This window comes from Balaenoptera physalus (assembly GCF_965194825.1).
Source record: "Balaenoptera physalus genome assembly, chromosome: 13".
Lineage (NCBI taxonomy): Eukaryota > Metazoa > Chordata > Mammalia > Artiodactyla > Balaenopteridae > Balaenoptera > Balaenoptera physalus.
Window position 1 is genome coordinate 80,601,339 of NC_138892.1, and position 72,089 is coordinate 80,673,427.

The following is a 72,089-nucleotide window of genomic DNA, read 5'->3' on the forward strand; positions in this document are numbered from 1 at the left end:
CAGCCGCATAGCACAGGGAGATCAGCTTGGTGCTTTGTGACCAACTAGAGGGGTGGGATAGGGAGGGTGGGAGGGAGGGAGATGCAAGAGGGAAGAGATATGGGAACATATGTATATGTATAACTGATTCACTTTGTTATAAAGCAGAAACTAACACACCATTGTAAAGCAATTATACTCCAATAAAGATGTTAAAAAAAAAATCAAAGTTGAGTAACTGTGGTTCAGGCATCCAAAATAAATTGGATGGCCATTACAGACATGCTTTCAGACACATTTCTTTACTACTGAGAACCTGACTGGCAACTGAAAATTTATGGCCTCAAGGTGTTATTACAGCAAGAGGTGACGTCAGGCTGCAAAGAAAAACAAAAAAGCCTCTTTGCTTAAGCTTCAGAATTCTAGAGCGCATTTTGGGACAAGAGAATTCTCAAAATGAAAGTCCAGAACTTTCCTCTAATCCTCTCCAATTTTAATATCATCCCTTTTCAGGAGGAAGTAGCCAGATGACTTCATCGCCCTCACTTCCATCAATATGGAAGGTTATAACTGACAGTAGGGAATATGTAGCCGAACATAGAGGTAAAATTTTAACAACTAAACTTCTCTTTGAACTCATGCGTTAAATCAAATAACATACACGTGCTGTTTTTCTCTGCTAATTATGCCGATAATTTCTATCCTGTTTGGCTAGTTCTTCTTATCTCAAGTCACAGGTGCATAGGATCAAGCGGTCAGCAGAAAAACAGAACATCTTGACCAGAGGCAGACAACTAAAATGGCCATGAATCACAAAAATATCAAAACAAACAGTGCCAGCCCAGTGAGGTCTCAGTCACATTAGTCCTGCAATTCCCTCCCTCAAAATTCTCCTTAAATAGACCTGCCCTTTTTCAATAGGACAGTAGTTTTCAAGACATTAGTCTGCTACCCTCCTCATTTGCTGGCAAAATAATAAATTTCTCTTTTCTTTATCCTCAAAATCTATTCCTTATTATTCTCATTTGGCATTGGAGACAGGGACCAAATTTTTGGTTACAATGCAAATTTAATTCTAGAGCAGCCAGAAGAACCTAGAAGGGTAGAGGAAAATTTCTTCCTCCCCAGCACCCCACTAACCACTGTCTTCAGAATGCATTTCCATTATTCTGATTCACAGCTTCATTAGTTCCTACTGACAGAAACACCTTCTAGCTGGCCCTTCAATTTGGAAGTCTCTCCTACCCCAGTCTGCTGACACATTGCTGCCAATTGTTTTTAGTACAGCTATTTGTCCATGCAACTCCTCTGTTCAAATTCCTTTACTTGTCCTAGCATATTAAGTCTTAACCTCTAAGCCTGGCTTTCTAAATTCCCCACAATATGGCCCCAAACTATCCTTCCAGGTTTATTTTCTACAATTAACCTCAGTTAATTAAATGTCCCAGCCAAATTAATTCTGTCTTTCCTAGAAGTCCCTATGCTTCCTTGATTTTATTATTTTTTCATTTTCTATGCATAGGAAGACACAACCCACACAATCTATACCTAAAAATCCCACATTTTTCCCGATTCCTTTTTTAAAAAGTGATCTTTTTCTCGCTTGAAACCCAACCTATATTTTGGGACTTGATTTGTATTATTCACTTTCATCTTTACTTATCTTATGGCTTTCTAGTTGATTTGAAGTTCCTTAAAGAAGGAATCATGTCTTGATATCCTTAGTGTTACCTTCAATCCACCACCCTAGAAAAAAGCAGTAAAAAATAGGAATAGAAGAAAACTCCCCAGATGTTGTCACTGTAAATGTACCATACTGAATTAGAAGAAAACTGGGAGAGTCTGGTTATATTTTAGGTAGAAAACAATCCAATTTAGGATAGGCTTCTTAAATTTGTGAGGAGTTTGAACTCACAGAGGAAGTTAGTAGGTAAATAGTGGAAAAATATTTGTGTATGCCAATTATTTAATTACCCAGTACTTATTAAATGCCTGCTGACATCCTCAAATCATTTCAGATACAGAGAGAAATTCCAAAAAGGAGAAAATACTTCATCAAATGTGCTATTCAGAACCTCATTCTAAATGACTGTACCATGAAGTTTCCCTCAAGAATAAAAAGTCAGCAAAACCACCTTCCCTTGTTTACAGAGCTGCCTTTTAACTCCAAAGCCTCCTGGAGCTGAAAAGGTACTAACTCAAAAGCACTGAGAAAGTGAACTCAAGTCATCTTTAAATATTTTTTATTTTTAGTAGTTCTCTGTCTTAGGGACATAAAAGTGCAAACTATCTCTTAGTAGTAGAAAGGAGGCTCTAGACTTGTAAATTAATAAATGGGCAGTTAGACAATTAAAAAAGCAAAATGCATGTAAAACAGCAAATGAAATTACAAATAATTTTAAATGTCAGCTATAAAAAGAATCATGGCGTGAGATCATAACAGATGCAAGTGATTTTAATAATCTGAAAAGCAAAACAGAGATAATTGGAAAGACAACAAAAATAGCAAATGGTACCTGAACAAAATATTTAATTATTGTAGTTGTTTAGAGTTGTAATAAAATCTCTTTAGCTGCTCAGAATGTGTTCAGGACATAGAATTGTATTCTTCTTTTGAAAAATAAATGTAAATCTCAAACTTTCTGGATATTTTTTCTTGGAAATATAGCATAATAATCTCTGAATTGTTTAAGTGCTTTTTCTCAAATCATGCAAATATTTGAAAGACTGAAATAAAATTTTAATGAACCTATACATGACCTGATTCTCCTTCAAGAGCACAAATTTTTTAAAAAATAATAATTTAGGGTCAAACTATCCCTGCAGCATGAACAAGACATTCTGTGTCTTTTATACATATACCTGGCATACAGTAAATGTACAATAAATTATTATGAGAAAATAAATGACTTAAGCATAATATGAGCCCTCCTTATTATTCCAGCCTCATTGTTTATTACTCCCTCAAAATATACTTGTAGTCTACCCACATTTAATCACTCACATTCCTGTAACATCCCCAAGTTCTCCTATATAATTATGCCTCTGCTCTTGCTAATTTGTCTTTCTGATATGGTAATTCCAAATTGCTCACAGGATAGGCTCTACTCATCCATTAAGACTGAATTCTATGATCCAAGAAGAAGATATAACAATTGTAAATATATAGGCACACAAAATAGGAACACCTCAATATATAAGACCATAAAAGGAGAAATTGACAATAACACAATAATAGTGGGGGAATTTAACACCCTACTTACATCAATGGACAGATCATCCAGACAGAAAATCAATAAGGAAACACAGTAGACCAGATAGACTTAACTGATATTTAAAGAGCATTCCATCTGAAAGCAGAAGAATACACATTCTTTTCAAGAACGCATGGAACATTCTTCAGGATAAATCACATGCTGAGCCATAAAAAAAGCCTTGGTAAACTTAAGAAAACTGAAATCACATTAAGCATCTTTTCAGATCACAATGCTATGAGATTAGAAATCAACTACAGGGCTTCCCTGGTGGCGCAGTGGTTGAGAATCTGCCTGCCAATGCAGGGGACACGGGTTCGAGCCCTGGTCTGGGAAGATCCCACATGCCGCGGAGCAACTGGGCCCGTGAGCCACAATTACTGAGCCTGCGCGTCTGGAGCCTGTGCTCCGCAACAAGAGAGGCCGCGATAGTGAGAGGCCTGCGCACCGTGATGAAGAGTGGCCCCCCCTTGCCACAACTAGAAGAAAGCCCTCGCACAGAAACAGAGACCCAACACAGCCATAAATAAATAAGTAAAATATTTAAAAAAAAAAAAAAGAAATCAACTACAAGAAAAAAATGTAAACAACACAAACAGGTGGAGGCTAAACAATATGCTACTAAACAACCAATGGTTAAGTGAAGAAATCAATGAGGACATCAAAAAATATCTGGAGAAAAATGACAACAAAAACATGACAATCCAAAACCTATGCGATGCAGCTAAAGCAGTTCTAAGAAGGAAGTTTATAGCAATACAAGCTTACCTCAGGAAACAAGAAAAATCTCAAATAAACAACCTAACCTTACACCTAAAGTGACTAGAGAAAGAAGAACAAACAAAACCCAAAGTTAGCAGAAGGAAAGAAATCATAAAGATCAGAACAGAAATAAATGAAATAGAGATGAAGAAAACACTAGAAAAGATCAATGAAACTAAAAGCTGGTTCTTTGAAAAGAATAAACAAAATTGATAAATCTTTAGCCAGACTTATCAAGAAAAAAAGGGAGAGGGCTCAAATCAATAAAATTAGAAATGAAAAAGCAGAAGTTACAATGGACACAACAGAACTACAAAGGATCATAAGAGACTATATGCCAATAAACTGGACAACCTAGAAGAAATGGACAAATTCCTAGAATGGTATAATCTCCCAAAATTGAGCCAGGAAGAAATAGAAAATATGAACAGACCAGTCACAAGCACTGAGGTTGAAACTGTGATTTTAAAACTACCAATAAACAAAGTCCAGGACCAGGTGACTTCACAGGCAAATTCTATCAACCATTTAGAGAAGAGTTAACACCTATCCTTCTGAAATTATTCCAAAAAATTGCAGAGGAAGGAATACTCCCAAACCCTTTCTGTGAGGCTACAATCATGCTGATACCAAAACCAGAAAAAGATACCACAAAAAAAGAAAATTACAGGCCAATATCACTGATTAACATAAACGCAAAAATCCTCAACAAAATACTAACAAACCAAATCCAACAGTAAATTAAAAGGATCATACACCATGATCACGTGGCATTTATCCCAGGGATGCAAGGATTTTTCAATATCTGCAAATCACTCAGTGTGATACACCATATTAATAAACTGAAGAATAAAAATCATATGATCTAGCACAGGGAGATCAGCTCAGTGCTTTGTGACCACCTAGAGGGGTGGGATAGGGAGGGTGGGAGAGAGACACAAGAGGGAGGAGATATGGGGATATAGGTATATGTATAGCTGATTCACTTTGTTATAAAGCAGAAACTAACACACCATTGTAAAGCAATTATACTCCAATAAACATGTTTTTTAAAATCGTATGATCATCTCAATAGATGCAGAAAAAGCTTTTCGAAAAATTCAACACCCATTTATAATAACAACTCTGCAGAAAGTGTGCATAGAAGGAACATACGTCAACATGATAAAGGCCATATATGACAAACCAACAGTTAGCATCATATTCAATGGTGAAAAGTTGAAAGCATTTCCTCTAAGAGCAGGAACCAGAAAAGAATATCCACTGTCACCACTTTTATTCAATATAGTTTTAGAACTTCTAGCCACAGCAATCAGAGAAGAAAATAAATAAAAGGAATCCAAATTGGAAAAGAAGAAGTAAAACTATCACTGTTTGTAGATGACATGATACTATAAATAGATAATCCTAAAGATGCCACCAGAAAACTTCTAGAGCTAATCAACGAATTTGGTATAGTTGCAGGATACAAATTTAGTGCACAGAAATCTCCTGTATTCCAATACACTAACAACAAAAAATCAGAAGGAAAAATTAAGGAAACAATCCCATTCACAACTGCAACAAAAAGAATAAAATACATACGAATAAACCTACCTAAGGAGGCAAAAGACCTGTACTCTGAAAACTATGTCATTGATGAAAGAAATCAAAGATAACACAAACAGATGAAAAGATATACCATGTTCTTGGATTGGAAGAATCAATACTGTCAAAATGACTATACTACCCAAGATAATCTACAGATTCAGTGCAATCTACAGATTCAGTGCAATCCCTATCAAATTACTAATGACCTTTCTTGTAGATCTAGAAAAAAAGTCTTAAAATTTGTATGGAAACTCAAAAGACCCCAAATAGCAAAGTAATACTGAGAAAGAAAAACAAAGCTGGAGTAATAAGGCTCCCTGAATTCAGACTATACTATAAAACTAAAGCAATCAAAACAGTATGGTAATGGCACAAAACCAGACTTACAGATCAATGGAACACAATAGAAAGCCCAGAAACAAACCCATGCACCTATGGTCAATTAATCTACAACAAAGGAGGCAAGAATATATAATGGAGAAAAGACAATCTCTTCAATAAGTGGTGCTGGGGAAACTGGACAGCTACATGTAAAAGAATGAATTTAGAACATTCTCCAACACCATACACAAAAATAAACTCAAAATGGATTAAAGAACTAAATGTAAGACCAATTACTATAAAACTCAGAGGAAAATATAGGCAGAAAACTCTTTGAAATAATTTGCAGCAATATCTTTTGGATCCACCTCCTAGAATAATGAAAATAAAAACAAAAATAAACAAATGGGACTTAATTAAACTCAAACGATTTTGCACAGCAAAGGAAACAAAAAACAAAACAAAAACACAACTCACAGAATGGGAGAAAATATTTGCAAGTGATGCTACTGACAAGGGATTAATCTCCAAAATATACAAACAGCTCATGAAGCTCAATATCATAAAAAGCAAACAAACAACCCAATCAGAACATGGGCAGGAGATCTAAATAGACATTTCTCCAGTGAAGACATAAGATGGCCAACACACACATGAAAAGATGCTCAACATTTCTAATTACTAGAGAAATGCAAATCAGAACAACTCCAATGAAGTATCACCTCACATCAGTTAGAAAGGCCATCATCACAAAGTCTACAAAAAATAAATGCTGAAGAGCGTGTGGAGAAAAGGGAATACTCCTACACTGTTGGTGGGAATGTAAATTACTGCAACCACTATGGAGAACAGTATAAAGGTTCCTTTAAAAACTAAAAACAGAGCAACCATATGATCCAGCAATCCCACTCCATGGCATATACCCAGAGGAAACCATACTTCAAACAGATACCTGCACCTCAACGTTCATTGCAGCACTATTTACAATTGCCAAAACATGAAAACAACCTAAATGTTCATTGACAGATGAATGGATAAAGATGTGGTACATATATACAATGGAATATTACTCAGCCTTTAAAAAGAATGAAATTATGCCATTCGCAGCAACATGGATGGACCTAGAGATTATCATACTAAGTGAAGTAAGTCAGCCAGAGAAAGACAAATATCATATGATATCACTTACATGAAGAATCTAAAAAAATGATACAAATGAACTTATTTACAAAACAGAAACAGACTCAGAGACATAGAAAACAAATTTATGCTTACCAAAGGGGACAGGTGGTGGGGGAGGGATAAATTAGGAGTTTGGGACTAACATATACACACTACTACATATAAAATAGATAATCAACTAGGTCCTATTGTATAGCACAGGGAACTCTAATCAGTACTCTTTAATAACCTATATGGGAAAAGAATCAGAAAAAGAATAGATATATGTATATATATATATATATATATATATATATATATATATATATATATATATATATATATATAAAACAATCATTTTGCTGTACACCTGCAACTAGCACAACATTGTAAATGAACTATACTGCAATATAAAATAAAGATTAAAAAAAAGAAAAGCTGTCACATCAAATACACATGGGGCCATTCAATATAATCACTTCAATCTTCCTGACCCATTTAGAAATAATATGCTCATTTATATGTTATATGCTTTCATCTGATAATTGTTTGCATTTAAACTTCAAATCATTAAAAAGTACTATTCACCAAAAAAAAATGAATGTCCATTTTACTAAAAAAATACATATTACAATTATAAAACCAGTAGCAGTTACTTTTGGTACTAAATTAATGATGAAACATTAAATAGTAAAGGTAGAAACCAATTCTTTTTTTATTTCTTTTTCTTTTTCTTTTTTTTTTTAAACATCTTTATTGGAGTATAATTGCTTTACAATGTTGTGTTAGTTTCTGCTTTATAACAAAGTGAATCACTTACACATATACATATGTTCCCATATCTCTTCCCTCTTTCATCTCCCTCACTCCCAACCTCCCTATCCCACCCATCTAGGTGATCACAAAGCACCAAGCTGACCTCCCTGTGCTATGCAGCTGCCTCCCACTAGCTATCTATTTTACATTTGATAGTGTATATATGCCACTCTCTCACTTTGTCCCAGCTTACACTTCCCCTCCCCGGATCCTCAAGTCCAAGCTCTAGTAGGTCTGCATCTTTATTCCTGTCTCACCCCTAGGTTCTTCTGACTATATATTTTTTTTTCTTTCTTTCTTTCTTTTATATTCCATAAATATGTGTTAGCATACTGTTTTTGTTTTTCTCTTTCTGACTTACTTTACTCTGTATGACAGTCTCTAGGTCCACCCAACTCACTACGAATAACTCAGTTTCCTTCCTTTTTATGGGTGAGTAACATTCTATTGTATATGTGTGTCACACCTTCTTTATCCATTCATCTGTTGATGGACACTTAGATTGCTTCCATGTCCTGCCTATTGTAAATAGAGCTGCAATGAACATTTTGGTACATAACTCTTTTTGAATTATGGTTTTCTCAGGGTATATGCCCAGTAGTGGGATTGCTGGGTCTACGGAAGTTCTATTTTTAGTTTTTTAAGGAACTTCCATGCTGTTCTCCATAGTGGCTGTATCAATTTAGATTCCCACCAACAGTGTGAGAGGGTTCCTTTTTCTCCACACCCTCTCAAGCATCTATTGTTTGTAGATTTTTTGATGATGGCCATTCTGACTGGTGTGAGAGGATATCTCATTGTAGTTTTGATTTGCATTTCTCTAATGATTAAAGATGTTGAGCATTCTTTCATGTGTTTGTTGGAAATCTGTATATCTTCTTTGAAGAAATGTCTATTTAGGTCTTCTGCCCATTTTTGTATTAGGTTGTTTCTGTTTTTGATATTGAGCTGCATGAGTTGCTTGTGTGCTTTGGAGATTAATCCATTGTCAGTTGCTTAATTTGCAAATATTTTCTCCCATTCTGATGTTTGTCTTTTGGTCTTGTTTATGGTTTCCTTTGCTGTGCAAAAGCTTTTAAGTTTCATTAGGTCTCATTTGTTTATTTGTGTTCTTATTTCCATTTCTCTGGGAGCTGGGTCAAAAAGAATCTTGCTGTGATGTATGTCATAGAGTGTTCTGCCTATGTTTTCCTCTAAGAGTTTGATAGTGTCTGGCCTTACACTTAGGTCTTTAATCCATTTTGAGTTTATTTTTGTGCATGTTGTCAGGGAGTGTTCTAATTTCATACTTTTACATGTATCTGTCCAGTTTTCCCAGCACCACTTATTGAAGAGGCTGTCTTTTCTCCACTGCATATGTTTGCCTCCTTTATCAAAGATAAGGTGACCATATGTGCGTGGGTTTATCTCTGGGTTTTCTATCCCATTCCATTGATCTATATTTCTGTTTTTGTGCCAGTACCATACTGTCTTGATTACTGTAGCTTTGTAATATAGTCTGAAGTCAGGGAGCCTGATTCCTCCAGCTCCATTTTCTTTCTCAAGATTGCTTTGGCTATTCGGAGTCTTTTGTGTTTCTATACAAATTGTGAAATTTTTTGTTCTAGTTCTGTGAAAATTGCCAGTGGTAGTTTGATAGGGATTGCATTGAATCTGTAGATTGCTTTGGGTAGTAGAGTCATTTTCACAATGTTGATTCTTCCAATCCAAGAACATGGTATGTCTCTCCATCTATTTGTATCATCTTTAATTTCTTTCATCAGTGTTTTATAGTTTTCTGCATACAGGTCTTTTGTCTCCTTAGGTAGGTTTATTCCTAGGCATTTTATTCTTTTTGCTGCAATGGTAAATGGGAGTGTTTCCTTAACTTCTCTTTCAGATTTTTCATCATTAGTGTATAGGAATGCAAGAGATTTCTGTGCATTAATTTTGTATCCTGCTACTTTACCAAATTCATTGATTAGCTCTAGTAGTTTTCTGGTAGCATCTTTAGGATACTCTATGTGTAGTATCATGTCATCTGCAAACAGTGACAGCTTTACTTCTTCTTTTCCAGTATGGATTCCTTTTATTTCTTTTTCTTCTCTGATCACTGTGGCTAAAACTTCCAAAATTATGTTGAATAATAGTGATGAGAGTGGACAACCTTTTCTTCTTCCTGATCTTAGTGGAAATGGTTTCAATTTTTCACCATTGAGAATGACGTTGGCTATGGGTTTCTAATATATGGCCTTTATTTTGTGGAGGAAAGTTCCCTCTATGCCTACTTTCTGGAGCACTTTTATCATAAACAGGTGTTGAAATTTGTTGAAAGCTTTCTCTGCATCTATTGAGATAATCATATGGTTTTTCTCCTTCAATTTGTTAATATGGTGTATCACGTTGATTGATTTGCGTATATTGAAGAATCCTTGCATTCTTGGAATAAACCCCACTTGATCATGGTGTATTATCCTTTTAATGTGATGTTGGATTCTGTTTGCTAGTATTTTGTTGAGGATTTTGGCATCTATGTTCATCAGTGATATTGGCCTGTAGCTTTCTTTCTTTGTGACATCTTTGTCTGGTTTTGGTATCAGAGTGATGGTGGCCTTTTAGAATCAGTTTGGGAGTGTTCTTTCCTCTGCTGTATTTTCGAAGAGTTTGAGAAGGATAGGTGTTAGTTCTTCTGTAAATGTTTGATAGTATTCACCTGTGAAGCCATCTGGTCCTGGACTTCTGTTTGTTGGAGGATTTTTAATCACAGTTTCAATTTCAGTGCTTGTGATTGGTTTGTTTATATTTTCTATTTCTTCCTGGTTCAGTCTCGGAACATTGTGCATTTCTAAGAATTTGTACATTTCTTCCAGGTTGTCCATTTTATTAGCGTAGAGTTGCTTGTAGTAATCTCTCATGATCCTTTGTATTTCTGCAGTGTCAGTGGCTACTTCTCCTTTTTCATTTCTAATTCTATTGATTTGAGTCTTCTCCCTTTTTTTATTGATGAGTCTCACTAATGGTTTATCAATTTTGTTTATCTTCTCAAAGAACCAGCTTTTAGTTTTATTGATCTTTGTTATCATTTCCTTCATTTCTTTTTCATTTTTTTCTGATCTGATCTTTATGATTTCTTTCCTTCTGCTAACTCTGGGGGTTTTTTGTTCTTCTTTCTCTAATTGCATTAGGTTTAACATTAGGCTGTTTATTTCAGGTGTTTCTTGTCTCTTGAGGTAGGATTGTATTGCTATAATCTTCCCTCTTAGAACTGCTTTCACTGCATCCCATAGGTTTTGGGTCGTTGTGTTTTCATTGTCATTTTTCCTAGGTATTTTTTGATTTCTTCTTTGATTTCTTCAGTGATCTCTTGGTTATTAAGTAGTGCGTTGTTTAGTCTCCATGTGTTTGTATTTCTTACAGATTTTTTCCTGTAATTGATATCTAATCTCATGGCATTGTGGTCGGAAAAGATACTTGATACGATTTCAATTTTCTTATATTTACCAAGGCTTGATTTGTGACCCAAGATATGATCTATCCTGGAGAATGTTCCATGAGCACTAGAGAAGAATGTGTATTCTGTTGTATTTGGATGGAATGTCCTATAAATATCAATTAAGTCCATCTTGTTTAATGTATCATTTAAAGCTTGTGTTTCCTTATTTATTTTCATTTCGGATGATCTGTCCATTGGTGAAAGTGGAGTGTTAAAGTCCCCTACTATGATGGTGTCACTGTCAATTTCCCCTTTTATGGCTGTTGGTATCTGCCTTATGTATTGCAGCATTCCTAGGTTGGGTGCATAAATATTTACAATTGTTCTATCTTCTTCTTAGATTGATCACTTGATCATTATGTAGTGTCCTTTTTAGTCTCTTGTAATAGTCTTTGTTTTAGAGTTTATTTTGTCTGATATGAGAATTGCTACTCCAGCTTTCTTTTGATTTCCATTTGCTTGGAATATCTTTTTCCATCCCCTCATTTTAACTCTGTATGTGTCCCTAGGTGTGAAGTGGGTCTCTTGTAGACAGCATATATATGGGTCTTGTTTTTGTATCCATTCAGACAGTCTATGTCTTTTGGTTGGTGCATTTAATCCATTTACATTTAAGGTAATTATAGATATGTATGTTCCTATTCCCATTTTCTTAATTGTTTTGTGTTTATTATTGTAGGTCTTTTCCTTCTCTTGTGTTTCCTGCCTAGCATTTGTTCGTTTAGCATTTGTTGTAAAGCTGGTTTGGTGGTGCTGAACTCTCTCAGCTTTTGCTTGTCTGTAAAGGTATTAATTTCTCTGTCAAATCTGAATGAGATCCTTGCTGGGTAGAGTAATCTTGGTTGTATTTTTTTTTTCCTTCATCACTTTAAATATGTCCTGCCACTCCCTTCTGGCTTGCAGAGTTTCTGCTGAAACATCTGCTGTTAACCTTATGGGGATTCCCTTATGTGTTATTTGTTGTTTTTCCCTTGCTGCTTTTAATATGTTTTCTTTGTATTTAATTTTTGATAGGTTGATTAATATGTGTCTTGGCATGTTTCTCCTTGTATTTATCCTGTATGGGCCTATCTGTGCTTCCTGAACTTTATTAACTATTTCTTTTCCCATATCAGGGAAGATTTCAACTATAATCTCTTCAAATATTTTCTCAGTCCCTTTCTTTTTCTCTTCTTCTTCTGGGACCCCTATAATTCGAATGTTGGTGCATTTAATGTTGTCCCAGAGGTCTCTGAAACTGTCCTCAATTCTTTTCATTCTTTTTTCTTTATTCTGCTCTGCAGTACTTATTTCCACTATTTTATATTCCAGGTCATTTATCCATTCTTCTGCCTCAGTTATTCCACTATTGATTCCTTCTGGAGAATTTTTAATTTCATTTATTGTGTTGTTCATCACTGTTTGTTTGCTCTTTAGTGCTTCTAAGTCGTTTTAAACGTTTCTTGTATTTTCTCCATTCTATTTCCAAGATTTTGGTTCATCTTTACTATCATTATTGTGAAGTCTTTTTCAGGCAGACTGCCTATTTCCTCTTCATTTGTTAGGTATGGTGGGTTTTTGCCTTGCTCCTTCATCTGCTGTGTGTTTCTCTGTCTTCTCATTTTGCTTAACTTACTGTGTTTGGGGTCTCCTTTTCACATTCTGCAGGTTTGTAGTTTCCATTGTTTTTGTTGTCTGTCCCAAGTGGCTAAGTTTGGTTCAGTGGGTTGTGTAAGCTTCCTGGTGGAGGGGACTAGTGCCTGTGTTCTGGTGGATGAGGCTGGATCTTGTCTTTCTGTTGGGCAGTTCCACATCTGGTGGTGAGTTTTGGGGTGTCTGTGGCCTTATTATGATTTTAGGCAGCCTCTCTGCTAATGGATGGTGTTGTGTGCCTGTCTTGCTAGTTGTTTGGCATAGGGTGTCCTTCACTATAGCTTGCTGATGGTTGAGTGGAGCTGGGTCTTAGCATTGAGATGGAGATGTCTGGGAGATTTTCGCCATTTGATATTACGTGGAGCAGGGAAGTGTCTTGTGGACCAGTGTCCTGAACTTGGCTCTCCCACCTCAGTGGCACAGACCTGACACCTGGCTGGAGCACCAAGAGCCTGTCCTCCACACAGCTCAGAATAAAAGGGAGAAAAGAAAGAAAGAAAGAAGAAGATAAAATAAAATAAAATTTAAAAAAGTAAAATAAAATAAAGTTATTAAAATAAAAATTAAAAAATAATTATTAAGGAAAAAGAATTTTTTAATTAATAAAAAAAAAAGACAGACAGAACCCTAGGACAAATGGTAAAAACAAAGCTATTCAGACAAAATTACACACAGAAGCAGACACATACACATTCACAAAAAGAGAAAAAGGGGAAAATATATATATATCATTGCTCCCAAAGTCCATCTCCTCAATTTGGGATGATTTGTTGTCTATTCAGGTATTCCACAGATGCAGGTACATCAAGTTGATTGTGGAGATTTGATTCACTGCTCCTGAGGTTACACAGAGAAATTTCCCTTTCTCTTCTTTGTTCTCACAGCTCCTGGGATTCAGCTTTGGATTTGGCCCTGCCTCTGCATGTAGGTCACCTGAGGGCGTGTGTTCTTCCCTCAGATAGGATGGGGTTAAAGGAGCAGCTGACTCGGGGGCTCTGGCTCACTCAGGCTGGGGGGAGGGAGGTGTACGGATGCTGGGCGAGCCTGCGGTGGCAGAGGCTGGCGTGACGTTGCACCCGCCTGAGGCATGCTGTGTGTTCTCCCGGGGAAGTTGTCCCTGGATCATGGGACCCTGGCAGTGGCAGGCTGCACAGGCTCCCGGGAGGGGCGGTGTGGATAGTGACCTGTGCTTGCACACAGACTTCTTGGCAGTGGCAGCAGCAGCCTTAGTGTCTCATGCCCGTCTCTGGGGTCCACGCTGATAGCCGCGGCTCGTGCCCGTCTCTGGAGCTCCTTTAAGCGGCACTCTTAATACCCTCTCCTCACGCACCAGGAAACAAAGAGGCAAGAAAAAAATCTCTTATCTCTTCAGCAGCTCCAGACTTTTTCCTGGACTCCCTCCCGGCTAGCCGTAGCACACTAGCCCCCTTCAGGCTGTGTTCACGCAGCCAACCCCAGTCCTCTCCCTGGGATCCAACCAAAGCCCAAGCCTCAGCTCCCAGCCCCCGCCCGCCCCGGCGGTTGAGCAGACAAGCCTCTCGGGCTGGTGCATGCTGGTCGGCACCGATCCTCTGTGCGGGAATCTGTCCCCTTTCCCCTCCTCACTCCTGTTGCTGTGTTCTCCTCCGTGACTCCAAAGCTTCCCCCCTCCGCCACCCACAGTCTCCACCTGCGAAGGAGCTTCCTAGTGTGTGGAAACCTTTCCTCCTTCACAGCTCTCTCCCACTGGTGCAGGTCCCATCCCTATTCCTTTGTCTCTGTTTTTTCTTTTTTCTTTTGCGCTACCCAGGTACGTGGGGAGTTTCTTGCCTTTTGGGAGGTCTGAGGTCTTCTGCCAGTGTTCAGTAGGTGTTCTGTAGGAGTTGTTCCACATGTAGATGTATTTCTGATATATTTGTGGGGAGGAAGGTGATCTCCACATCTTACTCTTCCACCATCTTGAAGCTCCAGAAACCAATTCTTAAGTTAAACTTTACTTTTTACTTCAGGGGAAAGAAAACCCTTATCCTCCTTAAGAAAAGAAAGTGATGTATTAAAAACACTTTTACAAAAAGTATATTCAGCAATAGTACTTTCTACAAGAAAAAAAAAAAGAAGTATAACCTGAGAATATGATGTCAGTTCTCTTATCTTTTTGAGCTCTGAGTAATTCAACATTTTTGACTAAGAAAAAAGTAACGACTAATATGGGGCTTTCTATAATGGGATATGGCCTGGTTTATCTCAATTTGCTAATTTCCTGAAATAGTGATTTTTTTCCTCCATGAACAAGAAATTTTCCAATCCTTCACTTACAAAACAAAACAAGCAAAATCTCCACAATACTCAGAGAAAGGAACCAAATGCAACAGCAGTGTTTGTGCTGAAATTAGGAAGGAGCTAAATTTTATAATATCCATATATCATGGCGAGAAGGACAATATTTTTGCAACCAAATTAAAGGTGATACCAGGAACCAAGTCCCACATCTCCAGCTCCTGACTACTGCAGACTTTGAGTGGAAAAACTCTGGATGACTTTGTTACTCCCTACCTTGTAGGATGAAGAATCAATGGAAAGTATAGGAAACATCCCATTCAATGCATGTTCTTTAATATATTATGACAGGGGAAGGTGGAGTCAAGGAGAGATCACACAGGGAAGTTAGCACTACCCTGAATCAACCAATCTCTGTGCTTGACCTAAGCCTGGTTTATATGCTCTACCCCCTGGGTTTGAGTTTGAGTTCCACATAAACTATATGAATTAAGTGTGAAGAAAAAGTGAATTAATTTTATTCTCAGCAAAAGGGGAGATAGTTCTTGGACATGGAACAATAGTCATCCATTATATTCACTAGAAGCAGAATAAAGATTATTGAAGACTAAGGCACACCTAGTGAAATTGAATTTCAGTGTTAATGTAGGAATCATATAAATATACAAACAGAAGAAACAATTCATCAAGTAAGGGAAATTAATTTTAAAAACTTTATATGCAAAAGAACAGGAGAACAATATCTCCAGAATTTGGAGGGAGAATAGATTTCACCCCTAGAGGGTACATCTAACCAAATTGTCATTAACATGTTAAGGCAACAGAAAGGTATTTCAAAATACACAAAGACTCTTCAACTGTATGTCCTGTGTACTCTACATGAAAAATCTACTTGAATACATAATCTATCAAGTGAAAGACTGAAACTGTGGGAAGAAAATCCTGGAGTTAACTTTTAAAAACATAATTACTGTAGTTTAAACATTTAAATCATAGTTACAAAACTAACTTTTATGATTATAACTCATGAGCAAAGCTATATAATGAAATAATTGATAATTATTAATAATTCAGTTAGAATATACCAGGGAAAATGTCCCAGACTTGTCACTAAAACTGGAAAATAACAAGAGGGAGAGGTGGTAAAATTATATAATTTTTTCATCATTTATAGATGATATAACATAGAATCTAAGTATATTTTTAAAACTTCAGAAAATAAGAAATCAAAAGAAATACAACTATAATCAGCAATTTTAATACTTCTTTACTTCTTATCCTGGATAGATTGAGAAACCCAAAATTCAATAAGGAAGTAATATTTCTAATTATAATATTTAATATAATTAATAGAGTTGCTATAAAATTTTATAGACCATAGAGGCTCTACCTTTTTTTAAGTCCCTGTGAACTCACAAAGAAAATCTCAATAAATTCTTGAAAGTAGAAAAGCATATTCTCTGAATACAATTCAGTAAAACCAGATATATCTAGCAAAAGTAACCACAAATAAAACAATAACTTTAATTTAACCAACTATTGAGTCAAGTATAAAGAAAATAAAAACTGAAATTACAGAATATTTTGAAAATAAGATTGAGGACACTACAGGTAAAAACCTAAGTAAAAGAAGATAAAAATAATTTAGCATTCAGTATAAAATATTGAACAAATATGTCTTAGGAAAGTAAAAAAAATAAATAAATGAACTAATAAGATAAAAACATAAATTAATAAATTAGAAATAGAAAAACAGTAGAATTGATGTAGCTAGATTTAAACAATAGTAACAAATATCTTTTCAAATAGGTAACTTTCCACTTGGCTTCATCAAGGGGGCAGATGGGAAAAGATGAAAGCACAAAAACATAAATTTAAGTGTGACAACAAGGAATGATCCACCAATACAGAAATGATAGAGCTACAAAAAAATAGTTTTCAAAATTCTATGCTAGTAAATATGAAATGCTCCTTGAATGGATGATTTTCCAAGATATATGTTCCCCAAATTAGCTCCTAAAGGGAAAGAAAAATATAAACACCCAAAAATCATGAAGGAAATTAGACAGTTGTCAAAGAACCATTACCTTTATCTCCATCTACTATTTTTAAAAACAAGGACTTTGCATGTCTACAGTGCTCTGGCAGTAATATTTATTATCCATAATATTGAAAAATTACATCTAGTCATCTCATTACTCTGGGATGTATTTTGTCTGGTTTAGATATTTTAATTGGTTTAAAACATGTATTTATTTTGGTTAATATCCTCTTGTCTATATGGAATTCAATGTCTGGTTTTAAATTGTTCTTATTAATTACAAAATCCACAATCACCTTGCTAGAGGGAATCTTGTCATTCAATTTCCTCCATCTCCAAGTTAGGAAATATATTCATAGAGGTGATACGATTTTCTTTATCAATCAGTTTTCTTTATCCAGCAAGCTAGTGGTAGAACAAGCACTAGAAAAAAAATGATTACCTCACCAGAATAGAAAAGGTAAGAAAAGGTTCCTTTGCTAGGTGTTGGATGCTATTATATGTAATTCTCAGACTTTACGCCGATAAGTACTTTAGCCTTAGTTAACAATATAGAGTGCTTTCAGGTTCTTGTCGCTTACATATACACTTTGCACAAATCAGAGTAAGGAAGAAAATTTGTAAAACTATTTTTAAAACTTCCTTAGTAAAAATGTGTTCTGAGGAGTTTGCCTTCAAACCTAGAGCCTAGGGTAACAGATGTATCACAAATTGCAAAGTTTTTTCAGATGTATAAGAATTTCAAAGTGGTCCCTAAAGATTACTAAGGGCCTCACTGTTATGAAAAAAATGGAATCGTCAGTGCACAGCCTGGGTAAGCATTAATGTCACATCCTGACATTACCACTCCATCAAAGCTGCTGAGAAAAAGCAAGCTGGGAGGTAACAGCTGTATTTCCAAATGATGAAAATGTTAAAGGTACTGCAGAGGTCTCTGGCAGTTATTTACTTTCATCACAGAAGTGCACTGATCAGGTGGGTTCATTTAGTTGATATTCTACAAGAATCAGGTCCTTTAAGATTCAGGGCACCATGTGAATGAGGACCTGTGCTGCTTCTCTTTTCTCTTTTGAAAAAGACAATATTTTAAGGCTGAGCCCAAAGGTTTGTGAAGATCAGCCTTTGTTTACATAAGTAAATCAGTATATATTAATCCACAGATCTGAAAGAATTTTAACAATGTTTTGTATATTCTATGGGGAATTTTTGTTTGTTTTGTTATATTCCTTTGCCCATAATAGTGCCTGCAACATAGTGGATGCTCAATAAATATTCATTAAATGAATAAACACACCATTTCTCTAATATTATTTCCTCCTTATATCATGTGTTTCATTTAGGTTCTGATCATCTTTTGTCTGTGTTATCATAGCAGCCTTCAATCCAGTTTCCTTGACTGTAGTCTTATCCCTGTTTCCCCCATGCCTAACTAATAGGCATGTGTCATATTTAATATTAAATTTTTGATAAAATGGCTGATGAATCTAGGGGGATGTCTGTCTATATGGGTGGTGAATATCTAAGTAGTTTATTGGTATGATGGGGGTGTTTTTGAGGCTAATCTGTTTGGATGGGTGTTTGTTTTAGACAGAGGGGGGGAGAATGGAATGCTATGTCTATTGTACATGTATATACATATAATATTGTTATGTCCTGTAACCATTGACTGAATTTCACACTATGAATTACTGATGCTGGTAAATAATTTTCAATTGAAGTCCAGCTACAGTTTGCTTGACTGTATTAGGACCTTTTAAGATCATAGCTGAGTCTAAGCATCCCCCCTAAAAATTAAAAAATACCAAATGCATGAAATCACAGTTATGTGTGCACATGGGCTGATTAGTCATTAGTCCATAGAGATGTCTTATTTAAGGGGAAAGAGTGGGCGATTTTAGGTGAGATGACCCTGAAGTAAGAACCAGATGTCTGATAAAGTTCATCAATAGAAATCCCCACAAATTATGGGTCCAGAGCGAGAAGTGGGACACCTGCCGAGCGGGTTGATGGTTTCACGTGGCTTGGTGATTAAGCTCGTGGTCTAATGGACAGGATAAACATGTTGACCAGAATTGATTTGACTTAATGTACTATGTACGATTAATAATCTATATGTGTAATGTAATACTAATAATAAGATGTACATGCATATAAGCATGGGGTAGATAATGTAATGTACAATTATACATATAATGTAATATGTATGTATACAGTATATGTACTTATTAATGTGGTAATACAAGTATGCACAATGTACATAGTAGTTTGTGATAAAATGGACTGTTTTGATACTGATATAGTACTTAATAATTTTGTAGATATCTTATAATATAATTTCAGGGAATAATTTAAGTAGAATTTCAGCTTTGGGTTCTGGCAGCGTTGCTTAGGGATTCTTCCTTGAGTCTTAGGGAGGTGTGTTGTTCTCCTCTTCTGGTTTACAAGACTATGGTAATGTGATATACTACAAAGACTCTTCATTTCAGGAGATTGTTTTCAATGACACTAGTTACTGGTATTAGCACTAGAATTAAAAGAAAGTATAAAATAGATGTGAGTTGTCCAATAATGATGAAGGGGTGTTCTACAGGTTGTCCTCCAATCCATGTTAGTGTTAGTAGGTCTGCCACTAGCACTCAGAAAAAGAACTGGCTAAGTGGTCGGAATGTTATGTTTCGTGGTTTGGATGTGTGGAGTATTGGGATAAATGTTAGAATTAGGATTGAGAGTAATAAGGCTAAGACTCCTCCTAGTTTGTTGGGGATTGATCGTAGAATTGCATATGCGAATAGAAAATATCACTCCGGTGTAATATGCGGTGGTGTGTTGAGTGGGTTTGCTGGGGTGTAGTTATCGGGGTCTCCTAGCAAGTCGGGTGAAAATAGAACTAGTATTAGTGAGGCTAGGATTAGTAGTAGAGCACCTAGGATGTCTTTGATTGTGTAATAGGGGTGGAGTGGAATTTTGTCTGTGTCAGATGGGATTCCTGTGGGGTTGTTGGATCCTGTTTCGTGGAGGAATAGTAGGTGGACAGCTACTAACACTGTAATGACGAAGGGGAGAATAAAATGAAAAGCAAAGAATTGCGTGTGTTGCTTTGCCTACGGAAAAGCCGCCTCAGATCCATTCGACAAGAGTGGTGCCAATGTATGAGATTGCTGAGAGCAGGTTTGTAATGACTGCTGCCCCTCAGAATGACATTTGTCCTCATGGTAGTATATAGCCTATAAATGCAGTAGCTATAACTGTAAGCAGTAGAATAATTCCGATGTTTCATGTTTCTAGAAAGGTATAGGACCCATAATATAGGCCATGTCCTACGTGAATGTGAAGGCAGATAAAGAATATGGAAACACTGTTTGCATGTATATATCGAATGATTCGTCCATAGTTAACATCTCAACAGATGTCTGCTACTGATGAGAAGGCAGTTGTTGTGTCTGGTGTGTAGTGTATTGCTAGGAATAAGCCTATTTGTTAGGATTTGTAGGGTCAGGCAAATGCCTAGTAGAGAGCCAAAATTCCATCATGATGAAATGTTTGATGGGGTTGGGAGGTCAATAAGTGTATTGTTGATGATTTTTATTAGTGGGTGTGTTTTTCAGTCATTGGTGTTCTTATAGTTGAAAGATAACGATTATTTTTCATGTCATTGGTCATGGTTGGAACCCATGTGAGAATGATAATGACATGTATTTATTTTAAGTGTTATTTTTGTGATCAGTTTTGTGGGGGTTTCTTCAAAACCTTCAGCTATTTATGCGGACTTTGGGTTGATTGTGAGTGGTGGTGTTGGGTGCAGGATCGTGTTGAACTTTGGTAGTTCATTTTTAGGTTTGATAGTGTATTTTATTTATTTAGGGGGGATATTAGTTGTGTTTGGCTATACGATGGCTATGGCCACTGAGCAGTATCCTGAGGTTTGGGTTTTTAATAAGACTGTCTTGGGGACGTTTCTTTCAGGGCTGATAATAGAATTTTTTATGGTATTTTATATTTTAAAGGATGAGGAGGTTGAAGTTGTGTTTAAGTTCAATGGGTTGGGAGATTGAGTTATTTATGATACTGGTGACTTTGGCTTTTTTATTGAGGAGGCTATAGGGATTGCAGCATTGTATAGTTATGGTACCTGGTTGGTGATTGTTACTGGTTGGTCGCTGCTTATTTGTGTTGTGATCATTATGGAGATTACTTGTGGTAATTAAATAAAAGCATGCTAAAGGTGAGAGTAATAAGGAATGATAGGAGGTATCGTTTGATCAGGCCTTTTTGGCTTGAGATTAATGTGGAGAACTTTAGTTGGATAAGGGATGTGGTTTTTGGTAAAATGTTTTCTAATCAGATTAAGTCCAAAAGGGACGATGCTGATTTTTGGCTTACTAATAGGTTTAGGTAAGGAAGTAGACAGTGCATCATGGTGGGGAAATATCCTAAGAGACTAAAGAATTTAAGGATATTTAAGGGGTAGATGAATGTTAGTTTTGTGTGCTAAGGTTAATTTTGAGTGCAAATACAAAGCCTAGGATGGTTACTGCAAGAGCAGTTAATTCTAGATGTAAGGGTATGGTTATTAGGGGGACTGTTGTTGGGGGTATGTTGTTGGAGATAATGAATCCAGCAAAGACACTTCCAATTAGTAGGCATTTGATGGAGTTAATTAAGAGGGGGTTGTTGTCATTGATGGAGGTTAGGGGAGAGAAGCGAGGTTGTTCTAGTCGGGCAAAGAAGATAATGCAGGTACTACAGATAGCTGTGAGGGAGGTGGCAGTTAGTTATTAACAGGGCTCAAGCATTGGTATAAGATATATTAGCAGCTTCAATGATCGAGTCTTTAGAATAGAAGCCGGTGAGGAAAGGCATTCCTGTCAATGCCAGACACCCGATAACAAGGGCTGTTGTGGTGAAAAGTAAAGCCTTGAATAGGCCTCCTAGTTTTCGAATATCTTGTTCATCGTTCAAGCTGTGAATAATGGATCCGGAGCATATGAATAGTATGGCCTTAAAAAAGCATGTGTGCAGATGTGTAAGAATGCTAGATAGGGTTGGTTGATGCCGATTTTTACCCTTATTAGGCCTAATTGGCTTGAAGTGGAGAAAGCGACAAGTTTTTTAATGTCATTTTGGTTAAGAGCGCGTATAGCTGTGAATAGGGTGGTGAGGGCTCCTAAGCATAGCACTATTGTTTGAATAAGTTTGTTGTTTTCTGTTAAGGAGTAAAATCGAATAAGTAGGAAGATCCCTGCCACAACTATTGTGCTTGAGTGGAGTAAGGCTGATACAGGGGCCCTCTATTGCTGAGGGGAGTCAGGGGTGAAGTCCAAATTGGGCTGATTTTCTGGCTGCAGCTAGTGCGGGTCCTATAAGGGGGAGGTTTGAGGGATTTAGGTCGAGTATAAAAATTTGTTGCAGGTCTTGTGTGTTTGAGTTAAACAGGAATCATGCAATTGACATAATGAACCTGACATCCCCAATGCGGTTATATAAGATTGCTTGGAGAGCAGCTGTGTTTGCGTCTGCTCGTCCGTACCATACCCACTGAGTAGGAAGGATATAATTCCAACCCCCTCCCATCCAATAAAAAGCTGGAAGAGGTTATTGACAGTAACAAGGATTAGCATGGTGATGGGGAAGAGGAGTAGGTACTTGAAGAACCAATTAATGTAAGGGTCTAGGTGTATGTACCATCTTGAGGACTCCATAATGGACCATGTAACAAATAATGCTACTGGTACGAATATTATTGAGAAGTAATCTATTTTGAAGCTAAGTGTTAAGTGAAGGGTTTGGACAGTGATTCAATGTCAGTTTGAAATAATTATTTCTTGACCTGTGTGGAGGAATATTATTGTTGGAACTAGGCTGGTAATAAAAGCACGAGACGGTATTTTTTACATATGATGGATATTTGTCACTTTTGTAGAAATCTATGTTAGTTTTTATAACTGGGATGATTAGTATTAGAAGTGTGACCAGAGCAAAAGAGGCAGATAGGTTTATTACTTTTATTTGGAGTTGCACCAATTTTCTGGCTCCTAAGACCAATGGATAACTACTATCCTTTAAAAGCCTGAAAAAGCCATACTGTTAGGCATAGGGAGTCAGTATTTAGTATATACTATTTAGTATTTACTACTTACTAAATACTATTTAGTATTTAAATAAATAGTACTTACTATTTATTTTCCCCTCTTTCAATCTAAAGCCAGATCTAAAATGTATTTCAGATCTTGTCAGTCTTTACTCTGAAATTTTTCAAAAATTCACCATCAATTGCAGGATTAAGCTAAAGGTTTTAAGGTGGTGTATGAGGTTCTCCATGATCTGGCCTAAGCCCTCTCCAAGCACTATCTGCCTCACACTTTGTGTTCTAATAACCACAAATTGCCTTATTGTTCTCTGCACATACTAGATGTTTCTTCCCTTCTGTTCATGTTTTACCTCTGCTTGATAGGTCCCCGTCCCCACTTGCCTTTAAAGATTCAGTAAATGAGTACTCCTTTGTGAAGCATCACTAATTCCCTTTATTTTCTGGCTGTGTTCCTTGCCCAATTCAGCACTCTCTGAATACCACTATTGTAGAATTTTCTGCATTGCACTGTGATGGTCTGTTTATTAACCTATCTTACCTCTAAAACTGTGAGCTTCTACAGGGCAAAGATGAGTTCTCATCCATTTTGAGATTCCCAATACCTTGCACAATAAATGGCAGTTAGCAGACTCCATAAATTTGTTGACTGACTTTGTAGATATAAAGGAAGAAAAAAATATCTCAAGACTCTGGAGGAGCATTCTCAAGATGGAGAGAATACATATTTTATCCACCCCTTTCACATAAAAGATCTGGCCTAAGAACATTATCCTACCTAATTTTAAAAAATCAAGACTAAAAGAAAATGGTTTCATCTCCTCATCTCAACAAAAAGGGAAAAAACTGGTTGCAGACTGGTAGGAAGGAATGAAAGCAGCCTGGTGGGGAAAATTAACCAGCGTGAAGTGCTTTCTGTGAATCTCACATAGAGAGCGCATCTATTCTGGACCAGAGTGAATATCTGGTGGGAATAACCTGGGGATCTGCTCTTGACACCTCAACCCCGTCTCTGCTTTCTCAAAGCCATTTGTTAGCTTGAATGCTTGGCTGTATATAGTAAGCTTGCTACTTAGTAATAGGATCTCCTATTTGTAAGATGTCTGTTAGCTCAGCTCATGGACATTTCTGGTGGCCTACCAAATAGTCATTTGCTTCTTTTTTACTAACAGAGTCATAACTTCGTACACACCCTTGTAGAGTGGTGGTTGTATAATACAGGTCTAGCACTAGCAATCCAAATCCAACAATACATTAAAAGTATCATATGCCATGATCAAGTGGGATTTATCCCAGGATGCAAGGATTTTTCAATATCTGCAAATCAATCAGTGTGATATATCACATCAGCAAATTAAAGAATAAAAACAATATGATCATCTCAATTGATGCAGAAAAAGCTTTTGACAAAATTCAGCACCCATTTATGGTAAAAAAAAAAAACTCTACAGAAAGTGGGCATAGAGGGAACATACCTCAACATAATAAAGGCCATATACGGCAAAACTACAGCTAACATCATACTCAACTGTGAAAAGCTGAAAGCATTTCCTCTAAGATCAGGAACAAGGATGTCCACTCTCTCCACTTTTATTCAGCATAGTTTTGGAAGTCCTAGCTATGACAGTCAGAGAAGAAAAAGAAACAAAAGGAATCCAAACTGGGAAAGAAGTTAAACTGTCACTGTTTGCAGATGACATGATACTATACATAGAAAATCCTAAAGACGCTACCAAAAAACTACTAGAGCTCATCAATGAAGTAGATAACTTTGGATGGAGCTTCCAGGAAGTTCTTTTAAAAGGAGAAAATTGGTCTGGCTTGTCCCTTTAACTTCCTCTCTCTCTCTCTTATTTTTTTAAGCATTTGCTCTCCTTCCTGCCTGAAAGTGGAACATCCATATTATGACCATAAAGGAAAGGGACACAGGCCTAAAGTGCTATGTTGCTAAAACCTAGAATAGTCACTGATGACTTTTTGGAGCCATATTATCACACTTACATTTCCCATTTTGCGGGAAAATGTTGCTCTTCCCCGTCAGTGTGATTATAACACTGCTATTCATGACGAAAAATCTATTCCTAACTGATAATCTCTTAGTGTCATTAGAGAAGAGAGAAGATGACTTTGAAGTGTTGGAGAACACTTTAACTGTCTTTTGATAAGGGAAAGTGAGGCCACAGGTCTCATATTGATGGATCAGGGCAAAAACAATTGCTTTATGTCATAAATAATAAAACACCAGGAGTTTGGGAGTGAGAAGAGGATGTATGGGGAGACTAGAGAATAAAAAAGAAGAGGAGATATAGAGAAAGGCCAACCATGGAGAAGGATTCTAAGGCAACATGATGGCAGCCTGGACCATGACTAGGAGGGCAACCTTGCCCCCAAATAAAGAAAAAAAAAATTCCCTATAGAGAGCAATGAAGAGGGGCTTCAGAAACAAATAGGTTAATATTAAATTTTGCACTGTTGCTTTTTCTATGCTTAAATTTCCTTTTGTTAACCTGATAATTTCAGTAAAATTCTCTATTCTCCTGGGGGTAACTAAAGAGAAGGCAAATGTCTAGTCTGGGATAAGCTGTGCAGTAGGTGAATAGGTTCCATGGGAGGCAAATAATTATGAAAGGGTAGTAGAACTTTGGATAAAGTAGGAAACAAAGATGAGAGGCATGTGGGAAAAATGTAATTCCTTAACAATCCTCTAAGAACAATTTGGGGCTCTTCAGCCCTCCAGACTCCTTAGTGTAAGAAAGAGGTCTTATTGAGTTGTTAAAGGAGGAAGTCACGACCCTAAAATGTTGGAGGACTTGGGAACATGCAGGGAGTTAATACTTGGGTTTTATAAAAGAAAAGTGGCATATTTCCCCTTGAGCTTTTCCAGTGTGCACTAATATTCAGACCAGATGCTTCCATTTAGACAAGTGAGCACCATGGGAAAGGATTTTTTGATAACTTTCACAGAATGTTTCTAAAGCAGCTGAATTGGAAATCTGTCCAGCATTATTTTGCTTAACTCAAGGGGCCATGATTTGTAGAAAAGCTAACACACTGTTTTCCCCATGAGAGACCTGTTTATATTAAAGAAAAGGTGAGTAACACCACTCATGGGTGTGTTCACTCATTTGTGGTGGACTCTAAAGTATAATGTCAAGAAAATTTACAGATTATTTTAAAAGGAAAAGCATGACATTTAGCTTATTGAATTTGGATGAAGGGCCACTTTTTCTCAATGAGGAGTCCTAACTGACTAAAGAGCTTAGGAGCAGTACCATTACTAACATTATATCACATCTGTATTCTAATTTGCATATTTCTACATAATGTCCATTTATTGAAATGCCAGAAAAATTTAGCTCTCTATAAAATGTTTGGGACTACTGTGGCACAAATTTTGTTTGAAGTGTTTCCTTTAAATTTCTATATATTTGTACCTCTGTCAGACAGGGTCCAAAGAGGAATGTTTTCTGAAAAATTTCAAGCATAGGCAAATGCAGGAAATTAGGGCCTATAGAAACATTTAGATGCACTGGAGGAGTGGAATTCAGAGGGCTTCCATTGGATTTTCAGCTTCAAGGTAAATCCACCAAACCTGTAATTTAAAGATTATGCAGTGCTGTTGTGGGGCTTCTGCCTCTGTGGCCCACAAGAGCCCTACTCCCTCCAAGTAACTGAATAGACTGTGGAAAGTGAGGTATTCCACTGCAAACACTCATATCTGTTCGTTTGTCAATCGGTACTGTCTCCATCCCTCTGCAGCTTTCCATATATCATGGGAACACATCACATTGGTAGAATCTATTCATGTAGACATTTGTGACAAGTGCCAGTAGGTAAGAGACCTAGCAAACTTCCTTTGGAGTTCCAGGGGTTTTATAGTCCAAGACATAGGGTAGAATCAGTCTGATTGTTATTGAACAGGTAAAACACAACAGTTGAATATGGTTCTCCCTGGGCTATTTACCATTAGCACAGAACTAGGATGCAACATGGGTATGATATTTAATAGGTCCTTTCAAACCCTCAATCATCTATGTCAATATTCTATGTATTCTTAGGTATCACAGAGGAAAAATATACCTTTACAATGGAAAATTCTGGTGGTCATCACTTTAATAAAATATTCAAGTCACACCTATAGAGGGACAACTTGACATTATGTGCTTTCTTTTTTTTTAACATCTTTATTGGAGTATAATTGTTTTACAATGTTGTGTTAGTTTCTGCTGTATAATAAAGTGAATCATCTATACGTATACATATATCCCCATATCCCCTCCTTCTTGTGTCTCCATCCCACCCGCCCTATCCCAACCTTCTAGGTGGTCACAAAGCACTGAGCTGATCTCCCTGTGCTATGCAGCTGCTTCCCACTAGCTATCTATTTTACATTTGGTAGTGTATATATGTCAGTGCCACTCTCTCACTTCGTCCCAGCTTACCCTTCCCCTGCCCCGTGTCCTCAAGTCCATTCTCTACGTCTGTGTCTTTATTCTTGTCCTGCCCCTAGGTTCATCAGAACCTTTTTATTTTCTTAGATTCCATATATATGTGTTAGCATATGGTATTTGTTTTTCTCTTTCTGACTTACCTCACTCTGTATGACAGAATCTAGGTCCATCCACCTCACTACAAATAATTCAATTTCATTTCTTTTTATGGCTGAGTAATATTCCACTGTATATATGAGCCATATCTTTATCCATTCATCTGTCGATGGACACTTAGGTTGCTTCCATGTCCTGGCTATTGTAAATAGTGCTGCAATGAACATTGTGGTACATGTCTCTTTTTGAATTATGGTTTTCTCAGGGTGTATGCCCAGTAGTGGAATTGCTGGGTCATACAGTAATTCTATTTTTAGTTTTTTAAGGAACCTCCATACTGTTCTCCATAGTAACTGTATCAATTTACATTCCCACCAACAGTGCAAGAGGGTTCCCTTTTCTCCATACCCTCTCCAGCATTTATTGTTTGTAGATATTTTGATGATGGCCATTCTGAACGGTGTGAGGTGATACCTCATTGTGGTTTTGATTTGCATTTCTCTAATGATTGGTGATGTTGAACATCGTTTCATGTGTTTGTTAGCAATCTGTATATCTTCTTTGCAGAAATGTCTATCTAGGTCTTCCACCCATTTTTGGATTGGGTGGTTTGGTTTTGTGATATTGAGCTGCCTGTATATTTTGGAGATAATCCTTTGTCAGTTGCCTCATTTGCAAATATTTTCTCCCATTATGAGGGCTGTTTTTTCATCTTCTTTATGGTTTCCTTTGCTGTTCTAAAGCTTTTAAGTTTCATTAGGTCAAATTTGTTTAGTTTTGTTTTTATTTCCCTTTCTTTAAGAGGTTGGTCAAAAAGGATCTTGCTGTGATTTTTCTCATAGAGTATCCTGCCTATATTTTCCTGTAAAAGTTTTATAGTGTCTGGCCTTACATTTAGGCCTTTAATCCATTTTAAATTTATTTTCATGTATGGTGTTAGGGAGTGTTCTAATTTCATTCTTTTGCATGTAGCTGTCCAGTTTTCCCAGCACCACTTATTGAAGAGGCTGTTTTTTCTCCATTGTATATTATGCCTCCTGTTGTCAAAATTTAAGTAACGATAGGTGCATGGGTTTATCTCTGGGCTTTCTATCCTGTTCCATTGATCTGTATTTCTGTTTTGGAGCCAGTACCATACAGTCTTGATTACTGTAGCATTGTAGCATAGTTTGAAGTCAGGGAGCCTGATTGCTCCAGCTCCGTTTTTCTTTCTCAAGATTGCTTTGGCTATTCGGGGTCTTTTGTGTTTTCATACAAATTGTGAAATATTTTGTTCTAGTTCTGTGAAAAATGCCATTGGTAGTTTGATAGGGATGGCATTGAATCTGTAGATTGTTTTGGGTAGTATAATCATTTTCACAATGTTGATTCTTCCAATCCAAAAACATGGTATATCTCTCCATCTGTTTGTATCGTCTTTAATTTCTTTCATCAGTGTCTTATAGTTTTCTGTATACAGGTCTTTTGTCTCCTTAGGAACGTTTATTCCTAGGTATTTTATTCTTTTTGTTGCAGTGGTAAATGGGAGTGTTTCCTTAATTTCTCTTTCAGAATTTCCATCATTAGTGTATAGGAATGCAAGAGATTTCTGTGCATTAAGTTTGTATCCTGCTACTTTACCAAATTCATTGATTAGCTCTGGTAGTTTTCTGGTAGCATCTTTAGGATTCTCTATGTATAGTATTACGTCATCTGCAAACAGTCACAGTTTTACTTCTTTTCTGATTTGGATTATTTTTCTTTCTTTTTCTTCTCTGATCTTTGTAGCTAAAACTTCCAAAACTATGTTGAATAATAGCAGTGAGAGTAGGCATCCTTGTCTTGTTCCTGATCTTAGTGGAAATGGTTTCAGTTTTTTACCATTGAGAACAATGTTGGCTGTGGGTTTGTCATATATGGCCTTTATTATGTGGAGGAAAGTTCCCTTTAAGCCTACTTTCTGGAGAGTTTTTATCATAAATGGGTGTTGAATTTTGTCAAAAACTTTTTCTGCATCTATTGAGATGATCATATGGTTTTTATCCTTCAGTTTGTTAATAAGGTGTATCACATTGATTCATTTGCATATATTGAAGTAATCCTTGCATTCCTGGGATAAACTCCACTTGATCATGGTGTATGATCCTTTTAATGTGCTGTTGGATTCTGTTTGCTAGTATTTTGTTGAGGATTTTTGCATCTATGTTCATCAGTGATATTGGTCTGTAGTTTTCTTTTTTTCTTTTTTGTGACATCTTTGGTTTTAGTTTCAGGGCGATGGTTGCCTTGTAAAATGTGTTTGGGAGTGTTCCTCCCTCTGCTATATTTTGGAAGAGTTTGTTAAGGATAGGTGTTAGCTCTTCTCTAAATGTTTGATAGAATTCTCCTATGAAGACATCTGGTCCTGGGCTTTTGTTTGTTGGAAGGTTTTTAAATCACAATTTCAATTTCAGTGCTTGTGATTGGTCATTTATATTTTCTATTTCTTCCTGGTACAGTCTTGGAAGGTAGTGCATTTCTAGAATTTGTCCATTTCTTCCACGCTGTGCATTTTATTGGCGTATACTTGCTTGTAGCAATCCCTCATGAGTCTTTGTAGTTCTGCCATGTCAGTTGTTACTTCCCCTTTTTCCTTTCTAATTCTGTTGATTTGAGTCTTCTCCCTTTTTTTCTTGATGAGTCTGGCTAGTGGTTTATCAATTTTGTTTACCTTCTCAAAGAACCAGCTTTTAGTTTTATTGGTCTTTGATACTGTTTCCTTCATTTCTTTTTCATTCATTTCTGATCTGATCTTTATGATTGCTTTCCTTCTGTTAACTTTAGGGTTTATTTGTTCTTCTTTCTCTAATTGCTTTAGGTGTAACGTTAAGTTGTTTATTTGAGATTTTTCTTCTTTCTTGAGGCAGGATTGCATTGCTATAAACTTCCCTTTTAGAACTGCTTTTGCTGCATCCCATAGGTTTTGGGTCGTCGTGTTTTCATTGTCATTTGTTTCTAGGTATTTTTTGATTTCCTCAGTAATCTCTCAGTTATTTAATAGAGTATTGTTTAGCCTCCATGTGTTTGTATTTTTTCCAGATTTTTTCCTGTAATTGATACCTAGTCTCATAGCATTGTGGTCAGAAAAGATACTTGATACGATTTCAATTTTCTTAAATTTACCAAGGCTTGACTTGTGACCCAAGATATGATCTATCCTGGAGAATGTTCCAGGAGCACTTGAGATGAAAGTGTATTCTGTTCTTTTTGGATGGAATGTTCTATAAATATCAGTTAAGTCCACCTTGTCTAATGTGTCATTTAAAGCTTGTGTTTTCTTATTTATTTTCATTTTAGATGATCTGTCCATTGGTGAAAGTAGGTTGTTAAAGTCCCCTACTATGATGGTGTTGCTGTCAATTTCCCCTTTTGTGGCTGTTAGCATTTGCCTTATGTATTGAGGTGTTCCTATGTTGGATGCATAAATATTTACAATTGTTATATCTTCTTCTTGGATTGATCCCTTGATCATTATGTAATGTCCTTCTTTGTCTCTTGTAATAGTCTTTATTTTAAAGTCTATTTTTTCTGATATGAGAATTGTTACTCCAGCTTTCTTTTGATTTCCGTTTGCATGTAATATCTGTTTCCATCGCCTCACTTTCAGGCTGTATGTGTCCCTAGGCCTGTAGTGTGTCTCTTGTAGACAGCATATATATGGGTCTTGTTTTTGTATCCATTCAGCCAGTCTATGTATTTTGGTGGGAGCCTTTAATCCATTTACATTTAAGGTAATTATCAATACGTATGTTCCTATTACCATTTTCTTAAGTGTTTTGGGTTTGTTTTTGTAGGTCTTTTCTTTCTCTTGTGTTTCTTGCCTAGAGATGTTCCTTTAGTATTTGTTGTGAAGCTTGTTTTGTGGTGCTGAATCCTCTTAATTTTTGCTTGTCTGTTAAGGTTTTAATTTCTCCATCAAATCTGAATGAGAACCTTGTTGGGTAGAGTAATCTTGGTTGTAGGTTTTTCCCTTTCATCACTTTAAGTATGTCCTGCCACTCCCTTCTGCCTTGCAGATTTTCTGCTGAAAGATCAGCTATTAACATTATGGGATTTCCCTTCTTTGTTATTTGTTGCTTTTCCCTTGCTGCTTTTAATATTTTTTTTCTTTTATTTAATTATTGATAGTTTGATTAATATGTGTCTTGGCATATTTCTCCTTGGATTGATCCTGTTGGGACTCTGTGTGCTTCCTGGACTTGATTGACTATTTCCTTTCCCATGTTACGGAGTTTTCAACTATAATTTCTTCAAATATTTTCTGTCCCTTTCTTTTTCTCTTCTTCTTCTGGGACCCCTATAATTCTAATGTTGGTGCATTTAATGTTGTCCCAGTAGTTTCTGAGACTTCTTCATTCTTTTTTCTTTATTCTGCTCTGTGGTATTTTTTTGTTTGGGTTTGGTTTTTTGTGGGGATTTTTTTGCCTGTATTGGGTCTTTGCTGCTGTGCATGGGCTTTCTCTAGTTGTGGTGAGCAGGGGCTACTCTTCGTTGTGGTGTGTAGACTTCTCATTGCCATGGCTTCTCTTGTTGCAGAGCATGGGCTTCTGGCGCACAGGCTTCAATGGTTGTGGCACTTGGGCTCAGTAGTTGTGGCTCATGCACTCTAGATCTCAGGCTCAGTAATTGTGGCACATGGACTTCGTTTCTCTGTGGCATGTGGGATCTTCCCAGTCCAGGGATGGAACCCATGTCCCCTGCATTGGCAGGCAGATTCTTAACCACTGTGCCACCAGGGAAGCCCTGCTCTGTGATATTTTTTCCCACTCTTTTATCTTCCAGGTCACTTATCCATTTTTCTGCCTCAGTTATTGTGCTATTGATCCTTTCTAGAGAAATTGTAATTTCGTTTATTGTGTTGCTCATGATTGTTTGTTTGCTCTTTAATTCTTCTAGGTCCTTATTAAACGTTTCTTGTAGTTTCTCCATTCTGTTTCCAATTTTTGATTCATCTTTACTATCATTACTCTGAATTCTTTTTCAGATAGGCTGCCTATTTCCTCTTCATTTGTTTGGTTTGATGGGTTTTTACCTTGCTCCTTCATCTGCTGCGTGCTTCTCTGTCTTCTAATTTTGTTTAACTTACTGTGTTTGGGGTCTCCTGTTTGCAGGCTGCAGGTTTGTTGTTCCCATTGTTTTTGGTGTCTGCCCCCAGTGAGTGAGGTTAGTTCTGTGGCTTGTGTAGGCTTCCTGGTGGAGGGGACTGGTGTCTGTGTTCTGGTGTGTAGGGCTGGATCTTGTTATTCGGATGGGCAGAGCCACATCCGGTTATGTGTTTTGGGGCAACCCTGCAGTGGCAGAGGCTGGCATGACGTAGCAACAGCCTGAGGTGACCCTGTGTTCTCCCAGGGAAGTTGTCCCTGTAACACGGGACCCTGGCAGTGGCGTGCTGCACAGGTTCCGGAAGGGGTGTGGATAATGACCTGTGCTTGCACACAGGATTCTTGGTGGCTGCAGCAGCAGCATTAGTGTTTCATACCCGTCTTTGGGTCCGAGCTGATAGCCACAGCTTGCATCCATTTCTGGAGCTCATTTAGGTGGTGCTTTGCCTTCTGTGGGCACACATGGAAGGAAGAAACCCCCTCTCCTTGCGCACCCTGAAACAATGGTCTCTTGACTCTTAGGCAGGTCCAGACTTTTTCCTGGAGTCCCTCCCAGCTAGCTCTGGCACACTAACCCCCTTCAGGCTGTGTTCATGCAGCCAACCCCAGTCTTCCCCCTGGGATCTGAGCTCCGAAGCCCAAGCTTCAGCTCCCAGCTCTCACCCGCCCCAGTGTGTGAGCCAACAAGCCTCTCAGTGTGGTGAGTGCTGGTCGGGACTGATCCTCTGTGAGGGAATCTCTCTGCTTTGCCCTCTGCACCCCTGTTGCTGTGCTCTCCTCTGTGGCTCTGAAGCTTCCCCCCACCTACCCCGTTTCCACCAGTGAAGCGTCTTCCTAGTGTGTGGAAACGTTTCTTCCTTCACAGCTCCCTCCCAGAGGTGCAGGTTCCATCCCTATTCTATTGTCTCTGCTTTTTCTTTTTTATTTTGCCCTACCCAGGTACGTGGGGATTTTCTTGCCTTTTGGGAAGTCTGATGTCTTCTGCCAGTGTTCGGTAGGAGCTGTTCCACATGCAGATGTATCTTTGATGTATTTATGGGGAGGAAGGTGATCTCCACGTCTTACTCCTCCACCATCTTGAAGTGCCCCCTAGTATGTATTATTACCATTTTGTTACCTGCTTTGGGTTTGTTTTTGTAGGTCTTTTTTCTTCCCTTCCTCTTTTGTTCTCTTCTCTTGTGATTTTATGACTATCTTTAGTATTGTGTTTGGTTCCTTTTTCTTTTTGTGTGTGCATCTAATGTAGATTTTTTGTTTGTGGTTAACTTGGAGTTTTGATATAGCAGTCTAAGTATATACGAGATGGTTTTAAGTTGCTGGTCTCTTAATTTCAAATGCATTTCCAATAATCTGCATTTGTACTCTCCTCTTATGATTGCTGGTTTTGATATCATATTTGTGTGTGGATGATTTCCTACATTTACTGTATGTTTGTCTTTACTGGTGAGCTTTCCCATTCATAATCTTCTGGTTTCTAGTTATGACCTTCTCATTTCCACCTAGAGAATTTCCTTTAGCATCTGTTGTAATGCTGGTTTAATGGTGCTGGTTTAGCTTTTGCTCATCTGTAAAGCTTTTGATTTCCTTGTCGAATCTGAATGAGAGCATTGCTGGGTAGAGTACTCTTGGTTGTAGGTTTTCCCCTTTCATCACTTTAAATATATTGTACCACTCCCTTATGGCCTGCAGAGTTTCTGCTGAAGAAATGGCTGATAACATTATGTGGTTCCCTTGTGTGTTATTTATTGCTTTTCCCTTGTTGCTTTTAATATTTTCTCTTTGTCTTTAATTTTTGTGAATTTGATTAATACGTGTCTTGGCGTGTTCTTCCTTAGATTTATCCTGTATGGGACTCTCTGCACTTAGGGAAGTTTTCAGCTATTATCTCTTCACATATTTTCTCAGGCCCTATCTCTCTCTCTTCTCCTTCTGGGACCCCTCTGATTTGAATGTTGGTGTATTTAATGTTGTTCCAAAGGTCTCTTATACTGTCCTCATTTCTTTTCATTCTTTTTTCTGTATTCTGTTCCACAGCAGTGATTTCCACCATTCTATCTTCCAGCTCATTTATCCGTTCTTTGCCTCATTTATTCTGCCTTTGATTCCTTCTAGTGTATTTTTCATTTCAGTTATTGTATCATTCATCTCCATCTGATTGTTCTTTAAATCTTCTAACTCTGTTAAATATTTCCTGTATCTTCTCAGTCCGTACCTCCATTCTTTTTCAGAGATTTTGCATCATCTTTACTATTATTATTCTGAATTATTTTTCAGGTAGATTGCCTATCTCCACTTCACTTAGTTGTTCTTCTGGGATTTTATCTTGTTTATTCATCTAGAACATATTCTTCTGCCATCTCATTTTGTCTAACTTTCTGTGTTTGTGGTCCCACAGGCTGCAGGATTGTAGTTCCTCTGACTTCTGGTGTCTGTCCCCTGGTGTGTGAGGCTTGTCTAAGAGGTTTGTGTAGGCTTCCTTGTGGGAGGGACTTATGCCTACCCACTGGTGGGTGGAGTTGGGTTTTTGTCCCTCTGGTGGGCAAGGTTGTGCCAAGGAGTGTGTTTAGAGTTGGCTCTGGGCTCAGGAAGACTTTAGGCAGCCTGTCAGCTGATAGGTGAGTCTGTCTTCCCACCCTGTTGGTGGTTTGGCCTGAGGCGTCCCAGCACTGAAGCACTGTTCAGTGAGGCCAGGTTTTGGTGTCAAAATGGTGGCCTCCAGGACAGCTCATGCCAATGAGTGATTCTCATTACCTCCGCCAGCTGCATCCTTGTCCCTGCGGTGAGTCACTATCGCCCCCTGCCTCCCCAGGAGACCCTTCAAGACCAGCAGGTAGGTCTAGTCCAGGGTCCTGTGAAGTCACTGATTTTTCCCTAGGTCCTGGTGTGCATGAGATCTTGTGTGTGCCCTCCATGACTAGTGTTTCTGTTTCCCCCAATCCTGTGGAGTTCCTGATCAAGCCCCACCGGCCTTCAAAGCCAAATGTTCTGGGTGTTCCTCCTCCTGATGCCAGAACCCCAGACTGGAGAGCCTGATGTCGGGCCAGAACTCTCACTCCTGTAGGAGAACCTCTGTGATATAATTATTTTCCATTTTGTGGGTTGCCCACCTCGTGGCTATGGGATTTGATTGTATCAGGAGTATACCTCTCCTAATACCTTGTGCCTTCTTCTTTGACTTTGAAAGTAGAATATATTTTTTGGTAGGTTTCAGTCCTTTTTTGTTGATGGTTGTTCAGCAGTTAGTTGTGATTTTGCTGTTTTCATGAGAGGAAGTGAGCTCAGGTCCTTCTATTTTGCCATCTTGTTCTTGCCCATCTCCTCGTTCATGTGACATTATTTTCAATGAGCTTTTATAAAGTCCCCTTCAACCCCCCCAGGCTCGGAGCTGCTCCAACTTTATGCTCAGTGGGGAAACTTCTATGCCTGTTCTTTAGGTATTCTGGGGTATTTTGATCTTCGTTTTCTTTCTTTAAGATTTTTTTCTTAATTAGACAGCTGTACTGCAATTTCCAGGAATGAAGAAAGGCATGTGAATGGTCTTCCAGTCCAAATCTGGACATTTGTCAAGCCCTTGCTAGTTCCTTGTTTTCTCATTTTTCCTGGAGGGAGGACCAAGAGGCAGTGCCAAGCTCTGTCCCTACTTCTTCCCTTTGTGGACCTGTGCACACACGTCTTCTTGTTGCCTCTGCTCTTGGAGAGGCAGCCTGCAACACAAAATGGGTGTGTGGATGTGGGTGTGTGGAAGCTTTTCCAGGGCCACCAGCTGGTCCCTGCTGGCCCCCCTACCCTAAAAACACCCCTTTGGAGCACTGAACCCCCCTTTAAGTTAAGCACCACCTTGGGGGGCTTGCCCAGGGTGCAGCCTCAAATTGCTGTTGCCATGTGTCACTGCTGCTGCCACTGCAGAAGGAGAATGTGGAAAGACACTGGGGACAGTAGTCAGTATGACATTTGTTGGTTTTTGACTGGCCAGAACCCATTCACCCTCATGTTGATGACAATGGTCAGTTTTCACTTGGGGGTCTACTACTGCCTATTTTCAGTCATTTGTTCTGCTGGATCCACAGGTGGTGTATCACCTAGGATGGGCATGTGGCTATGTAGGAATGTAACAGTGGCTATGTAGAAATTGTGTTATGAGCTGAATTGTATCCCCTCCACCCCCCCATGCATATGTTGAAGTCCTAACCTCTAGTAACTCAGAATGTGACTCGTATTTGGAGATAGGACCTTAAGGAATTAAGGTAAAATGACATCATTGGGATGGTCCCCAACCCAATATGACTGGTGTCCTTATAAGAAGAGATTAGGACACAAACACATAGACAGAAGGACAACCATGTAAAGACAGAGAGAACAAGTGGCCATCTGCAAGCCAAGGAAATAAACCTCAGAAGAAATCAAGCCTGCTAACACATTGATCTTGAACTTCTAGTCTCCAAAAATGTGAGACAATAAACCTGCTATTTAAGCCACCCAGTCTGTTACTGCAGCTCTAGAAAACTAATACAAATTGGTATGTGACTCAAGTCAGTTCAAACAGAGCCAATAAGATTCATTTCTAGACATGAATATTTTTCACTACTGCATTTGAAGATGAGTGATTCAAGGTGGGCTGCTGTAGCTCTCTTATCACCATGAGGCTAGACATGTCAGAGAATATAATCAACAAAGAGGAAGTGGTGCTGAAGGATCACATAAATGGGAGAAATGCAGTGCTTTCATTTGAGCCCTTAAGGTTAGGTGAACCTGAAGCCACATCTATGCATGGACTTCTCAGTTTTGCAAGTCAATAAAAATCCCCTTTTTAGCAATATAAATTGAATTTTCTGTCTGCACGGCCAAAATGTCCTAACTAATAAACTTAATATCCAAGAATTCTGAGCCAAGAGTTGTCCAAACTTACAGGTCATTTTTTTGTTTTGTTTTGTTTTCCTATTGCTTTGAAGTGATACAATCCCATGGAATGATATTATGGTCCCTTTTTATAGGATAAATATAAAGTAAAAAATAATAACCAAAATGTTATAGGAAAATTTCTTGAAAGATCTATTTATCCTATAAAGTCATTTTCTCTGGAAAGTGTGATTGGTTAGGGGGTAGAAGGATTTGGGAAGGTTTATGCTTTGATTTTATATACTCCATCATTGTTTTATTTTTTAAAACAAAAATAATGTTTTATTAATATTTTGAAATAATAAGAGAAATTTTAAAGAAAAATGAATTCTGAAATCCTGATTGTTGACTCCACAAGTTGACTTTCTGTAAATTTTATAATTAATTAAACATGATACCAAATACCTATTTTTGCCAAGAAATTAAAGTTAAGAACTAAGGCAAATGCCCAGATAATTCCAGTATAAGTACTCAAGAAACCAGTCTTTACATGTGAGCTTTTATTTCTTTCAAGGCCTTACAGATACACATCAAATAACTAAGCAGACAAGGTAACAGGAGGTAAAGTTACTTTTGTACCTGGTATGTATCCAAAGGACAACAATAATTTTAATTCCTGTATCAAGCAATCCTCAGAACAATATTATAATATGCTGAAAAAAATCACAATATTAGTCATCCACTTTTCAAGGCTTATTGTAAAGAATTTGGTAAAAGAAGTAAATATTTATGTATAAACTTATTAGTAGAAATATTTTTCCTCAACAAGTCAGCAACAAGTCACAATGATAATGTTATATATGTTCCTATATTTCCATCATCTGAGAAAGTGATCTGTTCTATTTGGCTCTTAAATTGTAATGGCTGAAGAAAGCTAGAGAACTATCGACACTATCTTCTAAAAAGGTTGCAAGTTTCATGTAAAATAAGTTTCTTTACTGAAAAAATCAAAATCATTACAATGTTATATTTAAGGACAAAAAGAGATAATCAAAACAATGTGATATTTTCCCCTAATGTTAAAATAAAACGTGGCAATTATTATGACAAATTTTAGTTAGGTAATATTTATATCATTCTAGAAATTTCCATAATTTGCCTAGGAACCAATAAGAAGATTTGAGAAAATATTAAGGTTAAAACAAAAAGGAATCCTCAGTACATGCTATTCTGTACTCTACAATATTTATATTAGTGATTTTTATCTAATCATAAAAATATCAGCTCTATTGTACTAAATTATCTTCAGAACTGACAATTAGCCCAATTTGGTTTTGTTAGTACAAACACAGATATTTATACTAACTTGAGATATAACTGACATTTTTTTTTCAAAAATGAATATTACAGTTCAGTTTTTTCAAAAAAATCATAAAGACAAAAAATGATGGTGGAAGAATCACACACAGTGTTCCAGTTTCTCAGCTATATATCCTTGGACAAGTAATTTAAGCTCACAGTCTTTTATTTTCCCCAACTGTAAATAAGGATAATATACCTATTTTATATGATTGTTATAAGAATTAAATGAAATAGTGTGCATAAGGCACCAAACATATTACAAAGGTTTTATAGTATTTTTAAAATAATATTAATAATACATACTAATAGTACTGTTATAGAAATACTTTTTAAATTAACATACAAAATATCAAATGTACAAAAGCAAAAAATAGAAGCATAATGTGCACTATATTTAAATGTGTTCCCTAAAAGCACTATTTCACTGCACAAATCCTTGCTTTGGAGTTCTCCCACTCATTTAAAAGATGGCTATATGCATTTGGAGCAACACTGATGGACTTGGAGGGTATTATGCTAAGTGAAATAAGTCAGACAGAGAATAACAAATACTGTATGATATCACTTATATGTGGAATCTAAAAAATACAACAAACTAGTGAATATAACAAAAAAGAAGCAGACTCACAGATATAGAGAGCAAGTTAGTGGTTACTAGTGGGGAGAGGAAAGGAGGGAGGGACACTATAGAGGTAGGAGATTAAGAGGTACAAACTCATATGTATAAAATAAGCTACAATGATACACTGTACCACATTGGGAATATAGCCAATATTTTATAATAGCTATAAATGGAGTATAACCTTTAAAAATTGTGAATCACTATATTATACTCACATAACTTACATAATATTGTACCTCAACTGTACCTCAATGAAAATAAATTTTTAAAATTAATTTTTAAAATTAAATTTTAAAAAGATAGCTGGCTGTATAAAAACTACAATTATGTACAGTGAGTGTACTGGAAAACTTCGTTGTCAGAGAGATCCTGGTGAATCCTTACCAGCCTGTGATCTTAGGCAAGTTATTTAATTCATTTGAGTCTCCACTTCCTTAATGACAGAATAAGAGCATCATCATTTACTTGCCAAGGCTTGGGGGAAGACTGGGGTTCTGGACTATGTGTTTAATACATTCTTTAAATTTTAGAAACTCACTTATTTTAAAAAGGAAGATAAACATTTGCGGTAGCACCACACAGAAGAAATTTTGGCTGAAATGTATGCATATTTTAAACACTATTAAATTGCAAAAGGTCTAGCATAGGCTTGGGATCCTATAAATACTCAATAAGATTACAAAAGTGTTATAACCTTTATTCAAAATATTTTTGAGCACTTCATCTGCCAGATCTGTGCTCTGTATTAGAAGCCAATATCTCTGATGAAGTTAAAAATGGGAGCTAGTACCTTACATCCTTTCTTTCCATCTCTGTTTTGTACTATCAGAGACTTAATCAACAAGAGCTAATGCCTCTGGGACTTAGAGCTGTGTTTCAGGAAACTAATTGTTAATTAATTAATTAATTAAAATACAACAGGGGTCCAACTGCCAGGTTTATTTGTGTCAGCTGTCTTTGTCTGACTTCTCTCTGCAGATTCATTCAAACCACTCTCCAACACTATCCAGAACATCAAGTTTATTCTGTTACTCGAAGTACAGAGTACAATAAAGCAGGAAACTTTGTTCTACGCAAAGCTTCAAGATTGACCTTAAGACAACAAAACAATGATAAGATGGTTAAGAAAAGGTAAAAATTCCTCAAGGATGAAATGATTTTTTTTAGTTTCATGCAAGCAAATATGCTTGCAGAGTTCAAACTCAGGAACAAAATGTAATTGTGTTGACAATGAATGCTGTCTTATCTTTTTTCATATCATGACTGCTAACATGTGACTATACTTTCAAGAATTTGCTTTGACAGCTCAGATTTTTAAGATCAACGTTCACCATACCCAACTATGATTGCCTTAGGTGATCAAACTAAAATATTTACAGCGCTGTGCTGTTATGTTATATAATAAATATTTTGGATATTATTGTGTTTAACATAAAGGATTTAAACTAAACGAAAAGAAAATCAAAGCCCTTCCCCTAGACAACATTTATGGTGATACAGTTTCTCAGCACAATTTATTATACTATTGATCCAAAAGTCTTAATCCAGATCTATACGCTTGAAGGGAAGAAGTTTTAGACACCAATCTGCCAAATTCTATCAGTTCATTAGTGAACACTCATAACAGTTTTTGTTTCCCCACATAACCTCATAACTGCAGAGGTCAGATAATAAATATTCATTTGTTACTTTCTCCCATATATCACCAAGTGTAAATCTAGAGTCTGAGAGACTTAATTTCAAGCCCTGCTTCTGTCTTGTGGTCACATAACTTCTCTGGATCCCAATTTCTTCCTCACTAAAAATATTGATAATAAAATCTATTTTATAGCATTGTCATGAAGATAAAATGAAATAATTTATTTAAAGTTTTAGAACATAATAGACCCTAATAAACAGTACCGCTTATTCTGAGGAATGGTCACATGAGATATCAATGCCACCAGGAGTGAGAAAGAGGTTATTCCATCCAGAGCATCCAGAACATCCAGGATCCTCCCTGTGGACTAAGGTTTGAAGCTTCACTAAGCTCAGCTGTGAAGAAGGAGCTAGGCAAAACAGAAAATTAGATGGACATAGTCAAAAACACAACTAATATCCAACATTAACAACTTTTATTTTTCTGGATTTTCTAACTACACTTTAATATTCCATTTTCCCCTCAGAATAACCTGTCAGCCCTGTCATCCCTCCAGGGGATAATAAAGATCCCTTTAATGATGCGTAGCTATCTGGCTTATAATGCTTAAGTGTTGCTAAGGAATACCAAAAAAATAATTTTTACTTTATGCAAATATCCACAAATTAGGTCACTCATAATCCAAAAATCATCTCTCCACTGTAAGAACATTGAAGTGGCCCAGTACATATGGAGAAATAAAAGGAGTAAAATACATAGTAAATCAAAATATCATCTTTTAATTGATATAGAGTATATCAAAGGTCACAGCTTAATATAAGAGTTAAATTGACTTATCCCAGCTATAAATAACTTATCCCAGTGTTAGGCAGATTTACCTATCCATTCCCAGGCATTGCTGGACAGGAGCAGGTAAAGCTTAAGCCACAGAGGAGCTGAAGAGAACCACTCCATGAAGACAGCCTACTGCAAGAGAAAAGAAAAGGGAGGTGAACTGAACGTGCTCAGTTGATCCTTCCCAAATGTATATGAGTTTGTTCTGGAGCAGAGTAAAAGGGATGGAGAGGAACCAGCATTGCCAAATTAACACTGAGTTCCTTAAACTGGGTGAAAATTTCAGGAATGAGAGAGGAAATATTCTCCCCTAATATCCACAACCAGAAAATGAACAGAAATTAACTGAAAATTGAGAGCAAAGAAAATTCCAGAGAGAGAAGTAAGGCAGGACACATTGTTAGAAATATGTTTAACTCCATATTCCCACTCAGAGGAAAGTGAACACATGATCCTTGCCATCTCACCAAGATAGAAATCATTCCTCTTTGCATGTGGAGGAGTTAGCAAAAATTGCAAGGGAAGGTAGAAGCCCCCAACCCCATACTTTCATGTGGAGAGAAAGAAAAAGCTATCTCTTTTACACATTGTAGTCTATTCTAATGGGTGGTAGAAACTTAATCCCAGTCAATGCAGAGGTAACCCCTTTTATCCTGGTGTGGTGGCTAAATTGCAGTGGGAGGAAGATTTGGCCTCATGTGGTACCAGACCATTCAGAGAGGAAGGTATCAGATCCAGGAAGGCAGCCAGCTACTCTGGTATCTGCATGGATCCCTATTCTTGCTGATCTCAGATGTTAGACCATACAGATTGCAAATTATTAAGTCTCAATCCTGTCCAAATGGTCCCCTAGGGTTGAGCTTTGTCTGTTACTTCAAGTGCAGGGGAGCAACATGAAGCTACCCATATGACACTGGCAGAAGGGAAATTAGGGAGCTAATGCCCTGTGTCAGTTTTACACTCCTCTGTGGCACATAGAAGTGAGTCTTTTGCTCCTGTGTCACCCAGGACCCCCTATGGACCCAGCTTCTTTGCTTGGGAATTATTCTACCATTCTTGCCCCTCACTGGGACACAGGAAGTTTTATAAAAAAAAAAAAAAAAAAAAAAAAAGACCACCAGGTCTTGCTGTTTCCTCAGGCTCCATCAAAAAACAAGCATGAGACACCCTTGCCTCGCTCAGATCCCAGCAGAACATCCAGGGTTTTGTATTTATTAAACCCGCTCTCAGCACAGTTTGACTCAAGAAAGCAGAGCACAGGAGCTTGTAGTAGGTAATCAATAAGTATGTTTGTTATCATTGTCATGATCATTATTATAAATTTAATATGTCTCCATTTCATGTACGAAAAGGTATGATAAATCTATTTTCCTAAATTGCAATGCAGCTCAAAGAAGTCAGCATTTATCAAAAGCAAATTGCGAAGTATATTTAAATACGATTATTTTTCTTCTGTGAGTTCTTTGAGAAACGTGTTTTTATTTTTATCCACACCATCTCTTAGAATCTAATGAGTTCAATTAATGTTTTCAGTAAAATTATTACTTAAAACATATATAAAACAAGCTTACAACACAATTGAAAATGTTTATTTTCCATCAAAGTAAGCAGAAATTATGTCATATAGATTTTTATAGCCCCCAGATTTAACACAGTGGTAAGTACATAAAAGGAGAGTAGTGAATATTTGTGGAGTGATTGATTCACTTTATCCCAGTATATTTAACTGGCTACCTGTGACTCCTAAAGCAAGAATATAACTTTGAAAATGCCTAATATGTCTTATAGAAACAATAAGAAAATCAAGTCAAAAAGTCACAATAATGTTCTGGAAATATTATTTCCAGATATGGAACAATGGAAAAATATTAGTTTAAAACTGTGTCAAGAAGATCCAACAATAAAATGGCAAGGAAAAAATGAAGAAATTCATTTCTTTGTTACATTTCAGAAAGATCAAGCTGGTGGCTCTGTTCATGCCGTTATTCAGAGGCCCAATTCCTTCCATCTTGGTTCTTGGGGGTTCCCTAAGACAAAGTCCTCATATGATTGGAAGAGGCTGAAAAACGGCATGTATGTGAAGAGTGAATAGGACCAGAAATGACCCCATTATTTCTGCCTATTGGCAAAACCTTATGTGGCCACACCTCACTGCCAGGGAAACTGAAAAGCAAGGGAGAAAAGATTTTGGTAGGCAAATAACAAACCTAATTACAATAATAATTAATTTTTTGTCCCAAATAATTTAACATAGGTTAACTTACAAATAAAATCTAACCAAAACAATGCCTTTGCAGATCAGAAAGTCAATGTCCCTATGCACAATTTATTTACAGCCACAAACTATAATTTGCCCAAATTATATAGCATATAGTCAATAGTCAGTGGGCATTTATTACATAAGTGAAAAAAAGAAGCTACGGGAGTCTCTTTAGTCAAATAGAATAAAATGTCATAAAAAAGATATTGTTTGACTTAACCTTATATAAAACCTATTAAAATTGGAGATGAGAAACATTAATGGAAAATATCTTCTTTTAGAATCCATTTTAGTTAGGATTACTAACTGGAAGTAGTTTATAGAAATGAACACCAAAACAAAGCAAAAAAACAAAATAGTATTAATAAATCAATAAAAATAACAAGGAACTTAGGAGTACTTAAAATAATAAAGCATTATCTTCAACTCTTATTAACCATCAAAAAAGTAAAGTACAAATTTTTCACTTTAGGGATCATGGTTCTGAAGGTTCTGAATGAGATTAATAAGATGTTCAATGTCCTTATTAAAGCAGAAGAATGGGATAACACTCAAAACAGATTCTCAGTATTTAAGCAATGGCCAAATAATCTATTATATATTTCTTTAAAGATTATCTTATTAAAATTTAAAAGTAGAAATAAGTAGTTGAAATTTGGAAAATGGATTCCATAGAATATTATAAGAAAAACAATGGTTCATAGATATACAATAAGCTTTTAATTTTTAACATGCTTATGAGTTAAATTTACATTTATTAACGTTTATAAATATAGCAAATCATTGCAAGCTTTGGGTTCTAAATTCTTTCTTCATTGTAAAAGAATTTTTATGATTATATAATTCATAAATTTTTATGACCAATGACTTTTTTAAGGAATTAGGAATTCACCACACATATTCCGGCTCTATTCTGTAAAGTAAATTCTTAAAAGGCCTACTTATATGGGGCAGCATTATAGTATTTACATCAGACAGGTGGATCCACATGATTCCAAGAATCTTTATTAACAATGACTGAGGGCTAAATGCTCCAATCAAAAGCTATAGAATGGCTGGATGGATACGAAAATAAGACTCATACATATGCTGCCTACAAGAGGCTCATTTCAGATCTAAAGATACATACAGACTGAAAAGGAGGGGATGGAAAAGATATCTCGTGCAAAAGGAAATGAAAATAAAGCTGGGGTAGCAATACTTCTACCAGACAAAAAAGACTTTGAAACAAATATTGTCACAAGAGACAAAGAAGGACATTACATAATGATGAGGGATAATTCCAACAAGAAGATACAAAAAAAAGAATTTGAAAAAGAATAGATACATGTGTATGTATAACTGAATCACTTTGCTGTACACATGAAACCTGAAATTAACACAACATTGTTAATCAACCATACTCCAATATAAAATAAAACATTTAAAAAAAAATATGACAATTGTAAAAATATAGCCACCCAATATAGGAAAACCTAAATATGCAAAGCAAATATCAACAGATATAAAAGGAGAAATTGACAGTAAGAACAATAGTAGGGGACTTTGACAGCCCACTTACATCAATGGCCAGATCATCCAGACAGAAAATCTATAAGGAAACACTAGCCTTTAAAAACATATTAGATGACATGGACTTAATAAATCTATACAGAATATTCCATCCAAAAGCAGAAAAATACATACTCTTTGAAGTGCACATGGAAATTTCTCCAGAATAGATCACAAATTATGCCACAAAAGAAGCCTCTGTAAATTTAACTCGATTGAAATCATATCAACCTTTTTTTTCAATCACAACAATAGAGACTTGAAATCAACTACAAGAAAAAAACTGCAGGAAACAAAAACGTGTGGAGGCTAAACAATATACTACTAAACAACAAATGGGTCACTGGATGGGAGATCTTCAAGATGGTGGAGGAGTAAGAAATGGAGATCACTTTCCTCCCCACAAATACACCAGAAATGTATCCACATGTGGAACAATTCCCACAGAACACCTACTGAACACTGGCAGAAGACCTCAGACTGCCCAAAAGGCAAGAAACTCCCCATGTACCTGGGTGGGGCAAAAGAAAAAAGAAAAAACAGAAAAAGAATAGAGACGGGACCAGCACCTCTGGGAGGGAGCTGTGAAGGAGGAAAAGTTTCCACACACTAGGAAGCCCCTTCACTGGTGGAGACAGGGAGTGGGCGGAGAAGGGGAAAGCTTCAGAGCCACGTAGAAGCATGCAACAACAGGGCTGCAGAAAGTAAAGCAGAGAAATTCCTGTACAGAGGATCATGCCAACCAGCACTCACCAGCCTGAGAGACTTGTCTGCTCAACCACTGGGGCAGGTTGGGGCTGGGAGCTGAGGCTGGGGCTTTGGAGGTCAGATCCTAGGGAGAAGACTGGGGTTGGCTGTATGGACAGAGCCTGAAGTGGGGTTGTGCACCAAAGCTTGCTGGAAGAGAGTCCAGGAGAAAGTCTGGAACTGCCTAACAGGCAAGAGACCATTGTTTTGGGGTGTGTGAGGAGAGGGAATTCAGAGCACCACCAGAACAAGCTCCAGAGACTGGCGCGAGCTGCGGCTATCAGCACGGACACCACAGACGGGCATGAAATGCTAAGGCTGCTGCTGCAGCCACCAAGAAGCCTGTGTGCAAGCAGAGGTTACTATCCACAACTCCCCTCCCAAGAGCTTGTGCAGCCCACCAGGGTCCTGTGATCCAGGGACAACTTCTCCGGGAGAACACACGGTGTGCCTCAGGCTGTGGCAATGTCATGCCGGCCTCTGCTGCCACAGGCTCACACCGTATTCCATACCCCTCCTTCCCCCTGCTCTGAGTGATCCAGAGCCCCCTAATCAGCTGCTAGTTTAACCCAGTCCTGTCTGAGCAAAGAACAGATGCCCTCAGGAGACCTACACGCACAGGCAGGGCCAAATCCAAAGCTGACGCCAGGAGCTGTGTGAACAAAGAAGAAAAAGGGAAATTTCTCCCAGTAGCTTCAGGAGCAGTGGATTAAATCTCCACAGTCAACTTGATGTACCCTGCATCTCTGGAATATCTGAATAGACAATGGATCATCCCAAAATTGAGGCGGTGAACTTTGGGAGCAACTGTAGAATTAGGGTTTGCTTTCTTCCTCTAATTTGTTTCTGATTTTATGTTTATCTTGGTTTAGTATTTATTATCATTGGTAGATTTGTTTAATGATTTGGTTGCTCTCTTCCTTTATTCTTTTTTTTATATATAGATTTTTTTTTTTTGCCTTTTGCTCTTTTTGTGAGTGTCTAAGTGTATGCTTCTTTGTGTGATTTTGTCTTTATAGCTTTGTTTTCACAATTTGTCATAGGTTTCTGTCTGTCAGTTTTTTGGGGTTTTTTATTATCGTTTTTACCACTTGTTATCATTGGTGGATTTGTTTTTTGGTTTGGTTGCTCCTTTCTTTCTTTCTTTTTTTCTTTCTTTTTTTAATTAATTTTTAATTTTTTAAATAAATTCTTTGCTTTTATTTTAATAACTTTTTATTTTATTTCATTTCATTTTTTTCTGTCTTTCTTTCTCTTATTCTCCCTTTTCTTCTGAGCCGTGAGGCTGACGGTATTGATGCTCCGGCCGGGGGTCAGTCCTCTGCCTCTGAGGTGGGTGAGCCGAGCTGAGGACATTGGTCCAACAGAGACCTCCCGGCTCCATGTAATATCAAACTGCAAAAGATCTCCCAGAGATCCCCATCTCAATGTTAAGACCCAGCTCCACTCAAAGACCAGCAAGCAACAGTGCTGGACACCCTATGCCAAACAAATAGCAAGACAGGAACAAACCACCACCCATTAGCAGAGAGGCTGCATAAAATCATAATAAGGTCACAGGCACCCCAAAACACACCACCGGACATGGTCCTGCCCACCAAAAAGACAAGATCCAGCCTCATCCACCAGAACAGAGGCACCAGTCCCTTCCACCAGGAAGCCTACGCAACCCACTGAACCAATCTCAGCCACTGGGGGCAGACACCAAAAACAACAGGAATTACGAACCTGCACCTGTGAAAAGAAGACCCCAAACACAGTTAGTTAAGCAAAATGAGAAGAGAGAGAAACACACAGCAGATGAAGGACCAAGGTAAAAAACCCATCAGACCAAGCAAATGAAGAGGAAATAGACAGTCTACCTGAAAAAGAATTCAGAGTAATGATAATAAAGATGATCCAAAATCTTGGAAATAGAATGGAGAAAAAATATGAAACATTTCACAAGGATCTAGAAGAACTAAAGAGCAAACAAACAATGATGAACAGCACAATAAATGAAATTTTAAATTCTCTAGAAGGAATCAATAGCCGAATAACTGCAACAGAGGAACAGATAAGTGACCTGAAAGATGAAATAGTGGAAATAACTACAGCAGAGCAGAATAAAGAAAAAACAATGAAAAGAATTGAGGACAGTCTCAGATACCTCTGGGAAAACATTAAATGTGCCAACATTCGAAATATATGGGTCCCAGAAGAAGAAGAGAAAAAAAGGCACTAAGAAAATATTTGAAGAGATTATAGTTGAAATCTTCCCTAATATGGGAAAGGAAATAGTCAATCAAGTCCAGGAAGTGCAGAGAGTCCCATACAAGATAAATCCAAGAAGAAACATGCCAAGACACATATTAACCAAACTATCAAAAAATAATACAAAGAAAAAATATTAAAAGTAGCAAAGGAAAAACAATAAATAACATACAACAGAATCCCCATAAGGATAAAAGCTGATCTTTCAGCAGAAACTCTGCAAGTCAGAAAGGAGTGGCAGGACATATTTAAAGTGATGAAAGGGAAAAACCTACAACCAAGATTACTCTACCCAGCAGGATCACATTCAGATTCAATGGAGAAATTAAACCTTTAAAGACAAGCAAAAGTTAAGAGAATTCAGCACCACCAAACCAGCTTTACAACAAATACTAAAGGAACTTCTCCAGGCAGGAAACACAACAGAAGGAAAAGACCTACAAAAACAAACCCAAAACAATTAAGAAAATGGTAATAGGAACATACATATCGACCATTACCTTAAATGTAAATGGATTAAAGGCTCCAACCAAAGCACATAGACTGGCTGAATGGATACAAAAACAAGACCTGTATATATGCTGTCTACAAAGACCCATTTCAGACCTAGGGACACATACAGCCTGAAACTAAGAGGATGGAAAAAGATATTCCATGCAAGTGGAAATAAAAAGAAAGCCAGAGTAACAATTCTAATAACAGACCAAATACACTTAAAAATAAAGACTATTACAAAAGACAAAGTAATGATCAAGAGATCAATCCAAGAAGAAGATATACAAATGTAAATATTTATGCACCCAATATAGGAGCACCTCAATACAAAAGGCAAATGCTAACAGCCATAAAAGGGGAAATCGACAGTAACACAACCATAGTAGGTGGTTTTAACACCCCACATTCACCAATGAACAGATCGTCCAAAATGAAAATAAATACGGAAACACAAGCTTTAAATGATACATTAAAACAGATGGACTTAATTTGAAGGAGACAATAGCAAAGATCAATAAAACTCAAAGCTTTTTCTTTGAGAAGATAAAATTGATAAACCATTAGCCAGACTCATCAAGAAAAAAAGGGAGAAGACTCAAATCAATAGAATTAGAAATGAAGAAGGAGAAGTAACCACTGACACTGCAGAAATACAAACGATCATGAGAGATTACTACAAGCAGCTCTATGCCAATAAAATGGACCACCTGGAAGAAATGGACAAATTCTTAGAAATACACAACCTGCCGAGACTGAACCAGGAAGAAATAAAAAATATGAACAGACCAATCACAAGCACTGAAATGGAGACTGTGATTAAAAATCTTCCAACAAACAAAAGCCCAGGACCAGATGGCTTCACAGATGAATTCTATCAAACATTTAGAGAAGAGCTAACACCTATCCTTCTCAAACTCTTCCAAAATATTGCAGAGGGAGGAACACTCCCCAACTCATTCTACGAGGCCACAATCACCCTGATACCAAAACCAGACAAAGATGTCACAAGGAAAGAACACTACAGGCCAATATCACTGATGAACATAGATGCAAAAATCCTCAACAAAATACTAGCAAACAGAATCCAACAGCACATTAAAAGGATCATACACCATGATAAAGTGAGGTTTATTCCAGGAATGCAAGGATTCTTCAATATACGCAAATCAATCAACGTGATACAACATATTAACAAGTTCAAGGAAAAAAACCATATGATGATCTCAATAGATGCAGAGAAACCTTTCGACAAAATTCAACACCCATTTATGATAAAAGCCCTGCAGAAAGTAGGCATAGAGGGAACTTTCCTCAACATAATAAAGGCCATATATGACAAACCCACAGCCCACAGAGTCCTCAGTGGTGAAAAACTGAAACCATTTCCACTAAGATCAGGAACTAGACAAGGTTGCCCACTCTCACCACTATTATTCAACATAGTTTTGGAAGTGTTAGCCACAGCAATCAGAGAAGAAAAAGAAATAAAAGGAATCCAAATCGGAAAAGAAGAAGTAAAGCTGTCACTGTTTGCAGATGACATGATACTATACATAGAGAATCCTAAAGATGCTACCAGAAAACTACCAGAGTTAATCAATGAATTTGGTAAAGTAGCAGGATACAAAATTAATGCACAGAAATCTCTTGCATTCCTATATACTAATGATGAAAAATCTGAAGGTGAAATTAAGAAAACACTCCCGTTTACCATTGCAACAAAAAGAATAAAATATCTAGGAATAAACCTACCTAAGGAGACAAAAGACCTGTATGCAGAAAATTATAAGACACTGATGAAAGAAATTAAAAATGATACAAATAGATGGAGAGATATACCATGTTGTTGGATTGGAAGAATCAACATTGTGAAAATGACTCTACTACCCAAAGCAATCTACAGATTCAATGCAATCCGTATCAAACTAACAATGGCATTTTTCACAGAACTAGAACAAAAAATTTCACAATTTGTATGGAAACACAAAAGACCCCGAATAGCCAAAGCAATCTTGAGAACGAAAAATGAAGCTGGATGAATCAGGCTCCCTGACTTCAGACTATACTACAAAACTACAGTAATCAAGACAGTATGGTACTGGCACAAAAACAGAAATATAGATCAATGGAACAGGATAGAAAGCCCAGAGATAAACCCACGCACATATGGTCACCTTATCTTTGATAAACGAGGCAAGCATATACAGTGCAGAAAAGACAGCCTCTCCAATAAGTGGTGCTGGGAAAGTTAGACAGGTACATGTAAAAGTATGAAATTAGAACACTCCCTGACACCATACACAAAAATAAACTCAAAATGGATTAAAGACCTAAGTGTAAAGCCAGACACTATCAAACTCTTAGAGGAAAACATAGGCAGGACACTCTATGACATAAATCACAACAAGATTCTTTTTGACCCAGCTCCTAGAGAAATGGAAATAAAAACAAAAATAAACAAATGTGACCTAATGAAACTTAAAAGCTTTTGCACAGCAAAGGAAAACATAAAGAAGACGAAAAGGCAACCCTCAGAATTGGAGAAAATATTTGCAAATGAAGCAACTGACAAAGGATTAATCTCCAAGATTTACAAGCAGCTCATGCAGCTCAATAACAAAAAAACGAACAACCCAATCCAAAAATGGGCCGAAGACCTAAATAGATATTTCTCCAAAGAAGATATACAGATTGCCAATAAACACATGAAAGAATGCTCAACATCGTTAATCATTAGAGAAATGCAAATCAAAACTACAATGAGATATCATCTCACACCGGTCAGAATGGCCATCATCAAAAAATCTAGAAACAATAAATGCTGGAGAGGGTGTGGAGAAAAGGGAACACTCTTGCACTGCTGGTGGGAATGTAAATTGATACAGCTACTATGGAGAACAGTATGGAGGTCGCTTAAGAAACTAAAAATAGAACTACCATACGACCCAGCAATCCCACTACTGGGCGTATACCCTGAGAAAACCATAATTCAAAAAGAGTCATGTACCAAAATGTTCATTGCAGCTCTGTTTACAATAACCAGGACATGGAAGCAAGCTAAGTGTCCATCATCAGCTGAATGGATAAAGAAGATGTGACACATATATACAATGGAATATTACTCCGCCATAAAAAGAAATGAAATGGAGGTATTTGTAGTGAGTTGGATGGAGTTAGAGTCTATCATACAGAGTGAAGTAAGTCAGAAAGAGAAAAACAAATACAGTATGCTAACACATATATATGGAATCTAAGGGGAAAAAAAAATGTCGTGAAGAACCTAGTGGCAAGACGGGAATAAAGACACAGACCTACTAGAGAATGGACTTGAGGATATGGGGAGGGGGAGGGGTAAGATGTGACAGGGTGAGAGAGTGGCATAGACATATATACACTACCAAATGTAAACTGGATAGCTGGTGGGAAGCAGCCGCATAGCACAGGGAGATCAGCTCGGTGCTTTGTAACCACCTAGAGGGGTGGGATAGGGAGGGTGGGAGGGAGGGAGATGCAAGAGGGAAGAGATATGGGAACATGAGTATATGTATAACTGATTCACTTTTTTATAAAGCAGAAACTAACACACCATTGTAAAGCAATTATACTCCAATAAAGATGTTAAAAAAAATTATATATATGAGGTCTCCAAGAGAAGAGACATCAGCCAACATCCTTAATGCTCTGATGTACAAGTTGTAGATATGATCAAAGTCTCAGTTATTTGAATTTTAAAATACACACTGTGAGATTCATAACAGAAAATCTAGAGCTGAATATGTTAAGAATAATAGGCAATAATAATAAAAGTGAGAATGTATTCTTGGAATAAAAGGGATAAAGAGTAAAAAAAAAAAAAGATGGACTGAATTGATATTTATAGGACATTCCATCCAAAAACAACACAATACACTTCCTTCTCAAGTGCTCATAGAACATTCTCCAGGATAGATTATATCTTGGGACACAAATCAAGACTTGGTAAATTTAAGAAAATTGAAATTGTATCAAGTATCTTTTCTGACCACAATGCTATGAGACTAGATATCAATTACAGGAAAAAATCTGTAAAAAATACAAACACATGGAAGCTAAACAATACAGTATTAAATAACCAAGTGATCAGTGAAGAAATCAAAGAGGAAATCAAAAAATACCTAGAAACAAATGACAATGAAAACACGATGACCCAAAACCTATGGGATGCAGCAAAAGCAGTTCTAAGAGGGAAGTTTATAGCACTACAATCTTACCTCAAGAAACAAGAACCATCTCAAATAAAAAACTTATTCTTACACCTAAAACAATTAGAGAAAGAAGAAGAAAAAACCCCAAAGTTAGCATAAGTAAAGAAATCGTAAAGATAAGATCAGAAATAAATGAAAAAGAAATGAAGGAAACAATAGCAAGTATCAATAAAACTAAAAGCTGGTTCTTTGAGAAGGTAAACAAAATTGATAAACCGTTAGACAGTCTCATCAATTAAAAAAGGGGGAAGACTCAAATCAATAGAAATAGAAATACAAATGAAAAAGGAGAAGTAACAATTGACCCTGAAGAAATACAAAGGATCATGAGAGATTACTACAAGCAACTATATGCCAATAAAATGCACAGTCTGCAAGAAATGGACAAATTCTTACAGAAGCACAACCTTCCAAGACTGAACCAGGAAGAAAAACAAAATATAAACATATCAATCACAGCACTGAAATTGAGACTGTGATTAAAAATCTTCCAACAAACAAAAACCCAAGACCAGATGGCTTCACAGGTGAATTCTATCAAACATTTAAAGAAGAGCTAACACCTATCCTTCTCAAACTCTTCCAAAATATTGCAGAGGGAGGAACACTCCCAAACTCATTCTATGAGGCCACCATCACCTTGATACCAAAACCAGACAAAGATGTCAGAAAGAAAGAAACCTACAGGCCAATATCACTGATGAACATAGATGCAAAAATCCTCAACGAAATACTAGCAAACAGAATCCAACAGCACATTAAAAGGATCATACACAATGATTAAGTGGGGTTTATCCCAGGAATGCAAGGGTTCTTCAATATACACAAATCGAACAATGTGATATGCCATATTAATAAACTGAATGAGAAAAACCATATGATCCTCTCAATAGATGCAGAAAAAGCTTTTGACAAAATTCAACACCCATTTATGATAAAAACCCTCCATAAAGTAGGCATAGAGGGAACTTTCCTCAACATAATAAAGGCCATATATGACAAACACACAGCAAATATCGTTCTCAATGGTGAAAAACTGAAACCATTTCCTCTAAGATCAGGAAGAAGACAGGGTTGTTCACTCTCACCACTATTATTCAACATAGTTTTGGAAGTTTTAGCCACAGCAATCAGAGAAGAAAAAGACACAAAAGGAATCCAAATTGGAAAAGAAGAACTAAAGCTGTCACTGTTTGCAGATGACATGATACTATACACAGAGAATCCTAAAGATGCTACCAAAAAACTACTAGAGCTAATCAATGAATTTGGTAAATTAGCAGGATACAAAATTAATGTACAGAAATCTTTTGCATTCCTTTACACTAATGATGAAAAATCTGAGAGAGAAATTAAGGAAACTCTCCTATTTACCATTGCAACAAAAAGAATAAAATACCTAGGAATAAACCTACCTACGGAGACAAGAGACCTGTATACAGAAAACTATATTACACTGATGAAAGAAATTAAAGATGATACAAACAGATGGAGAGATATACCATGTTCTTGGATTGGAAGAATCAACATTGTGAAAATGACTATACTACCCAAAGCAAACTACAGATTCAGTGCAATCCCTATCAAACTACCAATGGCATTTTTCACAGTACTAGAACAAAAAATGTCACAATTTGTATGGACACACAAAAGACCCTGAATAACCAAAGCAATCTTGAGAAAGAAAAACGGAGCTGGAGGAATCAGGCTCCTGGACTTCAGATTATACTACAAAGCTATAGTAATCAAGACAGTATGGTACTAGCATAAAAACAGAAATATAGATCAGTGGAATAGGATAGAAATCCGAGAGATAAACCCACGCACATATGGTCACCTTATCTTTGGTAAAGGAGGCAAGAGTATACAATTGAGGAAGGACAGCCTCTTCAATAAATGGTGCTGGGAAAACTGGACAGCTACATGTAAAAGACTGAATTTAGAACACTTCCTAACACCATACACAAAAATAAACTCAAAATATATTAAAGACCTAAATGTAAGGCCAGACACTGTAAACCTCTTAGAGGAAAACATAGGCAGAACACTCTGTGACATAAATCACAGCAAGATCCTTTTTGACCCACCTCCTAGAGAAATGGAATTAAAAACAAAAATAAACAAATGGGACCTAATGAAACTTAAAAGGTTTTGCACAGCAAAGGAAACCATAAACAAGACGAAAAGACAACTCTCAGAATGGGAGAAAATATTTGCAAATGAAGCCTCAGACAAAGGATTAATCTCCAAAATATACAAGCAGCTCATGCACCTCAGTATCAAAAAAAGAAACAACTCAATCTAAAAATGAGGAGAAGACCTAAGTAGACATTTATCCAAAGAAGATATACAGATTGCCAACAAACACATGAAAGGATGCTCAACATCACTAATCATTAGAGAAATGAAAATCAAAACTACAATGAGGTATCACCTCACACCAGTCAGAATGGCCATCATCAAAAAATCTACAAATAATAAATGCTGGAGAGAGTGTGGAGAAAAGGGAACCCTCTTGCTCTGTTGGTGGGAATGTAAATTTATACAGCCACTATGGAGAACAGTATGGAGTTTCCTTAAAAAACTGAGAATAGAACTACCATATGACACAGCAATCCCACTACTGGGCATATACCCTGAGAAAACCGATAATTCAAAAAGAGTCATGTACCACAATGTTCATTGCAGCTCTATTTACAATAGCCAGAATGTGGAAGCAACCTAAGTGTCCATTGAGAGATGAATGGATAAAGAAGATGTGGCACATATATACAATGGAATATTACTCAGCCATTAAAAGAAACGAAATGGAGTTATTTGTAGTGAGGTGGATGGAGTTAGAGTCTGTCATACAGAGTGAAGTAAGTCAGAAAAGAAAAGCAAATACCATATGCTAACACATATGTATGGAATCTAAAAAAAAAATGGTTCTGATGAACCTAGGGGCAGGACAGGAAAAAAGACACAGATGTAGAGAATGGACTTGAGGACACGGGGAGGGGGAAGGGTAAGCTGGGATGAAGTGAGAGAGTAACACTGACATATATACACTACCAAATGTAAAACAGAGAGCTAGTGGGAAGCAGCCGCATAGCACAAGGAGATCAGCTTTGTGCTTTGTGACCACCTAGAGTGCTGGGATAGGGAATATGAGAGGGAGACGCAAGAGGGAGGAGATATGGGGATATATGTATATGTTTAGCTGATTCACTTTGTTATAAAGCAGAAACTAACTTACCATTGTAAAGCAGTTATACTCCAATAAAGATGTTAAAGAAAAAAAAATGGGTCACTGAAGAAAAAAGAGGAAATCAAAACATACCTAAAACAAATGAATATGAAAACACAGCAATCCAAAAACTAGGGGACACAAAAAATTCCATTCTAATTGGAAAGTTTATAGTAGTACAAGCCTACCAAAAGAAACAAGAAAAATCTATAATAGACAAACTTAGTTTAGATAATCTATCCTTACACCTAAAGGAACTAGAAAATGAAGAACAAACTAAACCCAAATTTAGTACAAGGAAAGAAGTCATAAAGATTAAAGGGGAAATATATGAAATAAAGACTTAAAAAAATGAAAACTCAATGCAACTAAGAGCTTGGTTTTTGAAAATATAAACAAAATTGATAAGCTTTTATTCAGACTCGTCAAGAAGTGAAATTAGCCCAACAGAGAAAGACAGATACCATTTAATTTCACTTATAATGTGGAACCTAAAAAACAAAACAGAAACAGAATCATTGATACAGAGAACAAACAGGTGGTTGCCAGAGGGGCCGAAGTGAGAACATGAGAGAAATAGATGAGGGAGATTAAGAGGTACAAACTTCCAGTTGCAAAATAAATGAATATGAAATGTACAGTTTGGGAAATATATTCAATAATTAATATATTTGTAGGTTGAGAGATGGTAACTAGACTTATATAGTGATCATTTTGAAATGTATAGAAATATCAAGTGACTATGTTGTGTACCAGGAGCTAACATAGTGTTATAAGTCAATAATAATTTGAAAACAAACAAACAATCTCATAGAATAAGAGATCAGATTTGTGGTTACCAGAGGTGAGAGGTTGGGGGAGAGGGAATTGGATGAAGACATTCAAAATGTACAAAATTCCAGTTATACAATAAATAAGTACTAGGATGTATTGTACAAGCTGATAAATATAATTAACACTGCTATATATTACATATGAGAGTTGTTAAGGAAGTAAGTCCTAAGATTTCTCTTCACAAGGAAAAAAAATTTTTTCTATTTCTTTAATTTTGTATCTATATGAGTTGATGGATGTTCACCAAAGTTATTGTGGTGATTACCACATTTCATAATGTGTGTAAGTCAAATCATTATGCTGTACATCTTAAACTTATACAGTGATGTATGTCAATTATGTCTCAGTAAGACTGGAAGAAAAAATAATTAATAAATAAATAAATATATTTTTTAAAGGTACAAACTTCCAGTTATAATATAAATAAGTACTAGGGATGTAGCATATAACATGATAATTATACTTAACACTGTTGTATGTTGTATGTGAAAGTTGTTAAGAGAGAAAATCCTAAGAGTTCTCATCATAAGGAAACTTTTTTTCTATTTCTTTAATTTTGTATCTATATGAGATGATGGATGTTCACTGAATTGATTGAGGTAATAAAAAAAGGTTTGGTACATTCTTTAAACTTAGGACCAGTGCCCAGCACATGACAGGTACTCAATAAATGTAGCTGTTACTATTCTCAGTATAATCATATACCCTCATCAAGAGAACATGCTCTTATGATAATAACTTATCTCACATCACTAAAATATTTGTTATGCCCATAAAAAGACAATATCTTTTCTAGATCATATCAGGGGCATTTACAATTTTCACGACCTTTATTCTTGTAATCCACTTCAGTCCACCTCAGACTGGTCTCTTTAAAAAAAATGCCATTGTCTAAGTACTCTGAAAGTAGTCTGTTTTCACAATTGCTCAAAGTTCTGTAAAGAACAGTCTTCTTCAACTGTCATTCTATTTCTGAACCTTTTAACCTCTGTACGAGTCTCAGCAATGATCAAATGAAATGGATTCCTCTGTTGCTGCCCATTACAAATCCCTTTTCTCTGAGTCTTTGGAAATGGAATTTTTTTTTTGTTTGGTTGGTTTTTTTTTTTTTTAAAATACTTTATGTAACAACCAAAAAACCCTCCATTTCGTGCTGTGAGATAGAAATCTTAATTCATGATCAGGTATAAAAAATTATAACTTTAGTTATTTTTTACAATTTATTTAACATTTTGTGTCACATCCTGACATTGGAAGAGAAACATAGTCTTCATAAGTTAGAATTTTTCTCCTTCTGTCAAGTGACAGATATAATGTCCAGTGAGAAGAGGGTGTTTATAGGCCTCATCATTTGATGCCTGACTTTGGTGGGAAAAGAGGTCTGTATCTTATTTTAAATGTCACATGACCCCAAGAATATCTACACAGACTTATGTCATCCCATCTCATCCTTGATATTCAATCTATTTATATTGCCCTGCCACATCTCTTGATTCTATCTATTTGGTCCCTTCAGGAATTTGGCTCTCTCTATTTCATCAGTGACATACTTGAGGACCTAGAATCTATGAAAGGCTAACAATTTCCCCAGATATGACTCTGCTACCTCTACCCCCAGGGCTCTTCCCAGCAAGATGAGTGTGGGGTCCCTTTCAGTCAGGTCTACCAATATCCATACACTTATCACTTCTTGGTCACTCCTCTTTCTGCCAGCTTAACAGAAGCTCCTCTATCCTAAGTTGCTCTTCACAAATCTTTGGGCTGTTTTTTTTTAATTGTCAAACTCCTTCTCACTCCCACACAGGTGTGTGACCTTTTGAAACATATGTTGGCTTGCAACCTCAGGAGTTCCCCAGGTGACATTTGAAACTGGCCCCCATACATGAAGGGAAATGAGAGACCAAAGAAAGAGGCAGACCACTTCAGATTGATAGGTGACAAGGAACTTACATATGAGGCTTCGCTTGGGTGGCCACAAGAGGAATAGATCTCCACACCTACCTGCCAGAATCCTAAAAGTTTATATATAGGCCTTAATGTGGCTCAGTCACATATATAGTCCAGATAGTTTCAACAACCCCTTACTCTCTCAAGGCCGCATCCTTGAAGTGGCTGTTAGTATGGGAATAGTAGGCAGAATGTAAATTCCATGTACAGGAGAGGGTATAAGAAGCCTCTGATTGATCCACTCATAGGTCAGCTGGTGGGCACGTCCTCTCAATGACCCCTTCCAAGTACATGAAAACCAGGAGGCTTCAGGTTCCTCAGGAAACAGATGCTAAGATGGAGATGTGGAGAATGCTCTTGAAAACAATGCCTATAAGGGACAGAGGGAAGCAGATTTGAATAAACGGGGAAGTTCAACAGGATGCAGGTGCGACAGAGGCCACATAGATCTGACAGAGAGCTTGGAGAAGCAGGTACAACTCTTCAAAGATGGCCCAACTTGAAGTAAAGGCTGAGCTTCATGCCCCCTCACCAACAAATCTCTGGACAAATACTGTCCCAGAGAGGGACGTAACCATGGATGAGGCTGCTCTTTTTAGTCATGGCAACTCCTGGAGCCACAGGTAAGTTATAGTCCTAGCAGCTGAGGTAATAAGGATCTCAGTACAAAAGTGGGAGATCTGCTTCATCCACTGTATGAGTTCTCAAACTTTATCTGCATCAGAATCACTTGGAGGTGATTATTAAAACACAGATTGCTAGGTACAACCCCAGAGTCTGATTTATTAGGTCTGGATTGAGGATGAAGCATCTGGACAAGTTTCTATGTTCTGATGCTGTTTCCAGGTGCAGAACCACTGCACTTCACTATCCCAAGTTTACTTCACTAATTTTCCTTCAACAGAGTGAAGAACACCTTTAAACTCAGGAAGTCCAAAGAAGACAAACAAAATAAGGGTAAGTGGAGAATGAAAATCTGTAAATATTTTTTCAAATACTGTCCTGTCAAAACTCACTGGGATAATACTTCTTCTTTTACTCATTACTTTGGAATTCTTTATTCTATATTTAGTTCATTTGTCTTTCCTTTTCTCTCATTAATCAAATGTTACTTGCTCTATGGTTATTTCCAGCATTTCCCCATCAACTTGTCCCCACTCTGTCAGCAATAACTCCTCAACATTATCCCATTCTGATTCACTCATTCATTCAGAAGTTATTTACTCTGTGACCATATTTATTTGTTATGTCTGAATTCATCAGTGTGAAAAAGTTCAGTGCAATTTAACTATTATCCTCACCAATGTGAGTTATGGTGGCACATACATACAGGAAAAACCACAAACACAAACCTTGTGTGGAGAAGGCTAGGTGACCTGCAAGCATGACTTTAAATGATAGAATGACCCTTAAACAGAAAGATAACAAGGTTTGTAAACAAGCACACCATAACACATAACATGAAGTGGAGTGTAGGGACCTTGATATATGTTTCTTATTACACAGAATTAATTAGTTTATAATCATGCTGATAGGTGGCAGGCAGGCTTCGTGGAGGAGGAGTTTTCTTCATTTTCTCTCCTAAACCCACCCAATTCAGTGAAGCATATTTAGTACCTGATGATCATGCTCAGACAAGACAAGGTATGTGAAAAATCCTAGTGCTCCTTTTCCCAACCCAATTCCTTGCACACTCTTCTGCATGAAAGTGATGTTTATTTGTGACATTTCACCTTGTTTTTGCCTACCATGACTGTCCTTTGTAATTCTTTTTAATATGACCTCAATGCATAAAACTGTAGTGAATGGCAGCAAAACTATATGTTTTCCTTTTTATCTTCCTCTGCAAAGTTCCCAAATCCTCCAACTCTTTACATATAACCCCAGAGTATACTTTTTCTGGGCATCATGTCTAATGAATGATGGGTGAGACTTAGAAATAATTTATTTTTAATTAAAGATATTTAAAAAGCAGAAAAATAATATCTATGAGGAAATATTAGAAAATATTAGAAAAATTAGGATTATTTAGGATGGAAATTAAAAGTTAGGGGTTAATTTAAGAATCTACTTCAAAGATATAAAGGGCATCTAATGGGTAAGATTGAGAGAAAGAGGAGGAAAGCAAGACACTGAATTTCTGCTAAGAGGCAATTGAAACTAGAAGGAAAGGTTTTCCTACCTAGCAGACAACTTGACCTTAATTGGGCACCTGAAAATGTTTTATTACCTATTTTCCTGGGAGTCTTAAAAAAGCAAACAATATCAAATTTCAAAACAGGACTAGGTGTGGTCCTATCAGGAGACAGATTAGTAAAATAGATGAACTCCTAAATTCTCTTCCTACCTAAGATTTTATCTTTTATCACATCAGTCAGAGACATTCTGCTGGGCACAACTGATTTCTGGCAAAGGACATATCTCCAAAGAACCATTTTTCATGGCTTTACATATAATTTTTATTGATAGTATAATCTACAAAGACTGAAGAAATGGTCACATGTAATGAAAATCCTTAGTTTGTGCTAGCTCTTTGCTTGGAAAGATTTATATTTCTATGATTTCTTAAAGTTCTTACTTCTTTGTAACCTTAATCTAATATTTATATTGTGTATACGGATCCTGGTTAGTGATAAGACTACAAGACGAGAGTAATGTAAATTTGGAGCATAACTCCACCCCAAAATTTTTGAAAATACTATATTTATGAATTTTACATTTCTCATATTAGTTTATTTTCATTCATAAGGTATTATAAAAACAAAGGAAACCATAAACAAGATGAAAAGACAACCTTCAGAATGGGAGAAAATATTTGCAAACAAAGAAACTGACAAAGAATTAACCTCCAAAATATACAAGCAGCTCATGCAGTTCAATATCAGAAAAAAAAACAACCCAATCAAAAAATGGGTGGAAGAGATAGCCTCAACCACCAGAAGGCAGACAGCAGAAGCAAGAAAAACTATAATCCTGCAGCCTGTGGAACAAAAACTACATTCACAGAAAGATAGACAAGATGAAAAGGCAGAGGGCTACATACCAGATGAAGGAACAAGATAAAACCCCAGAAAAACTAATAAATGAAGTGGAGATAGGCAACCTTCCAGAAAAAGAATTCAGAATAATGATAGTGAAGATGATCCAGGACCTTGGAATAAAAATGGAGGAAAAGATTGAGAAGATGCAAGAAATGTTTAACAAAGACCTAGAAGAATTAAAGAACAAACAAACAGAGATAAACAATACAATAACTGAAATGAAAACTACACTAGAAGGAATCAATAGCAGAATAACTAGGCAGAAGAACGGATAAGTAAAAAAAAAAAAAAAGAACGGATAAGTGACCTGGAAGACAGAATGGTGGAATTCACTGCTGTGGAACAGACTAAAGAAAAAAGAATGAAAAGAAATGAAGACAGCCTAAGAGACCTCTGGGACAACATTAAATGCAACAACATTCGCATTATAGGGGTCCCAGAAGGAGAAGAGAGAGAGAAAGGACCAGAGAAAATATTTGAAGAGATTATAGTCGAAAACTTCCCTAACATGGGAAAGGAAATAGCCACCCAAGTCCAGGAAGCACAGAGAGTCCCATACAGGATAAGCCCAAGGAGAAACACGCCAAGACACATAGTAATCAAAGTGGCAAAAATTAAAGACAAAGAAAAATTATTGAAAGCAGCAAGGGAAAAATGACAAATAACATACAAGGGAACTCCCATAAGGTTGACAGCTGATTTCTCAGCAGAAACTCTACAAGCCAGAAGGGAGTGGCATGATATACTTAAAGTGATGAAAGGGAAGAACCTACAACCAAGATTACTCTACCCAGCAAGGATCTCATTCAGATTTGATGGAAAAATCAAAAGCTTTACAGACAAGCAAAAGCTAAGAGAATTCAGCACCACAAAACCAGCTCTACAACAAATGCTAAAGGAACTTCTCTAAGTAGGAAACACAAGAGAAGAGAAGGACCTACAAAAACAAACCCAAAACAATTAAGAAAATGGTCATAGGAACACACATATCGATAATTACCTTAAACGTAAATGGATTAAATGCTCCCACCAAAAGACACAGGCTTGCTGAATGGATACAAAGACAAGACCCATATATATGCTGTTTACAAGAGACCCACTTCAGACCTAGGGACACATACAGACTTAAAGTGAGGGGATGGATAAACATATTCCATGCAAATGGAAATCAAAAGAAAGCTGGAGTAGCTATACTCATATCAGATAAAATAGACTTTAAAATAAAGAATGTTACAAGAGACAAGGAAGAACACTACATAATGATCAAGGGATCAATCCAAGAAGAAGATATAACAATTATAAATATATATGCACCCAACATAGGAGCACCTCAATATATAAGGCAACTGCTAACAGCTATAAAAGAGGAAATCGACAGTAACACAATAATAGTGGGGAACTTTAACACCTCACTTACACCAATGGACAGATCATCCAAAATGAAAATAAATAAGGAAACAGAAGCTTTAAATGACACAATAGACCAGATAGATTTAATTGATATTTATAGGACATTCCATCCAAAAACAGCAGATTACACTTTCTTCTCAAGTGTGCATGAAACATTCTCCAGGATAGATCATATCTTGGGTCACAAATCAAGCCTCAGTAAATTTAAGAAAATTGAAATCATATCAAGCATCTTTTCTGACCACAACGCTATGAGATTAGAAATCAAGTACAGGGAAAAAAACGTAAAAAACACAAACACATGGAGGCTAAACAATACGTTACTAAATAACCAAGAGATCACTGAAGAAATCAAAGAGGAAATCAAACAATACCTAGAGACAAATGACAATGAAAACACGATGATCCAAAACCTATGGGATGCAGCAAAAGCAGTTCTAAGAGGGAAGTTTATAGCTATACAAGCCTACCTAAAGAAACAAGAAAAATCTCAAGTAAACAATCTAACGTTACACCTAAAGGAACTAGAGAAAGAAGAATAAACAAAACCCAAAGTTAGCAGAAGGAAAGAAATCATAAAGATGAGAGCGGAAATAAATGAAATAGAAACAAAGAAAGCAATAGCAAAGATCAATAAAACTAAAAGCTGGTTCTTTGAGAAGATAAACAAAATTGATAAACCATTAGCCAGACTCATAAAGAAAAAGAGGGAGAGGACTCAAATCAATAAAATTAGAAATGAAGAAGGAGAAGTTACAACAGGCACCACAGAAATACAAAGCATCCCAAGAGACTAATACAAGCAACTCTATGCCAATAAAATGGACAACCTGGAAGAAATGGACAAATTCTTAGAAAGGTATAACCTTCCAAGACTGAACCAGGAAGAAACAGAAAATATGAACAGACCAATCACAAGTAATGAAATTGAAACTGTGATTAAAAATCTTCCAACAAACAAAAGTCCAGGACCAGATGGCTTCACAGGTGAATTCTATCAAACATTTAGAGAACAACTAACACCCATCCTTCTCAAACTCTTCCAAAAAATTGCAGAGAAAGGAACACTCCCAAACTCATTCTATGAGGCCACCATCACCCTGATACCAAAATCAGACAAAGATACTACAAAAAAAGAAAATTACAGACCAATATCACTGATGAATATAGATGCAAAAATTCTCAACAAAATACTGGCAATCAGAATCCAACAACACACTAAAAGGATCATACACCACGATCAAGTGGGATTTATCCCAGGGATGCAAGGATACTTCAATATATGCAAATCAATCAATGTGATACACCATATTACCAAATTGAAGAATAAAAACCATATGATCATCTCAATAGATGCAGAAAAAGCTTTTGACAAAATTCAACACTCATTTATGATAAAAACTCTCCAGAAAGTGGGCATAGAGGGAACTTTCCTCAACATAATAAAGGCCATATATGACAAACCCACAGCAAACATCATTCTCAATGGGGAAAAACTGGAAGCATTTCCTCTAAGATCAGGAACGAGACAAGGATGTCCACTCTCACCACTATTATTCAACATAGTTTTGGAACTCCTAGCCATGGCAATCAGAGAAGAAAAAGAAATAAAAGGAATACAAATTGGAAAAGAAGAAGTAAAACTGTCACTGTTTGCAGATGACATGATACTATACATAGAGAATCCTAAAAATGCCACCAGAAAACTACTAGAGCTAATCAATGAATTTGGTAAAGTTGCAGGATACAAAATTAATGCACAGAAATCTCTTGCATTCCTATACACCAATGATGAAAAATCTGAAAGAGAAATTATGGAAACACTCCCATTTACCATTGCAACAAAAAGAATAAAATATCTAGGAATAAACCTACCTAGGGAGAAAAAAGACCTGTATGCAGAAAACTATAAGACACTGATGAAAGAAATTAAAGATGACACCAACAGATGGAGAGATATACCATGTTCCTGGATTGGAAGAATCAATATTGTGAAAATGACTATACTACCCAAAGCAATCTACAGATTCAATGCAATCCTTATCAAATTACCAATGGCATTTTTTACGGAGCTAGAACAAATCATCTTAAAATTTGTATGGAGACACAAAAGACCCCGAATAGCCAAAGCAGTCTTGAGGGGAAAAAACGGAGCTGGAGGAATCAGACTCCCTGACTTCAGACTATACTACAAAGCTACAGTAATCAAGACAATATGGTACTGGCACAAAAACAGAAACATAGATCAGTGGAACAGGATAGAAAGCCCAGAGATAAACCCACGCACCTATGGTCAACTAATCTATGACAAAGGAGGCAAAGATATACAATGGAGAAAAGACAGTCTCTTCAATAAGTGGTGCTGGGAAAACTGGACAGCTACATGTAAAAGAATGAAATTAGAATACTCCCTAACACCATACACAAAAATAAACTCAAAATAGATTCGAGACCTAAATGTAAGACTACACACTCTAAAACTCTTAGTGGAAAACATAGGAAGAACACTCTTTGACATCAATCACAGCAAGATCTTTTTTGATCCACCTCCTAGAGTAATGGAAATAAAGGCAAAAATAAACAAATGGGACCTAATGAAACTTAAAAGCTTTTGCACAGCAAAGGAAACCATAAACAAGACCAAAAGACAACCCTCAGACTGGGAGAAAATATTTGCAAACGAATCAACGGACAAAGGATTAATCTCCAAAATATATAAACAGCTCATTCAGCTCAATATTAAAGAAACAAACAACCCAATCCAAAAATGGGCAGAAGACCTAAATAGACATTTCTCCAAAAACTATATACAGGTATTGATTTTTTCAAATATAATTTCTTGGATAATTTCTATATCCAGGTAGTTTTTCCACAAAAAGACCCCAGTTGCATATGTACCGGAATTTTTATTGTTTTTTCCTTTTTAGTTTTGGTATGGATTGAATATGGGAAATAAATTGGATTAAGAAAACAAAAACGTGAATTCAAAAAGATATATACATCCTTATGTTCATGGCAACATTATTCATAATAACCAGGATATGGAAGCCCATCAATAGATGAACGGATAAAGAAAATCTGGTGTATATATATACAATGGAACATTATTCAGCCATAAAAATATAGAAATCTTGCCATTTACGACAACATGGATGAACTTAGAGGGTACTGTTCTAAGTGAAATAAGTCAGAGAAAGACAAATACCATATGAATTCACTTACACATGAAATCTTAAAAACAAAACAAATGAACAAACATAACAACAGAAATGGCGTCATAGATACCAAGAACGAATAGGTGTTTGCCAGAGGGGAGTGGGGTAGGTGGATGAGTGAAATAGGTGAGGAAAATTAAGAGGTACAAACTTCCAGTTGCATAATAAATGTCATGGGTATAAAATGTAGAGTGTAGGGAATATAGTCAATAATTATGTAATATCTTTGTATGGCTACATCTGGTAACTAGACTTATTGTGCTGATCATTTTGAAATGTGTAGAAATTTTGAAACACTATGTTGTGTAACAGAAACGAACATAGTGTTGTTGGTCAATTACACTTCAAACAAACAAACTCATAGAAAAAGAGATCAGATTTGTGGTTACCAGATGCAGGGGTGGGGTGGTGGGTAATTGGATGAAGGAGGTCAAAAGTAACTTTCAGTTATAAGATAAATAAGTACTAGGGATATAATGTACAACATGATTAATATAATTAACACTGCTGTATGTTATATATGAAAGTCGGTTAAGAGAGTAAATTCTAAGAGCTCTCATCACAAGGAAAAAGTTTTTTCTTTTTCTTTAATTTTGTATCTATATGAGATGATGGATGTTCAGTAAACTTATTGTGGTAATCACTTCATGATGTATAATAAGTCAAATCATTATGCTGTACACAAACTTACACAGTGCAGTATGTCAATTATGTCTCAATAAAACTGGAAGCTCAAAACAAAGCACACTAAATAAATAAATATTCATCAATGAGAGAAGATGTCCTCGTACTAACAACATATATGTTTGATCCACAAAAGTAAAAATCTGAGGATGATTTTCACTGAAATCTGTCTTTTCATGGGGGTCACTGTGTGTCACTATATTGCATGGATATTTATTTTCTTTTTAAGCAATACATTCAAAAAGCAAGATGAGGTTGAAGGAGAAAAGATAACAAATATGCATGGGTGAAATCCGATTTTGCCAGGAGAATTAAATTTTTAGAGATCTAATAGCATTAAAATTTTATTTCAAAGGTTTATAACTACTTTTCTATTTTGAACTTTTGATGAAACTGATACAGGAAGGAAAGTTAGCCAGCTTGGATTACATTGTTTTGAAAGTGGATGTATTAACACTAAGTCGTACAGATCAATCTATTCCCTTATTCTTCAGAAATCAAGAGTTTAAACTTTAAACAATACTCCATCTCAAGACAGAATGTGTGCATGATTTCAATGAACATAGAGTTATATTCATAACTTTAAAACAGCTCACATTTTATATTTCAACTAAAAATTTTACATTCATTTGCCCAGCTCCCTGAGGCAAACTTGTAAGAAAATTGACTTCCTGTTGTACCTTAAATTTAAATAGATAGGCTCATCTTGATATCTGAGAATATCAGCTGGAGAAGATTTAAGAGACGACAAAACAAGGCAGTTCTTAAGGTAAAGTCACCTTACAGAATATGACAGGCACATTCACAATTTGGACTCTAAAACCGGATGGCTTAGATTCAAATCCTAGCTGTGCCATTTACTATCTATGTATCCTTCCATGAGTAGTTAACATTTCTGCTTCAGTTTTCCCATCTATAAAATGGGAAAATAATGAGTTTACTCTAAGAAATGAATGATGTAGCATGTATAAAAATAGGTAGACCTATACCTATTTTTGAAATGTTTTGACCTATAACACACACTTTGATATATTTCTATTATTAATAATAGTATTGAAAGGTTTTTAAAATAATAAAATGTGATAGTTTATATAATACATGTAAAGGGCTCAGCCTAGGGGTTAATACAAATGGTAACTTTAAATAGTAACATTATCACTATCCAAACCCCCATACCTAACCTGTCATCTAGAAAATTCTGATATACAGACTAAGCAAAACAAATATTAACAGGTCCTGTGCAAGCCCATGAGCTCTCTGTATGGAACAACTCACACCCAGACAGAAAAAAAACATTGTTAAGGCACCAACCAGCAAGAGGCACCACATATTCCATCTCTCTATTTTGGACACAAGATTGAAACAATTATATGGAGACTTTCTAAAATAATGGCTAAATTCAATTTCTTATATTTCTATATATTATAAAGACAATGAAAGTATAATTAGCAATATGGGAAACTATACTATTAACTATACACAGTTTAATAAATTGAGAATTTATGCATAAATATGCATACAATAATCCTTAGTTGTACATAATAGGATTCTGCTATTAGTTTTTAAATCTTCCTCACTAAGGAATCAGACACCCTTCATCAAATATAAAGAAGGAAACTGTGCCTGGTCTTACCCTATTTCTCTCCTTTCTTCACATGGATTCTGTATTGTTGGATAATCTCTTATGTTCCATCCCATTTAGGTCCCATGCCAGACTGGAATAGGCACTTGATTGTCTGAGGATTTTTAATACTCATTGCAGACAATTCATAATATTTCTAACTACAGCTACCCAAAGTTCAGGCTTTTAAGGGGATTAAGACATACAAACTACTATATATAAAATAAATAAGCAACAAGGATATATTGTACAGCACAAGGAAATATAACCCCTATTTTGTAATAACTTTAAATGTAGTATAATCTATAAAAATATTAATTCACTATGCTGTACACCTGAAACTAATGTTGTAAATCAACTATACTTCAATTTTTAAAAAGAGGAAGATTTCAGACTGTGTTTCTACATCTCTAGCTATCAATGTTTGAAACTGCAAAGAATTTAAGCAGATCGGGGATGGGACATCCTTCCTTTGACTTTAGCAAAATCTACAGAATGTCTACCTTTAGATATTTATCACCAAGAAACAGTTTCTCTCCTTTTGCACAATGATCAGCTTTTTCTCTGCCTTTTCACTGGACCTAGAGGATTCTATAATGTGTACTTTTTTCTCACTTGTTGACTCATTCACCAAATATTTATTGAGCATTTCTCTAGGCTTGGGGAGATACAGCAGTGAACAAGACATAACCCACAGCTTCAGAGTTAATTTTATTTACAAGAAGAGTAATTCCTGTCTAATTATTTAGATGAAAGATAGAAATTGCATAATTCTCTATATGTGGAAGGAAAGTCTAGGTTTCTATGATGTATTCTGAGTATTTTTATATCAAACATCCTTTTTAGGAGCTGCAACCTATTCTGAAAATCTCAACAGCAGGTATCACACTGTTTGTACATTCAGCATGTCACCTCCCTAAATAAATAAACATCACAATGTGGTAGGTGGTACTGGCCATCACAATTGTGAGACAAACTTTGGTAAAGATAGAAAAGTCTTAAGACTGGAAAATTTGTAGGCTGTTAGATTGATTTCACATGATGTATCTGTGAGGCTTATCCTTATTATTTCAAAAGATTTTCAAAGCTTCTCCAGTTACAAAAATATTAGCCTTAGAGTGAATTCATGAGACTAAATCTCTCTTAAGATATTTCCACATTAGCTCAGTTACTTAATAAGACATGCTATCATCTAAAGAATATGAGAGTAAAAATGCAAAATGTGCAGTCAGAAAAGGGAAGAGATACTTTAAAACAAGACTAACACTAACAAGAAGAAGGAGAAATGAGAGAAAATTAGAATATCTCTTATCCACTGATACCACAAATATTTTTTAGCTCCTTACATAAGAGAAGCACTGTAATGGGTGCTGAAGGTACAAAGATGAATATTACTCAGTAAATGACAAGATTAGAATCATAGGGTTTTACTGCAGAATAGTGACTCTTTATTTAATTTGTATTATATTTATGGGACTACTTCCAGATTTTTTAAGACATTATAAAATTCTCAAGTATTTGATGAAATCCTTAAATGTTGAATCTTGTATTTTCATTATTGTATGTGTACATGTACACATGAATATGTACATTTCTAAAATAAGTTCATATATGTATATATATCATATACAGATGTATTATGTTTAATTTATTAATAGAAGTACTCAACAATTTCATCTTATTTAGGTTTTTCTCTGGAGGAACACTTGAATATATGATATTATAAAAATAACTGAGCCCTCACACAGAGATGAAGACCCAGCACAGCCCTAAATAAATAAATAAATACTTTAAAAAAAAAAGACTACATTCTTTAAAAAAATAATAATAACTGAGATTAAGGATATTGATAATTTTGAAAGCTATATGCATAGGTAATTCCTAATTTGGATTTTTTGTTTAGGAAATCAATGAAAGTACTATTACTTATCTTATTCACATGGCACACATATCTTCAAAATATCATTAAAAATTTTAGTCTCACAAGTAGAAAAATTGAGACTCTTGTATTTAAAATAATTAACAGCCTAGGACCAAAATACAAGACTCCTCTGCTCTTATTTCAGTGTATTTTCATCTAACCGTTGTTTTAAATATAAGGAAATGTGTTTAGGATGTTAAAGAGGAAAACAAAGGGAAATGTGGGTTGAAGTGCAAGAAGATCAGAATGATGCCAATTTGGGGGTCCAGTAGTGGTGACAACAGTTACCATGGAATACAAGCTCTTCT

The 72,089-nt window shown here is 36.4% G+C and overlaps 1 long non-coding RNA gene across 1 annotated transcript; it reads right to left on the minus strand.

Moving 5' to 3' along the window:
• Positions 1–23,754: 23,754 nt before the first annotated feature.
• LOC309640727 lies at positions 23,755–47,201 on the minus strand. Its single transcript, XR_014252362.1, has 2 exons — positions 42,374–47,201; positions 23,755–41,904 (listed from the first exon to the last, which is right to left on the minus strand). It is a non-coding gene; the product is annotated as an uncharacterized lncRNA (long non-coding RNA).
• Between the last annotated feature and the right edge of the window lie 24,888 nt (positions 47,202–72,089).